The following is a 72,089-nucleotide window of genomic DNA, read 5'->3' as shown; positions in this document are numbered from 1 at the left end:
TTTCAAAAATTTAGACAACTTTTATAAGACAAATAAGTTTCTTTAAAAAGTTAATTTACCTAAATTAACACAGTAATTAATATAAAATATAAATAAAACCATGTTTATTAAATTAAGTTCATAATAAAATGTCTTTCCATAAATAAAATTCTAGGCCCAAATAACTGCCTCAGTTAATTCTACCAAATATTTAAAGAATAAATAATAATGTTCTATCCATATTCTTTCAGAAAATTGACAAGAGAGAATAACCCCCCATTGTATTTATGCAGCTGTATAACCCTGATACTGAAATCTGACACATACCATATTTAAAAAATTAAGCCAATCATAAGAATGGATGCAAACTGACTACAACTACTATAGGATAAACAGAATATCATAACCAAGTAGGCTTTTTAAAATCAGGAATGAATGACTTAATTAACATTCAAAAACAATTAATTATAACAAACCTGACATTAATACAAAAAAATAGAAATCCAAACCATTTTAATAAGAATTTGACAAAATTTATTACCATTTCATAATTAAATTTATGAACAGGAGAGAATTTCTTCAAACTGATAAAGGACAGCTTGCAAAAAAAAAAAAAAAAAAAAAAATGACAATACAGAAACTTAACAATTAATATGAAGTATAGATTCAACAGAGTGTCGGTATTCCAAGAGGATAATTTGAAGAAATATAAAAGAAAATTCCAAAGTTTATTTGAATATGCAAAGGATCTAATACAACCAAAGTAATCCTGCAAGAGAAGTATAAAGTTGGAGAGTTTATACTACCTGGTATCATGACACACTCTAGTGCTACAGTTACCAGCAAACAGGTGGTACTGGAGTAAAGACAGAAAAATATATCAATGATACAATGTAGAGAGTCCACAAATAGACTCACCTGCTTCATTTTCAGCAATTTGCCAAGTCGCTTTGATAGAGACAGGAGACAGCCAAGTTCCCCGGTGAATTCCAGCTTTCAAGCCTGAAAGAGCCTGAAGGTTGAAAAACTGAACTGATGGTCCAGGATGAAACCCACCCTTTCCCAACTAATTCTCTCTGAATATTTCCCACCTGCAGACTGGGAGGACGAGGTGGAGACTTGGGGAGTTTGCGCCACTTGCAGTAGGGAGGATTCTGGCCTCTTTGGTTCCTGGGTGGTGACCTATCTTTGAGGTGGGAAACCTGCTAGCAGGATTCTTTCTTGCTTAGTTGAGAGGTATTTTTTCTTTTTCCTTTTTGCCCAGTAAATTCAATTTTCCTCACCCTTCTATGTGTCCATAAGCCTAATCTTTCCTGGTTGTGTGACAAGACCCCAGTTTCAGCTGAACTAAGGAGAGAGTTCTGCAACAACTTCAAGGGCTATGGGAAAACTTTTAAAAAATATACTTATTGCTAGAATGACCTGAAAATGTTGTAGGAGGAAGAAGTAAACTTTTAGTTGTACCTTACAATATACACATAAATACATTAGAGAAGAATAATGGACCTAAACATATATCAAGTTTCTGGAATATATATTTTTTTATACACATTAGTTACACAGGCATTTTTATCAGACACAAAAAGCACAAGACCTAAAATGAAATTAGTGATTAATAGGATTTCTTGAAAATTAAAATTTATGTGTGTAAAAGACACACTAGATACTGAAAGAGAATATTTGCAGTATTTAAATATAACTGTATATAGAAAACATAAATGACTCATGTATAAAATGAAAGGATAAAAATTTAAAATGGGCAAGGTTTAAATAGATACTTTATAAAAGTAGGCATATATATGACTTATATGAACTTTAAAGTTGCTTAACATCGTTGGTCACTAGGGAAATGCTAATGAAACCATTAATAAGTAAGTACTTTATAACTACTAGAATAGCTAAAATTTTAAAAATTAGAATTTGGTATCATATATTGGCAAAGATATCAAAGCAACTAGAACTTTTATCAATTGCTGTTGGTAGTGTAAAAACTGCTTTGGAGACTGGCAGTTTTTTATAATGTTAAACAGACATTTGATCTTAACAGTAGTTCTACTAGTTTTTAACCCAAGATTTAAAAATATCATATACCCTCAAAGAAACACAAAAAAATATTTGTAGTAGTCCTATTTATAAAAGCACAAGCTTGGAATCAATCTAAATGTCTTTCAAGGGGAAAACGGGTAGAGAAATAGTGGTGTATGCATTTAATAGCATACTTTTCAGTAATTATTAAAAAAGAACAAATAATCTCAAAACAGTATATTAAGGAAAAGATGTCAATCATAAAATAGTAATACATACTTACAGTACATTTATATGTCTCCTATCTACAGCCAAATTAATCTAAAACAAGACAAATGAGGATGGTCGGAAGGGTAACCAACTGCAAAGGGACATGAGAAACTCTCCTGATGAGTTGAAAGTAGATTTTATTTTATAATGGGTGACAGCTACAGAAGTGAATGCAATTATCAAAAGTAAATGAACTAAACACTTAAAAGCTATAATTTTATTAAATATATATTACATATATCTATTTTTAAATATATTTGTTAGATAAAAAGCACTCTCTAAACTATTATATCTCTTTTTGAAAGGTAACAAAATATATATATTGAAAATAAAAACAATTACATAAGGTAAATTTATATGGACAATTATATGGTTTCTCAGAAGGGCAGATGCTATGGATATCAAAATTTAAAAAGGCAAATATGAAAAACATCTCACCTCATTTTTGACACTGGTTTACTATGTACTATTTTTAGTTTATGATTAGACCCTAGTGACTCAGCTAGTGTGAAATAGCTCTTGGTAACAAGAATTAAGCTATGTGCTATTTTGCTGATATTCAAATTTGAGCCAAACACACCATGAAGCTGCTGTGCAAAAGCCACTAAGTTAGTGGAATGGTTCTTTACTGCAAGTATGTCTTCATTTTGTCTTTGACCATTGCACTTCTCTTAACTACTGTGGCATATTGAAAATCGTGATCTCTTTTGGCAAATATCTTCAAAAAAGAAGGAAACATATAGGCAGAAGTTGAAGAGAGAGAATTTAACAACATAATGCTCAATTTGTCTGGGCGGTCTTAATATCAATCAATAGACCAGTTTATCTTTTATATACTGTCGTAGCATTATATGTCTTTTTAAAATTACTTAACAAAGTTTTAAATTATAGTTTTTCAGGGTGTGTTTTTGATTAACCATTTTGAAGGCATGACTACCTCTTTTTCCTTCATCATTAGTATCCTAATCACTGAACATAGTATCTGGCACATAATGAGAAAATAGGAATGTTTTCGAATAATTTTTAATGAATGAAAAGTAATGCTTCTTAGGGAACAGTAGGGATGGAAATGTCTCCCCCTCCTCTCAGCTTCATATGTTGAACTCCTTACCTCAATAATACTATATTTTGATTTAGAGCCTTAAACATTAATTAAGGTTAAATAAGGTTTTAAGGGTAGGGCCCTAATCCAATAGAATTCGTGTTCTTATAAGAAGAGAAAGATTCTGGGCATGCACATCCACAGAGGAAAGGCCACATGAGGACACAATGAGAGGGTGACCATCTGCAAGCCAGAAAGAGACGCCTCACTACAAACTATCTAGCACCACCCTTATTTCAGAATTCCAGCCTCCAGGAGTGTGAAAAAAAAATTATTCAGTTTAGGTCACTCAGTCTGTTGTATGCTGTAATGGCAGCTCTATCCAACTAACATAAGGAGAAAACATATGATTAATTTACAAAATAGATGCTGATTTTATCTCAGAATTTTGAGAATAGCAAATATCTTATGGTATTTATTCCTCAAACATCAAGTATATTGATTTTGCATTAGGAGCTAACATCACTTTTCTGTAAACGTTTGTTACATGTAGAGTTCAGACAAAATTCTACCTGTCCCTTAAATTGTTTTCTTCCTTGATTAGTATCAGATTGAGCTATGTAAATGGGAGAAAATTGCACTATTAACAAGAGTAAAATTACTGTTCTCACCATACATATTTCAGAAGACAAAGGTATAAGACAAATAGCGTGTTACTTCTCATAGAGAAATGCAGAGATTTATATGTGTGTGAATAAATGAAAGTATTTCAGTAATCATTTGTTTACCATCTGTCTTTAGACAGTGATTTTTAAACACTGATGGTTCAGTGCAGAATAAGAGTTTTCTACCACTTTAGAATAATAAATAACAAAAAGATACCTCTACAGTTATTGAAGATACAGAGTGATAAAGAAGGCCTTGAATCTATTTTGCATCCAAGAGGACAAAAAGCATCCTAGTGCCTATTCCTTCTTCCTATTTGTATATGGGCATTTTATAAATAAAATATTCATGTTACCAATATCTATGTGTTTTACTAAACATGGAAAGGCACAACCGGTACCAGCCACTGCAAAATCATGCCAAAATGTAAAGACCATCGAGACTAGGAAGAAGTTGCATCAACTAACGAGCAAAATAACCAGCTAACATCATAATGACAGGATCAAATTCACACATAACAATATTAACTTTAAATGTCAATGGACTAAATGCTCCAATTAAAAGACACAGACTGGCAAATTGGATAAAGAGTCAAGACCCATCAGTGTGCTGTATTCAGGAAACCCATCTCATGGGCAGAGACACACATAGGCTCAAAACAAAAGGATGGAGGAAGATCTACCAAGCCAATGGAAAACAAAAAAAAGGCAGGGGTTGCAATCCTAGTCTCTGATAAAGTAGACTTTAAACCAACAAAGAACAAAAGAGACAAAGAAGACCATTACATAATGGTAAAGGGATCAATTCAACAAGAAGAGCTAACTATCCTAAATATATATGCACCCAATACAGGAGCACCCAGATTCATAAAGCAAGTCCTGAGTGACCTACAAAGAGACTTAGACTCCCACACATTAATAATGGGAGACTTTAACACCCCACTGTCAACATTAGACAGATCAACGAGACAGAAAGTCAACAAGGATACCCAGGAATTGAACTCAGCTCTGCACCAAGCGGACCTAATAGACATCTACAGAACTCTCCACCCCAAATCAACAGAATATACATTTTTTTCAGCACCACACCACACCTATTCCAAAATTGACCACATAGTTGGAAGTAAAGCTCTCCTCAGCAAATGTAAAAGAACAGAAATTATAACAAACTGTCTCTCAGACCACAGTGCAATCAAACTAGAACTCAGGATTAGGAATCTCACTCAAAACCGCTCAATTACATGGAAACTGAACAACCTGCTCCTGAGTGACTACTGGGTACATAACGAAAGGAAGGCAGAAATAAAGATGTTCTTTGAAACCAACGAGAACAAAGACACAACATACCAGAATCTCTGGGACCCATTCAAAGCAGTGTGTAGAGGGAAATTTATAGCACTAAATGCCCACAAGAGAAAGCAGGAAAGATCCAAAATTGACACCCTGACATCACAATTAAAAGAACTAGAAAAGCAAGAACAAACACATTCAAAAGCCTAGCAGAAGGCAATAAATAACTAAAATCAGAGCAGAACTGAAGGAAATAGAGACAAAAAACCCTTCAAAAAATTAACGAATCCAGGAGCTGCTTTTTTGAAAGGATCAACAAAATTGATAGACCGCTAGCAAGACTAATAAAGAAAAAAAGAGAGAAGAATCAAATAGACGCAGTAAAAAATGATAAAGGGGATATCACCACCAATCCCACAGAAATACAAACTACCTTCAGAGAATACAACAAAACATCTCTACGCAAATAAACTAGAAAATCTAGAAGAAATGGATAAATTCCTCGACACATACACTCTCCCAAGACTAAACCAGGAAGAAGTTGAATCTCTGAATAGACCAATAACAGGAGCTGAAATTGTGGCAATAATCAATAGCTTACCAACCAAAGAGTCTAGGACCAGATGGATTCACAGCCGAATTCTACCAGAGGTACAAGGAGGAACTGGTACCATTCCTTCTGAAACTATTCCAATCAATAGAAAAAGAGGGAATCCTCCCTAACTCATTTTATGAGGCCAGCATCATCCTGATACCAAAGCGGGGCAGAGACACAACCAAAAAAGAAGATCAAGGTTTTAGACAAAAAACAAATCATTGTTTTTCTCCAATAATAATTGAATTTTAAAATCCATATCTTCTATAAGTGAAAAAGAGAACAGCAGGTAAACACATAAAATATTTGTATTCAAATGCTAAATGTTTATTTCACCTGATTTGAAAATATTTCTAATACACATGAAAGTTTAATTGCTCTCCTAATGCCTTAAAAACAATGATGTTTTCACAAAACAAGGGTCACTTTTAAAATGATTTTTGAGTCACCTTCTTTAGTATTTACATCTAAAGAAATATTAAATAATGCATGATGTACAATTTAGCATGATAGAGTATTTGTTATTTGGAATTATTTGAGTAGATATAAAAGGTTTGTATCTAGATCCATTTTGTGCAAAGTTAACATATTCATTTCAATCTTGTGTGCTTATTTCTGAGATTATTTTGAAGCTTTCAATTTTCATACCAACATAAAAATAATTTTTACATTGTGATGAAGATAAACTTTAGGATTAACTTGATGCTCTTGAATTCCATCTAAATGGAAATTTACTAATGTATTTTAAATTTGTTTCCAGAAAATATAAGAAGATAATTTAGGCACTTTGTACTTCTAAGAATTATGAATATTGGTATGTTTTATACACGCTTTGCTTTGGTAGAATTGAATGACTTGATAAAAATAATTATATATAATGACCTCTTGAAATGTGTTATTGTCATTTACATGCGGAGTTCATTTTGACAGTGTTCATTTTAGCACATTTTACTATGATATTTCAATTTTTATTTTGTTGTTGTTCATTTTTTTCTCTTGTATTTTAGAGTAGATATTTTATAAGTATTAAATGTAAATTATTTTGACTTGTATAGCTTTTTACATGCTCTACAGGAACCCATCCTGTCAAAAAGATAGAGCATTAGAAAAATGTTAAGAAACAATTTTTAATCTGTGTGAGATGCTGAGGCATCTCACAGAAATGGGGGACTAAGAACTGGAAAAAAACCCTAACAATTAATCTAACAAATTTTGCATGAACTCTACATTTAAAGTAATAAAAGAAGACCATTTCACTTAATTTTTCCCACAAAAAGTCTCTGGATGTAATACATGAAGAAATGATTAAATGACTCTGAAAGATGCAGAGAAGAAGGTAGTCTGTCTAGGGACTCTGGAATTTGAGGAATGACCCTGTCAAGTTCTTGTTTGTTGGTTTCTTTTTGGTTTGGGGTATTTTTGCATCTCATATATCCAAGGATAAACTGAGTCAGCAAGTAACATATTAAGTCACACAAGTTGCAATATCCCCTATTTATAATTTATCAAAAATTTTATAAAATAATAAAAGTTATTCACTAGAAAAAACTGATTATACAGACACTTTTGAATATGCTTTAACTCACTAGCCATCAGGAAAATGCAAATCAAATCATCATGTGATGCCACTCTACCATCTACAGAACAAAAGAAGATGCCAAGCATTGTTAAAGATGTGAAGCAATTTGCCCTCTCATAGATTTCTTGTAGAAGTGGTACAACCTCTAGGAGAAAGTATATGACGGGATCTACTAAAACTGAGTGTACACATTAGGCAGAGCCCTGGAACTCTGTATACCTAAAGGGTACATATCCAACAAAAATGAATATGTATGTTCATCAAAACACATACCTTTGAATAACAGGACTACATGTAATGGCCTCAAACTGGAAACGAAATGCTTTTCAGCAGTTTATGAATAATTACATTGTCATATACTTATATAATACTGTACAGCAATGAGAATGAATGAATGAACTACCACTACCTGCAATAACATGACTAGGTATAGCGAACATAATGTTGGGTGAAGAAAGCTTCACACAATATCAATGTTATATCATTTCAATTAAAGAAATATCAAGAAAAGCTAATATCATTCTATGATATTACGATTCAGAAGAGTAGTTAGTTGTTGTTTTTTGTTTTGTTTTGTTTTGTTTTTTTTGTGAGACGGAGTCTCTGTCACCCAGGCTGGAAGGCAGTGGCGCGATCTCGGCTCACTGCAACTCTGCCTCCCATGTTCAAGCAATTCTCCTGCCTCAGCTTCCTGAGTAGCTGGGATTACAGGCACATGACACCACACCCAGCTATTTTTTGTAATTTTAGTAGAGACGGGGTTTCACCATGTTGGTCAGGCTGGTCTTGAACTGCCAACCTCAGGTAATCCACCTGCCTCGGCCTCCGAAAGTGCTGGGATTACAGGCGTGAGCCACTGCGTCCGGCCAATATTAATTCTTGAAAGTTTCCTGAATGCTGATAATATTTATTTTCTTGATATGCTTACTGGTTACACGAATGTTCATTTGGGGAAGTTTATTGAGTTGCATAATTATGATTTGTGCAATGTTTTGTTCATGTTTTAATTAAGTAAAATCTATATTTTAAAATTTAAGTTTTGAGTCTCCACAACAAGTATACAGTGTTGTCATTAGCAGAAATATTGAAATAATAGTAGTTTGAAAATCAGCAGAGTGTCTCTCATTCTCAGTGAACAAACTACAGTGGCCATTTTAAAGGTAGCCAGCTAGTTATAAGTATTTAGTGAGTAGTGTTTATTAATTGGTATGTGTTTCTGAGGATATGAACATTGGTTTATTAGCAAAGTCAGGGATGAGGGATTCTATTTAATACAGTAATAGTTGTAATAACTCTCATTTTGATTTTCAGTTTTGGTATACTGAATAGACTCGGTTTATGTATTAAGTTTTTCACACAAAATTTAAACTGGGTCAAATCATGCATCTTGATTCTGATTTTGAATGATCAATTGATTTTAAATGTTGGATTTAAGGAGCTGAAATTTTTCTTGATTTGAATCAAACAACAAACTGGTTCAGCTTCATTATACGTTTAGTGAGAACATACTGAGTGTTTATGTTTAGCAAAAAGACCTTCATTCATGAAACAATTTAGAAATAAGTAATGCTATGCTTTTCTTAGGCACACATTTTAAAATTATAGATAGAGAAGCATGGCTTGGTATGGTAAAAGATAAATGCTTCGTAGTAAAGATAGGAAATGAGGGGATGACCGAAAGATATTTACAGAGCAAAGTAAACTAGAGATGAAGAACATTCTTATGTGTTTTTGTGTTCCTTCATTTATTTTTTAATAATGTGATAAAGGGTAGGCAATATAAATCATCTATTCTTCAGATTCTTTAGTCACAAAATGGGAATAAAAATAGTATCTATTCCATTTTGAATTATGATAGTTAAATAAGATAAACAGATGAAAGGCATTTACATAAGACCTGCAATTAGTAACCTTTAAGGAAGTTAACCTAATAAAGTCATTTTCTCATTATTTATAACATAGAGATGCACATATATATCTGAAGAATAGTAGTAAATTTAGTTGGAAGAAGATCTCATGGTGGCGAAAAGCCACAAGCTATTCTCCTGCTTTAAGTGAATAAATGTTTGGAAAAGGGGAGGGAAGCATTTAAATAAAAAGGTTTTAATTCCATCAGATTCTCTGATAACAGAACATTTATGTAGTTAACACATTCTTTTTTGCCCAGAGTCCAATCTCCCAATATCATAAGAATTTTTTATTTAATAATAAATGATGTCTACACAAGATGAATAATATTAATCTTTCTAATATGTATTCAAATTAATTGAGAGGAAAACAATCACATACAATATTTATAGCATAATAGGTATACAAACATGACAGCATACTAATAATGGTATGCTGTAAACTCTTTGTGTAAACATCTATTTTACCCACATCCACCTAGTAAACAGAAAGATTAGAAGCACTTTTGGTAGGACAAGGAAATGATGTTTTGGCTAAACTTTTAAGAGAATTTCATGGAAACATTGGACAAATTAATGATGTTTGAAAAAAATATTTTTTCTGTTCTTTAAATTAATCATAAATTTTTATATGATAAAAGATGCTGGAGGTTAGGTTGTTATTTTTTATTTTGAAAGTAACACACCTCAAGCAAAACACATTAAAATAGTCCCACAACCAACAAAATTACTTATAAAATTTTCTCTTCTATTTTCCTGTTATCTCATCCTCATAAAAAGTATCAGTTTGTCTACATTTGCTATGATAACACCTTTGAAATAAAGGAACCAACCTTCACTTACAACAAATTTTCTAACCCTTTATTTCCTGCACTATTACCTGATGAAAGAGAAAGAAAAGAGAGAGAGAAAGAAAGAAAAGAAAGGACAGGAAGGAAGGAAAGAAAGAAAGGGAAAGGAAGGAAGGGTGGGAAGGAAAGAAGGAAGGGAGGGAGGGAGGGAGGGGAAGAAAGAAAAGAAAACATGCATCAAAAGCTTTTCTATGAATAACGGCTAAACTCAAAGTCATAGAGGCACTGACTTTGATCTTGAATCCATAGAATCTTACCAATTCAACCCCAAGTCCTACATTCTGTCTTAGATTACAGCAACATGAATTACTCCTATTTCTCCAAACACTACTTTTTCTAATTAGTCATATTTAAAGAATTAAACTTCATGCTCGCACACAAACACACATTTTCAAATTCAGAAATTCCAAAGAGTAGATACAACAAGGCAAAATTAAGCAGGAGGCTAATATTCCTTTGGTTGCTGGTTATCACCCTAAAAATGGGAACAATATAACTTTTCCCTTGCAATATTAGAGCTCTGTGTATTTGGTGAGTACTTAGAGTGGGGCCAGATTGCAGAGGGCTTTGAATGTCAAGCTAAAGTGTTTATGAAGTGTTATGCATTTTTTTTTGTTGGCAATGGGGAGATCTGAAATATTTTGATGAAGAGAAGGGAGGAAAAAAAATAAATTTACTCTTTTAACCAATGGAAGAACTCACTACTAACCAGAGCCTGTGCTTGGTTGCAAGGAACAAAAATAAGACTCATTCTCTTTCACTAACAACTCATTCCAGTTTGGTACAAAAAGATATGCATTGATAAATTTGGAAATGATATTGTAAGTGCTATAATTGTTGATTAACAACTAGAACACACTAGATGATTCAATTAATCATAGTTTTCAAAAGGTATTCCTTATTTAAGATTAATTTATATGTGATAGAACAGATGGATTTAGAGAAAAATAAAATGAATAGCTAATTGTAATAACACAAATGTGAATTAATAGCTGTGTGGATTTGTGATATTACAATTATAATTTGGCAAAAGATATAAAATATTTTATTACTATTACAATCTTTTTATTTACAAATGAAAGTTACCATTCTTGTTTTTTATTGCATAAAGTGCATTTCTATTAAGACATCTTCAGTTTAAGCTTGGTAATTATTTAAAAACCAGGAGTTGTCCATAGAGGATACTATGCTTTGGCTAGGTGAACCACAACATTCTATTTCTTGTGGCTCATTTACTCAAGGGTTAGAATCGCAGGCTATTGGGTTAAGACCTAACTCATTATTCAGATTCCATCACCGAAGAGCAATGTCTCATGACCGCACTTGCATAGTTTGCCACAATCTTTCACATGGATCAGGCAACACTTGTACAACTCATTCATTATCTGATTTTTTCCCAGAGTCTACTATGTGCCAGATATTCTGCTTAAGTTATAGAGAAGCAAAATATAGTTTTCATTTTCAATCAATTATATTTTATTAGAAAAGAGAAAAATTAAACCAATTAAATCACAAATCCTTCTATAAAAGATGCATACAGAAATCTTAGATCATTATTTTGGGTGTGAAGATGGTATTAGATGGGATGCTCAGGAAATACAGCTATCAGGACGGGACATGTAAACAATGTGAGTAAAAAAACAAATATTCCAGGAAAAGCAAGCAATATCAAACAAAAATTTTCTCTTTAAAGTATGAAAAAGAGTCCCGTGTAGTTGAAGAGGGGCAAGAAGATGAGGATGTGGTAAAGGTTTAAAGATATAAGCATAGACCAGCTCAGGCCAACTCTTATAAGTAGATTGATTATATGATCCATTGTGTCATGAAGACTACAAGGTCATGGCTAGTTCACTGGCATAATTATAAACAGTGCCTGTTTTTAGTCTCAAGGGTACCCTAATTTGGATTAAAAAAATATGGTCGCACGTTGTGCATATGTATCCTAGAACTTAAAGTATAATTAAAAAAAAGAAAAGAAAAAAATGGTCACTTGGCATATAGGCCATAATAAGACATTTGAAATGTATTTGACAGAGCAAGAACCTACTGAAGATTTCAACATGTCTTTTAAGCAGATTGCTCTAGGAATTATGTTTAGATAGTTAAAAGGGGAGGACAATCAAGATGGGAAGACAATTTGGAAAGAGTTTGTTGTCCAGACAACAGATAATGGTCTGAATCAGGAAAACAGCAGTTAATATAAAAAAGATAATTGGACTCTTTAAAATTTTAATTTTGTTAATTCGATTTTAATTTTAGATACAGAGAGTGTATGTGCAGATTTATTACTGATATATAAACAATATATTTATTACTGATATATTGCAGGTGGGCAGTGAGCATTGCACAAAAAATGTAGTTTTTCATCTCACACACTCCTCGCTCCCTCCCCGCAAAAGCAGTCCAGAGCGTCTGTTGTTCCCATGTTTACATCCATGTGTGCTCAATGGTGAACTCCTATTTATAAGTGATAACACGTGGTATTTAGTTTTCTCTGCCTGTGTTAATTTCCTTAGGATTATGGTCTCCAGCCCCATACATTTTGCTGCAAAGGACATAATTAGATTCTTTTTTATGGCTATCTAGTATTTTATAATGTATACATACCTCATTTTCTTTATCTAATCGAGGGCACCTAGGTTGATTACATGTTTTTACTATTGTAAATAGTGCAGAAATGAACATTATGAGTGCATGTGTCTTTATGATATAAGGATTTATTTTCCTTTAAGTATATACCCAGTTAACAGAATTGCTGGGTTGAATGGTAGTTCTGTCTTAAGTTCTTTTAGATATTTCTACACTGTTGGCCGGGCGCGGTGCCTCACACCTGTAATCTCAGCACTTTGGGAGGCCAAGGCGGGTGGATCACGACGTCAGGAGCTGGAGACCAGCCTGGCCAACATGGTGAAACCCTGTCTCTACCAAAAAATACAAAAATTAGCCTGGCGTGGTGGAAGGTGCCTGTTATCCCAGCTACTCCGGAGGCTGAGCCAGGTGTATCGCTTGAAAACAGAATGCGGAGTTTGCAGGGAGCGGAGATCGCGCCATTGCACTCCAGCCTGGGCAAAAGAGCGAAACTCTGTCTCAATAAATGAATTAACTAATTAATTAAATTTAATTTAAAAATTCTACACTGTTTTTCACAATGGTTGAACTAATTTACATTCCTACCGGCCTGTATAAGTGTTCCCTTTTCTCTGCATCTTCACAAGCATCTGTTGGTTTTGACTTTTTGATGATAGCCACTTTGACTTGTGTGTGATATCTCACTGTGGTTTTTATTTGCTTGTCTCAGATGATTAGTAATGTTGAGCAGTTTTCTATATGTTTCTTGGCTGTTCAAATCTCTTCCTTTGAGAAGTGTCTGTTCATGTCATTGGCTCATTTTTAATGAGGTTATTAGTTTTTTGCATGTTGACTTGTTTAATTTCATTACAAATTCTGGATGTTAGATATTTGTCACATGCATAGTTTGCAAATATTTTCTCCCATTCTGGAAGATGCCTGTTAACTCTGTTGATAATTTCTTCAGCTTTGCAGAAGCTTTTTAATTAGATGGTCCCACTTGTCAATTTTGTTTTTGTTAAAATTGCTTTGGGGACTTACCTAGAATCTTTTAGTTAAGGCTGATGTCAGGAAGGGTAGTTCCTAGGATTTATTCTAGGATTTTTATACTTTGAGGTCTTACATTTAAACATTTAATCAATCTTAAGTTAATTTTTTATATGCTTAAAGGTAAGGGTCCAGTTTCATTCTATATTATATGGTTTGCCAGTTATTCCAGTATAGTTTATTGAAAAGGGAGTCCTTTCCCTGTTACTTGTTTTGTCAGTCTTGCTGAAGATCAGATGGTTGTAAGTGTGTGGCTTTATTTCTGAGTTTTGTAACCTGTTCCATTGGTCCATGAGTCTGTTTTTGTGCCAGTACCATGTTGTTTTGGTTACTATAGCTTTATAGTAGCTTGAAGTTGGCTAGTGTGATGCCTCTGACTTTGTTCTTTTTCTTAGAATTGCTTTGGCTATTCAGGCTCTTTTTTGTTTTCTATATTGTATTAGTCAGGGTTATCCAGCGGAACAGAACTAACAGGATATATGTTTATATGAAAGGGAGTTTATTAAGGATAATTGGCTCACACAGTCATGGGGCGAAGTCCCACAATAGGCTGTCTGCAAGCTGAGGAAGAAAGAAGGCAGTAGTGGCTTAGTCCGAGTTCAAAAGCCTCAAAAGCAGGAAAGTTGACGGTGTAGGTTTCAGTCTATGGCTGAAGGCCTGAGAGTCCCCGGCAAACCACTGGTGAAAGTCCAAGATTCCAAAGGCCAAAAACCCTGGGGTCTGATGTCCAAGGGTGGTAGGAATGGACTGAAGCATCCAGTAAGGAAGAAAGATGAACCCAGAAGACTGAGCAAGCCAGCTCATCCCACCTTCTTCCACATGCTTTGTTCTAGCCACACTTCCAGCCAGAATGGTGCCCACCCACATTGAGGGTGGATCTTCCTCTCCCAACCCACTGACTCAAACGTCAATCTCGTCTGGTAACACCCTCACAGACACACCCAGAAACAATAGTTTATGGGTTATCCAGGCATCCTTCAATCTTTTCAAGTTGGCACTTAAGCATCACACACATGAATCTTAGAATAGATTTTTCTAATTCTGTGAAGAATGACATTGGCAGTTTGATAGAAATAGTATTGAATCTATAAATTGCTTTGGGCAATATGACCATTTAACAGTATTTATTATTCTAATACATGAGTACAGAATATTTTTTTCCATTTATTTGTGTTGTGTCTGATTTCTTTCAGCAATGTTTGTATTTATCTTTCTAGAGATATTTCACCTTTGGTTAGCTATATTCCCAGGTATTTCATATTCTTTGTGGCTATTGTAAATGGTTTTGTGTTCTTGATTTGACTCTCAGCCTGGACTTTATTAATGTATAGAAATGCTATTGATTTTTGTACATTGATTTTGTATCCTGAAACCTTACTAAAATCATTTATCAGTTCTAGTAGCCATTTGGCAGAGTATTTAGGATTTTCTACATATAGAATCATATTGTTAGGGAAGTGAGATAGTTTGACATATTCTTTTCTTATTCGTATGCCGTCTTTTTCTTTCTCTTGCCTGAATTTTCTGGCTAGGACCTTCAGTGCTATGTTAAATAGGAGTAATGAGAGTAGACATCATTGTCTTGTTCTAGTCCTCAAGGGGAATGCTTCCAGCTTTTGCCCATTTGTTATAAAGTTGGCTCTGGGTTTGTGATAGATGGCTCATTATTTCAAGGTATGTTCCTTCAATGCCTACACTGTTGAGGGTTTTTATTATGAAGGGATGGTGGATTTTATCAAAATCTTTGTCTGTATCTATTGAGATGATCATATGGTTTTTGTTTTTGATTCTGTTTACCTGGTGAATTTCATTTATTTATCTGTTAAGTCAACATATCCTTGCATCCCAGGAATAAAGCTTACTTGATGTGTTTATGATGTAATTCTGGATACAGTTAGCTAATATTTTGTTGAGGATTTTTGCATTTAGGTTAATCAGGGGTATTGACCTGAAGTTCTCATTTTTTTGCTGTGTCTCTACCAGATTTAGGTATTAGACTGATGCTGGCTTCATAGAATGAGCTAGGGAGGAGTATCTCCTCAATTTTTTGGAATAGCTTCAGTAGGAATTTAGTACAACTTGTAGAATTCAGCTGTGCATCCATCTGGTCCAGAGCTTTTTTTGTTTGGTAGGGATATGTGTGTGTATATATATATATATATTACAGATTCAATTTCAGGGCTCAACATTGATCTATTCAGTGTCTCAATCTCTTCTTGATTCAGTCTTAGAAGATGTGTGTTTCCAGAAATGTGTCTATTTCCACTAGATTTTCTAATTTGTGTGCATAGAATTTTTCATAGTTTTTTCTAAGAATCTTTTGCCTTTTGTGGGATTAGTTGTAATGTCATAATTGTCATTTCTGATTGTACTTATTTGGATTTTTAAATCTAGCAGTCTATTAACCTTGTTTATTTTGAATCAACTTTTGATTTAATTGATATTTTGTAGAGATTTTTGCATCTAAATTTTATTCATTCTCTAAATTTAGTCATTTCTTTTCTTCTACTGGCTATGGGGTTGGTTTTTTCTTTCCCCCTTAGTTCTTTTAGGTCCAAATTGAGATTGTTAATTGAGATTTTCTAACTTCTTGATGACGGCATTTAGTGGTATCAACTTTCCCCTTAACACTGGCTTTACCTGCATCTCAGAGATTTTGGTAAGTTGAGTTCTTATTTTCATCAATTTCAAAGAAATTTTTTATTTCTATCTTAATTTTTATGTTTACCAGGGAGTCATTCAGGAATAAGTTGTTTGATTTCCATGAATTTGGGTAGTACTGAGAGAGGTTCTTCATATAGATTTCTGTTTTTATTTCAGAATACTCTAAGAGTGTGCTTGAATGATTGTAATTTTTTTTAATTTATTCAGACTTGTTTTATGACCGAGCATGTGGTTGATTTTAGAATATGTTGTGTGTGCAGGTGAGAAGAATATATATTCTGTGTTTGTTGGGTGGAGCTTTCTGTAGATGTCTATTAGGTCCAATTGGCCAAGTGCCTAGTTTACGTCCACAATTATTTTGTTAGTTCTCTACCTTGATGATCTGTCTAATGCTATCAATGAGATGATGAAGTCTCCCACTGTTATTGTGTGGTTCTGTATGTCTTTTTGTAGTTCCAGAAGAACTTGTTTTATGAATCTGGAAACTCAAATGTTGGGTGTGTATATATTGAGAATAGTTAAGTCTCCTTGTTGAGTTGAACTCTATTATTAAGTAATGTCCTTCTTCATATTTATTGGTTTAAAGTGTGTTTTATCTGATATAAGAATAGCAACTCCTGCTCTTTGTTGTTTTTTATTTGCATGGTAGATTTTCCTCTATCCCTGTACTTTGAGCTTATCTGTATCATTCCACGTGAGATGGGTCTTAAAGTAACACATGGTTGAGCCTTGTCTTTTTATCCTGCTGACCACTCTAAGCCTTTTAAGTGGGCTGTTTAGTCCATTTACATTCAGGGTTAGAATTGCTATGTGAGATTTTGTCTTCATATTGTTAGCTGGTTGTTATGTAAAATTGGCTGTATAGTGGCTTTCTATTTCCTTTGGGAAATGTGCTTAAGTGTGCTTATGTGTTAGCAGTTGGTGTTCTTTCAGTGCCATGTTTAGCACTCCCTTAAGTACCTCTCGTAAGACTGGTCTAATTGAAATGAATTTCCTCTGTATTTTCTTGTCTGAGAAAGATTGTAATTCTCCTTCATTAATGAATTTTAGTTTGGCAGGGTATGAAATTCTTGGCTAGAATTTTTCTTTAAATATGACGAAAATATACTCCCAATCTCTGATGGTTTATAAAGTTTCTGCTGAAAGTTCTGCTGCTAGCCTGATGGCATTCCCTCTGTACATGACTTGACCCTTCTCTCTAGCTGCCTTTAACTTTATTCTTTTATTTTTTCTGTTTTTGCATTGTCCTTGGTGAATGTGATGACTACATGCATTGGTATAATCATCTTGCATAGCATCTAGCCAGGGTTCTGTCTATTGCTTAGGCTTGTATGTCAATCACTATAGCAAGATTGGAGAAATTTTTATGGACTATATTTTCAAACATAATTTCAATATTGTTTATTCTCTCTCAGGAATGCCAATGAGTCCTAGATTTGAACTCTTTACATAGTCCCATATTTCTTGGAGGTTTTATTCACATTTCTTAATTCTTTATTCTTGATTTTTGCCTGATTGAGGTAATTTAAAGCACTTGTCTTCAAGCTCATAGTTTCTTTCTTTGTTTTGGCATATTCTGCTGTTAGTAGTTCTAATTGTATCATGAAATTATTTTAGTATATTTTTTAACTCTAGAAGATCAGTTTGGCTCTTTTTAAAGTGGCTATTTTTTTCTTTTAGCTCTTGGCATTTTACTGGATATCTTGAACTGGGTTTCAACTTTTTATTGAATCTCAATGAACTTCCTTAACATCCAGATTCTGAATTTAATGTCTGTCACTTCAGTCACTTCTGCCTGATTAAGAATCATTGCTAGAGAGCTAGTTAACTCATTTGGAGATAAAAGAACATTTTTTTCTTTGTTTTATTGCCAGAGTTCTTGTGCTGATTCTTTCTCATCTGAGAGAACTGGTGCTTTTTTAACTATGGCGTAACTTGAGTATAGTCACTTGGCTTTGTTTCTGGATTTTTCAGAGAGCCAAGGCTTTGTGCAGGGTCTTTATTTGGGTCTGAATCCTTGCCATTGGTTGCACAAGGGAGAATATTAGCAAAGTGGCTTTGGGGTTGTAGTTTGGGCTTTTATCTGTTAGATGACACTTAAGAATAATGGGCAGTAGATAGGTTCTTAGCCACATAGCTCCTTTGTATTTCTGGTGTTTGCAGGTGTGCTCTGGAGTGCAGCAGGGAGAGTGGTGACGCGCCTCACCATGTTCCCTTTTGGGCCTTAAAGGAGCCCCCTCCAATCACTGGCACTGCACTTGTGTGTCCTTTGTTAGGTGTTCCAGGCTATGGAGCTCCCTCAACAGAAGCCACCGCAGGGAGATAAGCCATGCCTTTTCTGGGCCAGTCCTGTAGAGGGAGGCATTCCGGGCTCCTGGAGCAGCCTGTGGACCCATGAGCCTCATCCATGTCAGTGCACTGAGTGTGTGGGCTCCTCCCCCGTTTGAATATTTGAGTGCTGGCCACAGATGTCAGCGCTGCAGCCCTGGGACGAGTTGAGGCTTTTTGTTCTCCCCTCACCCCAAAGTTTGAGGCAACAGGGCAGTGACCTCAGCAGTGGCAATGGCAGTGGGCCTGTGAGTTTTCTCTGGGAGCTCTGCTCCACAGAAACAGACTCATGGCTGATCAAAGTGATCAGCTGGGATACAACAATTATGCTGCCGGCCTAAGCCATGGGGCCCTGCCTGGTGAAGAACAGGGGGTCTGGGAACTCATGGAGAGAACAGTCTGTCCTTCTCTCCTTAGGACAGTTAAAGCACACTATAGGAGCACAAAAACAATCAGAATGTTTGTTTCCTCTCTAGCTGGGGGAAGCAACGATGATTACCACCGTGGCAGCAATGACAGAAGACCTTTCAGTTGTCTTTGGGAGCTCCATCCCAGAGAAATGCAGGCTGCTACTGATTTAAGTAATCAAGTGTGATGGGGCAGCTGTAATGGGGGCCCAGGCGAGGAGGCCCTGCCTGGAGAGATATAGAGGAGGAGCAAACTGTTGTCCATCTGCTTCTCAGCACCATAGATATAGCCCCTATCCAGAGGTACACACAAGAGCCTGGGGGCCCTTGTTGGCAGGTCTATTGCTGTTGGCAACAGGATACTTAGAGATCCAAAGCCTGTGGGTCTCTGTGGAGGCTTGAGCAGTGGCTCTGTCCATACTCCAGGCAGCTCTCCATGTGGTTCTGTAGACCAGAGGGTTCATGAGGGATCTTCTATGCCAAGGATTGCAAAGTTCCTTGGCAGAAGTGTGAGTCCCCAGGGACACTCACTCACTCACCCCTTCCCCACAGCAGGAAGCCCCCCTCTCCCCCGGGCTCTGTGCCAGTACCTGTGGTTGGTTCTCCTGCCTTTCTCTTTTCTGTTCTCTGTGGGTCAATATTGCTTCCTTGATGAATTCCAACACAGCCTCCTGGGCGATCCACTTGAAAAGTTAGTGCTTATTTGTCATTCTGTCTCTTCTCTATGAGAACGGCATGCACTAGCTTCTTCTAATCAACCACCTTGGCATTTCTCTTCACTGGATATATTTGAAATATTATTTAACAGGCAGAATTATAGGCCTTGTTGTTGGATTTAATATGGGAATAATAAACTCATAAATGTTTAATGTAATTTTCTTCACTCTTATGACATTCTTTGAAATGCATATTTCATTATCAGGTCATGAGAATAAATACCAGAAGAAAAATTTATGGTTTTAAGTGTCATATCAATGTAAGCAGGACAGGAAAGTACAATCCACTATGGATTTTCAAAGCTGAATAATAGTCCTTCTTCAAAAAGCATGTTTTTCTTTTTAACATCTGAATAATGAGCTTGGCCTAAATCACCAATGTGGAACTCCAGAGAATAATTTAAATATAAAGAAAGTTTGATTAAACAAAAAGATTTTGTGTTTATTTCATAACAGAGGTAGAGGGAAACATTTTAATTAAGCAGCTTATTTTCACTTTGCACTTTGTCTTTCTTCCCTAGTCATCAAATAATTTTACTGATGCTTCATCAGCCCTGTTCATTTGATTTTTTCCCACGCATGGTAAGCAGCTGTTTATACTTTCTTAGTCCCAATTTTTTTCAGATGACTGAATTCACAAGGAGTACATTTGTTTTCACTGTGCCCGAGGCCCTGTTTTCTTACATGCAGTTTGATAAATCTTGGTTATTTCCTACCAGGTTCTTGATTATATAGTATCTTCCTTTTTTATATGGCTTTCTTATTTGTGAAATGATTTTTATTAAAAATGCACATGCAAGACAAATAGTTTGTTGTCCTGAATAATATTGAGACCCTGCATTTCATAAGTCTGAGAAAAGTCATTTTTAAACAAAGGGAGGTCACAAAATAAGAATTCAGGAGGCATTTTTTGAACCAGTAATACACATCACTCTGATACTCAAGTTTTTGGGGCTAAATAGAGAAAACAAGAACACAATTCCTTACCTTAAAGACCTTATTGACAATTAAATAATGTGATAAGAATAATATGAAAGGGCACTTCAAACTGTATTTTACAGGTGCCTCCAAATATGTAGTGTCCTTATGGGGTCCTTGGAAGTGTTATAGCACACTAAGATATATGAAGCGACAGTTCCACATTTATTGAAGAATCTACATAATAGTGAGCAGGATTAAAAGTAAGTTACTAAACCACATTTTCACAAGAATTGTTTTATTGCACTCTGCAGGAAGTATTATGGCACCTAGCTTAACTTCACATTTCTAACAGAATGGGGCTTTTTATTCAATTCTATATCCCTTTTTCTTATCAAGTAGAAAAAAGCTGACACTTTAAGCACAAGGCTGTTCAAGCAGTTATCATGCACAGAGTTTTGTGCTTAGAGCAGCAATTTTCAATCAGGAATGAATATCAGAGTTACCTAGGAAGCTTCTCAGGCTGCACACACCATGGACTCATCCCAAAGAATGTAGTGAAAAAGCGGATAGTTTAATTATTAATAATATGTTTTCTCAAATAAGCTCACCTAGTTTGAATCCTGGCTTTCTCATGATTGACCCACTACTTATGATATCTTGATTACTTAATGCAAAATGAATATGATCGTGGCATCTATAGTGCTAGATTAGCTGTTTTATTTCTTTCCAGATATAAATAAAGATGCATTTCAATGAAACTTTTTTTTTAAATAAAGTCATTCTGGGGACATTGCTTAGAAGAAAAAAGGTATATTGGCTCCTTGTATTAGTATTCATTTGTTATTATGACAAATATCACAAAGCTAAGCAACACAAATTGTCTTCATATGTTGTAGATCAGAGTATGACAAAGGTCTTAGGGGCTAATATCAAGGTATTTTCAGGGCTGTGTTTCTTTCTGGGTGCTCTAAACAAATTTTGTTTCCTTGTCTTTTCAAGCTTCTAAAGGCCCAGCTCTTTCATCTCCAAAGCCAGTAATATTGCCTCTCTCTGTCCTTTTTTTTCATACTCCCATCTCTCTCTGATTTTCTTTCACTTTAAGGCACTCTGTGATTGCACTGCGTTCACTTAGGTAATCCAGGATAATCTTTTTCCCTATTTTTAAATCTGCTGATTAGCAACCTAATTCTAACTGCAACCAGAATCCCCCTTTGCCATGTAAAATGTCATATTCATCAACTCTGAATATCAGCATGTGAACATTTTGGAAGAACCATTATTTTGCCTACTTGCCTACTTAATTTTTTTTTTTTTTTTTTTTTTTTTTTGGAAGGAGTCTCGCTCTGTCGCGCAGGCTGGAGTGCAGTGGCGCAATCTCGGCTCACTGCAAGCTCCGCCTCCCGGGTTCACGCCATTCTCCTGCCTCAGCCTCCTGAGTAGCTGGGACTACAGGCGCCTGCCACCACGCCCGGCTAATTTTTTTGTATTTTTAGTAGAGACGGGATTTCACTGTATTAGCCAGGATGGTCTCGATCTTCTGACCTCGTGATCTGCCCGCCTCGGCCTCCCATAGTGCTGGGATTACAGGCGTGAGCCACTGCGCCCGGCCGCCCACTTCATTTTTTAAGAAATGGCAGGTCTTGGCATCCCAGGCAAACTCTCAACATTTAGAGGGCATTGTGAATTCCTTTGACAGATTACACTATTGCAAAAACTGGCATTTTGTGGGAATTTGAGTGTTCATCACTGCTATCCAAAGTAATCCTCACTCAGAATATGGCTAAGACTCCTGCAGAGGTTACATTATATGAAAGATTTCCTTACAATTGTCTTATCAGCCAGGTGCGGTGGCTCAAGCCTGTAATCCTAGCACTTTGGGAGGCCGAGGCAGGCAGATCACCTGAGGTCAGGAGTTTGAGACCAGCCTGACCAACTGACTGGCATGGTGAGACCTGTCTCTACTAAAAATACAAAAATTAGCTGGGCGTGGTAGTGGATGCCTGTAATCCCAACTACTCAGGAGGCTGAGGTAGGAGAATCACTTGACCCAGGAGGCAGATGTTGCAGTGAGTCGAGATTGTGACACTGCACTCCAGCCTGAATGAGAGAGCAAGACTAAGACAAAAAAAAAAAAAAAAAAAAAAGTCTTGTGTGCTTCAGAAAGGTTCTTACAATGTGTACACAGTAACTTCAAAATATGTTACTCTTAAGTATGCATAATAAATTGCATTAAATTCTCATCACAGGATTCTTCTATTTTGTTCATCTCATACAATTAGAATTTAAATCATGTTTCAGGGTATTGGAAGAAGATAGATGATAGATAGATAGATAGATAGATAGATAGATAGATAGATAGATAGAGTCTGTAGGTATAATGCTAATTCCTGATCACAAAACAAGTTCCAGTATCCAGCTTAGAAAAAAAAGTGTTCATCAATTTTAGTAGAATTTTAAAGAGGCAGTGTATGATAATTAACATACACAGTAATCAGAACTGCATGATAAATATGACAACCAGAAGAAAATCATAAAGGGATTGAGATATTGACTTCATTATTAACTAAAAAAGCAAATGAATTTACTCCTTGCAGAAAATGAGACTGTGAATCCCAGTTAGATATTCCTCTCCCTTCCACCTCCTACTATTACCTTGATTAATTTTAATATAATGACTCATTCCATTGTTTAGTTTTACATGTGTTTGCTCTCAACTTCAATGATTTTCACTTTGACCTCACTTCAGTAAATGGCTACTATAGCCATACTTAAAATGCGTAGCTCACAATATATCAAAAAGTTACCTCAAAATGAATTAAAACCTAAATGTAAGAGCTAACACTATAAGAATCTTTGAAGAAAACAAAAGTGTTAATAACATATTTTAATTGAACATTTTTGTAATTATAGTAAATAAAAATAGAATAAATGCTTCTGTTCATTTAAATGATACTGTAGATGGTATTTTTGTCCCTACAATGTTGAAACCCTAACCCCCAATGTGACTATTTGGAGACAGGACTTTTAGCAGTAAATTAAGATTAAATGGAGGGAAGGAGCCAAGATGGCCAATTTAACACAGCCAGGAAGAGCTTCACCCACTGAGACAACAGATCATTAAGAAGACAGGCACACTCTGAACAGATCTTTGGAAAGAAGACATTGAGAGTGGACAGAAAGAGGACGCAGACCCTGGGCTGAAAGAGAAGGAAGCTGCAAACCCTGCACAGGATTGCCAACTAGCAGGAACAGTTGCTGTTGATCAGGCCATGGGCGCCCATCCCCTAAGGCTTGCCATACTCCTCTAGGAAACTTTAGGGTTTGTTGATTGCCAGACCTGGACAGAGTAGGGCTATCTAACCTGTTAGATGGGGCAAGTCTGATCTGAGCAATCACTGCCTGCTGTTCTATCTCTGGGTCCCTGCCTGGCCATATTTACTCGCAGTGAAACCTCAGCTGTCTCGGAGAGGAGTTTGCTGGTAGTCACCCTCATACCTCTTTTGCCCGCAGACTCTGCTTAACAGTCTGAGAGCTTTTGCAGGTGGGTCTCTGCTAGTGGGCACTTGCCCTCAGCTGGTCCCTGCTGCTTTGCTGGTGCATGCACACACTAAACCCATTGCTGTCCTACCACTGAAGTGCAAGCACACCTGGGATGAACCATCACCCCACTGGTGGTGCACACATGCAGAGGGACCCATGCCATTCTGCCAGTGCTGCGCTAAGGCACTTTTGCTAACAGCCTCCCATCATAGTGTTGTTGTCAGTGGTCTGGGAACACCTCAGCCCCTCCAGCACAGCACGAGTTTAACCTTGAGGGGCCAGGAAAAGAGCTGCAGGCCTGGTCACATCCTCTTAGGGGTAGATCAGGAAGCTAAGGAATGCTGAGCTGAGCTTTGGTCCCTGAAATCACTCAGAAACAAAGCCAGTTGAAAACCCAACTTTTACCATAGTCAAACTCTCAAGAGTATCAAAGAATATAAAAGTGAAAAGGTCCCTTCGTAGGACAGCAACTTCAAACCTTAAAGGAACATCAGCCCACACACATGAGAAAGGATCAGAACTCTGGCAACTCAGGCAAGAACTCTGGCAACTCAAAATAGCTAGAGTGTCTTCTTACCTACAAATGACCACACTAGCTCCTCAGAAATGGTTCTTAACCCAACTGAAATGGTTGAAATAACAGACATAAAATTCAGAATCTGGATGTCCATGAATATCATTGAGATACAGGAGAAAGCTAAAACCCAATCTAAGGAGTATAAGCGATCCAATAAAATTATATAAGAGCAGAAAACTGAAATAGCCACTTTAAGAAAGAACCAAACTGATTTCTTAGAACTGAATAGCCCACTACAAAAATTAATTAATATAATTGTAAATTTTAACAGGAGAATAGACCAAGCAGAAAAAGAACGTCAAAGCTCAAAGATTGGTTCTTCAAAACAACTTATTCAGACAAAAATTTGTAAAAAGCATCTAAAAAGTGAACAACACCTCCTTGAAATATCTGATTTTGTAAAGAGACCAAACCTACAACTCACTGCACCCCAGAAAGAGAGAGAAAGAGAGCAAGTAACTTGGAAAACATATTTGAAAATTTATCCACAAAAATTTCCTCAACCTCACCAGAGAGATCAACATGCAAATTCAGAAAATTCAGAGAACTCTTGCAAGATACTGTACAAAATGATCATCCCCATGACACATCGTCATCATATTCTCCAAGGTCCACACACACAAAAAATATTAATGGCAGCTAGACAGAAATGGAAGCTTACTTATAAAGGGAACTCCTTCAAGCTAATAGCCAGCCTTTCAGAAAAAAACCTTACAAGCCAGAAGAGTTTGGGGGCCCATATTCACCATTGTTTAAGAAAAGAAATTCCAGGCTGGGCGTGGTGGCTCATGCCTGTAATCCCAGTACACAAGGTCAGGAGATTGAGACCATCCTGGCTAATATGGTGAAACCCCGTCTCTACAAAAAAATACAAAAAATTAGCCAGGTGTGGTGGTGGGCACCTGTAGTCCCAGCTACTTGGGAGACTGAGGCAAGAGAATGGTGTGAACCCAGGAGGCAGAGCTTGCAGTGAGCCGAGATCGCACCACTGCACTCCAGCCTGGGTGACAGAGCGAGACTCCGTCTCAAAAATAAATAAATAAATAAATAAATAAATAAATAAATAAAAATAAGGAAAGAAATTCCAACCCAGAATTTCATAACCAGCCAAACTAAGCTTCATTAGTGAAGGAGAATACAATCCTTTTCAGAAAAGTAAAAGTTAAGGTAATTTATTACCACCACACCTGTGTGTGGTCATAATAAAAGACCTGCCACCACAAAAACACACTTAAGTACGTAGCCCTCTGACACTATAAAGCAAATATACAATTATGCTTACATAACAATCAGCTAACAACATGACAACAGTATCAAATCATCCCATATCAATATTAACTTTGAATGAACCGGGCTAAATTCCCCACTTAAAAGGCGCAGAGTGGCAAGTTGAATAAAGCAGCAAGACCCAATTTTATATTGTCTCCAAACACCCATTTCACATGCATTGACACACGTAGGCTAAAAGTAAAGGGATGGAGATAGATCTATCAAGCAAATGGAAAATGTAAAAGAGCAGAGGTTGCTATTTTTATTTCAGACAAAAATAGTTTAAATCAACAGCAATTAAAAAAAGACAAGGGTATTACATAATGATAAAGGATTAACTTCAACAAGACTTAACTATCTTAGGTATATATGCATCCAACACTGGAAAACCCAGATTCATAAAACAAATGCTTAGAAACATACGAAAAAGACTTATATAATCACACAAGTATAGTGGGAATCTTTAAAACCACACCAATAGTATTAGATACATCATTAAGACAGAACACTAACAAAGACATTTGACACCTAAACTTGACACTTTATCAAATGGACCTAACAGACATCTGCTAAACAAGCCTGTATTAGTCCATTCTCACAGCCCTATAAAGAAATAATCTGAGACTGGGTCATTTGTAAAGAAAAGAGGTTTAATTGCCTCATAGTTCTGCAGGCTGTACAGGAAGCATGGCAGTATCTGCTTCTGGGGAGGCTTCAGGGAGCTTTTACTCATGGTGGAAGGCAAAGCAGGAGCAGGCATCTTACATGGCAGGAGTAGGACCGAGAGAGAGAGAGAGAGAGAGAGAGAGGTGCTACAAACTTTCAAACAACCAAATATCATGATAACTCACTCACTTACTCACTATCATGAGAACAGCAACAAGGGGGATGGTGCCAACCCATTTATGAGAAACCACCCCCATGATCCATTCACCACCCACAGGGTCCCACCTCCCAACTGGGGATTACAATTTGATATGAGACTTAGATGGGAACACAGATTCAAACCATATCAATGCCACACAACAACATTCTTCTCATCTGCACATGGCATATACCCTAAGATTGACCACATATGCAGTCATAAAGCAATTTTCACAAATTCAAACAAATTGCAATCATATCAACCATAGTCCCAGAACACAGCACAGTAAAAATAGAAATCGATACCAAGAAGATCTCTCAAAAACATACAATTACATGAAAATTAAACAACCTGCCCCTGAATCACTTTTGGGCAAAGAATGAAACTGAAGAAGTCAAAAATATTTTGAAGAAAATGAAAATGAAGATACAGCATACTAGAAACTCTAGGACATGGGTAACGCAGTGTTAAGAGGAAGTTTATAATGCTAAATTCCTATATCAAGAAGTTAGAAATGTTGCAAATTAACAACCCAACATTATACCTAGACAAACTAGAAAACCAAGAGTAAATCAACCCCAAAACTAACAGAACAAAAGAAGTAACCAAAATTAGAGCTGAAATGAGTGAAATAGAGACAAGAAAATCCATAGAAAAGATCACTGAAACTCTAAGTTCAAGTTTTGAAATAAGAAATGAGATATATAGACTGCTATTCAGGCTAATAAAGAAGATTCAAATAAACACATTAAGAAATGACAAAGGCAACATTACCAGTGACCTCACAGAAATACAAAACACCCACAAAAGCTATTAAGAAAACCCCTTGGTCTCTTTCCAAAGGCTCCTAGACCTGATAAACAACTTCAATAAAATGTCAGAATATAAAATTGATGTGCACAAATTAGTAGCATTTCTAAATACCAGTAATATCTGAGCTTAGAGCCAAGTCAAGAACACAATACCATATGCAATAGCCACAAAAAGAAGAAAATACATAGGAATACACCTAACCAAGGATTTGGAAGATCTCTGGAATAAGAATTACAAAACACTGCTGAAAGAAATCAAGATGATACAGCAAGATGGAAAAACATCCCATGCTCATGCTTAGGAAGAACTAATATTGTTAAAAAAATGGTCACACAGCCCAAAGCAATTTACAGATTCAGCACCATTCCTATCAAATTATCAATGTCATTTTTCAAAGAATTAGAAAATCACATCTAAAATTCATATGGAACCTGAATTTTAGGGTTCCTCAAAACAGCCTGAACACCCAAAGCAATCCTAAGCAAAGAGAATTAAACTAAAAGTATCACATTACCCAAGTTCAAACTATACTACAAGGCTACAGTCTCCAAAACAGCATGGTACTGCTATAAAAACAGACACATAGACAGCTTAGAGAAACCAGAAATAAAGCCACGTGCTTCTAATTATCTCATCATTGATAAAGTTGACAATATCAAGCAATAGAGAAAAGATTTCCTATTCAATAAATGGTGCTGGAATAACTGACTAGATATATGCAGAAAGCTGAAGCTAGATCCCTTCCCTTCACTATATGCAAAAATCAACACATGATGAATTTAAGATTAAATGTAAAATCTAAAACTGTAAAAACCCTAGAAGAAACCATAGGAAATTCCATTCTGGTCATTGACCTTGGCAAAGATTTCATGATGAAGACTCCAAAAGCAATTGCAACAAAAACAAAAATAGACAAGTAGTATCTCATAAAACTAAAGAGCTTCTGCACAGCCAAAGAAACTATCAACAGAGTAAATAGACAACCTACAGAGAGGGAGAAAATATTTGTAAACTATACATCCCACAAGTTATAATAACCACTATATATAAGGAACTTAAATCACCAAGAGAAAAACAAAACAAAACAAAAATTTAAAAATGGGCTTGAAAAGACACTTCTTAAAAGAACATACAAGCAGCCAACAAGCACATGGGAAAAAAAAAAACCATCACTAATTATTAGAGAAGTGTAAATTAAAACTACAATGTGATACCACGTCGCACCAGTCAGAATGGCTATTATTAAAAAGTCAAAAAATAGTAGAGCAGATGTTGGTAAGGATGCAGAGACAAGGGTGTGCTTACATACTACTGTTTGGAATGAAAATTAGTTCGGCCATTGCGAAAAGTATTTTGAAAATTTCTCAAAGAAAAACAGAACTAACAATCTTATTGTAATGACCTGGCAATCTCGTTACTAGGTATTTACCCAAAGGAATATAAATTGTTCTACCATTTATGTATTATAAAATTTTCTGAATTTATCTATCATAAATAAGACAATAAGACAGATTAAAAATATAAAAAAGTACATCTACCTGTATAAAGATTTCAAATCATATTTTAAATAAAAAGATGCATATGAGAATAATTTCTGTTTAAAATGGGGATATGTATACATACATATATTTGTATTTCTAAGTGTAATATATTTCTTTATAAAATTCATATTTCAAAATATGAAGGCAAATAAAACCAAAGTAAAGCAACTACACACAGGCAAACTTGTGTTTTCAATTATTTCACTTCTTGTTACGGCTTCTGTGGCTTGATTTTGGTTTCTCATTATCTCCTGCCTGCATTATTATATACTTTATTGTGTAACATGTTATAACAATATTACTCTAACCATCTCACTGAATCTAACTTTACTCTTCCCATATTTATGACACTGCTAACACTTTGACATATCAACAAAAACAGTAAGAAGAATAACTCATACTTGTATTAGCTTTACTGTATGACAGGTTTTAAGTGATTTTGATATACTAACTAATTCAATTCTCACAACTCAATGATATAGGTAATATTTTATTCACCATTTATAGACATTAAAATCAATGCACAAAAAATTTATATAAACTAAGGTCTGATAATTTGTTATTGGCAAACGTGGTTTCCAAATCCTGACAATGTGGATTCAGAGCCCATACTTTTCATCACTACATCATGGGTCATGCCACCAAACTGCTGAAAATCTTGTTATGGTTTCCAATATTACAATATAACATTCTTAAGCATGGAATACAATATTTTTCACATCATGGCCCATGCCTATCCCATAGAGCTAATTTCCCATCAAAGCAAAAAACACTTCCCTCACTTCACTTGTGTTTCAATGATAATACACAGATTATTTATCACTCCAGATTCTCCTTTTAACTGTGCCTTTACAAACAAGGCACGTTCTATAAAGAATATCCAGGCTAAAGTATTCTCCTTAGATAATATTTCCCCTGCCAAATACTGTTAATCAGTCTTTTAAAATGCTATTTTTATATCTTTTACCTTACTATTTCATTATTCTGTCATTAGGTATTATGATTTGTTTGTTTGCATAATAATTTCAACTGAAAAAAGGTTTATTCCTTTTTAATTTGTTTCTGTATCTTGATTGTTTAATATGAAACCATGCATATAGTAGGCATATCATAAATGCTTTATTGTACTAAAAATAAGCACACCAGGAACTTTTAGAATTGCATTATTACCCTCAATATTAAGGTACTGCTTTAATATTTGTATCTGATTAAATGTGGATGGCTCTATAGGAAAATAGGCTGATTGCTAGAATAAATTCACTGTATTGATTCTCTTATTTATTCATACTTTTGTAATATTTATGAAATATTTACATTGTTCAACCTAAAGTGACACAGAATTTAAAAATTTTAGAATAAATTCAAATAATTACAACAGAAAACAATGTAGGCTCTAAGAAATATTCAGCTTAAATTTTATGAAGTTTCAAATGAGAGAGTGTTTTTATTTAACAAGTAAAAATGAGATAGCCTCTTAAGTATGGTTTATTCTACAACATGTTCTAAAAGTCCGTAAGTTATTTAGAGATGTAGTTATATGGAACAACATTTCATTCAAAGAGAGAAAAACATTAAAATAAAACCCTTCAGATGCAAAACTATTCAGGTATGAATGGAAAACAAAGGTTTATTTATTGTAAGTGTGCATATGATGGGAGTAGGGTGGGATAGATAAAGAAATGAGTGACAACAGGCAAAATATAAAAGGAAGGGAATATACCTAGAACAGCTTCTGATTTTCTGTTAATTTATATAAGTGAGAAAATAAAAAATCTAATTGTCAATCCTTGCCTTGCTTATAATATTTTGCATCACTATTTTCCCATCACACTGTAAAATTTTGAGAATTAATAAGCTTTAAGTGCTTCCCCATCCCAGTTGTTTAATTTCCTTTAATGATGCTTAACAGTCATCAGGGACATGAATAAATACCTTCAGGCTCAAACGCACACATGTGCACAACGTGCACATACACACACACACCCCCTATATTGCAGCACTAAAATGTCTTATTAAAAAAACTTAGCAAAAGAGACATTAAAATCTTGGCCACTTTTGCACTCAAATATTACTATTTGTGATCTCTAAATAAGATTTTAAGAAGAGTTTTGGTCCTCAAGCCACGGTATATGCATTGTTGCATTTGTCTCCTCTTACATCCAAAATATGAAGACCACAGAGCTTTGCTAAGGAAGAGCATAGGAAGAGTTTTTATTTTTGGCATGTGACATGACAGGACAGCAAGGGCACTTGTGACATCAGGAAGCCATAGGAGATTCTGAGAGCCTGTCTCATCTGTGACCTCCTGTGAGTTTTGAAAATGCTGGAGCAAAAATTCCTGGCAATGAGCATTAACCTGGCCCCATTTCCTTGGGGATGCTGTCAGTTCTGCTAGTTCTTTAGGTTTGCTGGCTGACTTCTTCAGCCTCACTCTTGAAGGTCTTTTAGACCTTCTCTTAGAACTTGAGCTATTGTCAAGATGTTTTCTGAAATTATTGGTGGCACATTAATAGTACTAGTCTGAATGTAATGACTGTAGCTATTGGAGTTAAAGAACCACTGCAGGGAAAGTTCACAGAAATTCTCCCTTCTTAGCTGCCTTCTATAAATTATTTGAATAACAGTACATGGCTTATATATAGCTATCATGTACTGAACAAGTTTAAAAGGAGCCAGATGCTGTACTGAGTCACTTACTAATCATGAAACTGCTGAAACATTGCTATTATGGACCCTTTACTAATTGAAGGAAATGAGGCTTAGAAAGGTTAAATAACTTGTTCAAGTTCACTCAGTTAAAATGAAAAAAAAAAAAAAAAAACCCTGAGACTATTATGGAAAATTCATCGTGTAGGGGTAATGTTATCACAATAATACCATTGTTATGATATTTATATAATTATTATTTTCCTCCAACTAAGATTTTATCAGCCTCATGATCATTGCTTCGGTAACGAGATTTGGTAGGAAGTAAATAAATATAGGAGTCTTTCCGGCTTTGGTTTTGAAGTTCTGAAGCCTTAAGAAACTCTAGGTAAGAGAGAGATTTGGGAGAAACATAAAAAGTGAAACTAGGCCTCCTCCTCCTGCTAATGCCCCACTTCCTTAAAATAAAAGACTGCACAGAGCTACAGAGAGAGAGAGAAAGAGATGAAAAGAGACAAGTCCTATCTGTTGTTTCCTAGGTAGGGCCCAAGGAGGCAGCAACACTTTGTGATGGAATGACTGACAAGAAAAGTGCGTAGACATAGATACTTTCACAGATATTACTTATATTTATCATTTTGGGTAGCAAATTAGACTTTCAATAATGATGGTACCAAAATCAGTGGTGCCTTGTTGAGGGAGTCCACGTTTGAAACTACGTTTGGATTACATTCCTGCCAGCTGGCTGTTTTGCTCATGAGATAATTAAGTCCTGTGCTGAGTGAAGAACACTCACAAATATATGAAGATTGGGTTAGCTTGTCCACTGGGTTAGTAAGAACACTTTTATCATGGGAAATGATCTTGTGTTCATTCAGAAAATGTATCAAAAAAGAAAACCTAACTTATACATGTAAAATATTTTATACTCATTGCAAAAGAGGTTTCCAAATTAGTGATAAATATATGAAAAAGTGTTCAATTTCATTAATCACCAGAGACTGCAAATTAAAATCAAACTGCTATACATATACCAATACAATCACACAAAAATGACTAAATGAAAATTCCTACTATGAACATCAGAGTTGAACAGGTGAAATATTCAGAACTTTCATACATGGTTTGTGGGAACTTAAATTAGTATAACCAATTTATAAAATGGGTTTGTCAAAGCTACTCAAATACTCCTTACCATAGAATTGATTAATGGTATACTCATACAAGGAAATACTATAATATACTGAGAGAGAATAATTTATAATATGTACAACAATCTTGCTAAACCTCACAAACATAATACGTGGTGAAAGGAGACAAACTCAAAATAGTATGTATTATATAGTTAGTTACATTGATAAAAATACAAAATGGGCAAAACTATTATAATAACTAATTATAAATTATTAGTGAGAAAATCAGTTAAGACAGGGAGGGAGAAGTAATTGGAGGGAAGCATAAAGGGAGCTCCTGAGGTCCATTTAATACAAAATTTTTTATAAAATTATGTTCTGGTTGTTATAATTTATTGATGTATATACTTGGTATCATACTTATCATTTCCTATATATTATAATTCTCCATAAATTAAAAAAAAAAACTAATTCAGAGAGTATTTTTCCAGAGAATGATGTTATAAATTTTTTTTAGTTCTAAATGGGACAATTGTTAGGTAGACTTAGTTGAGAATTTTATCTCTAGTCCTCCCATAATTTCTCTCATGGATCTGTCTGGACCAGTATTCCACGTTCTTTGGACTTAATATGGAACTGGATTAAGTACTCAATAGTTCTACATAGCTGTGGGTTTTAATCTTTCTCCAGAACAGAAATACCCACCTTCAGTCAAGTTGTTCTAGGTGTTACAGGTAATGGTGGTACCAAACCCTCTAGCGTAGTGACTGATGTCATAGGTATGCTATGTTAGTCATATATTCTTATTAGTTTGCCTATTGACTTTATCATTTGGAATAACTAATTCAACAAGCTAAAACCTGACTCTTCAATGTAATAAAACAATCTTAGATATCTGATCCTTCTGCTAACTATGATAAGTACCATTACCACTTTGCTTTTGGTGGAAAATTGTAGCCACCTCTGCTTGTCAATACTTAGTCCCTTCCAGTACAATTGAAAATGGGGAGCCTATGTTTTAATTGAAGATCTCCCCACCAGCATACACCGTATGGCAAAACTGCATAGGACTATTAAGATTCTGACACACAAATAATTCATCCAAATTAGAATGAAGTTCAAGTCTTTCAAATCTCTCTCTCTCTTTAAATTAGCCATTTTTAGAGGGAGCATAAGCACATGATGAATCCAAAACATTTCCATCTCCCAAGTTTTTTAAGTAGCTTTTACTATATTATGTAAACATGTTTCTGTCCCACAATATCTATAGTACAGATTTAGATCTACGTTTGCTTTAGCTAAGCCATAAAGTAAAACTGCAGCTGTCTACCAGAGCCAGAATGCTGCATACATAACATTGTGTTAGGACATCTGTATCAGTATATTCTGACTGAAGCAAAATTAAACTCAATCTTTCTTGGTCCAGCACACTCAGATACTATTTGCAAGATTGTAGATACTACAGATGAGCCAGTGACATTGGGGTATAATCTTTCTCTCATCTACTATAATTTTCTTTTTAATACCCAGACTATGTTGGGCTCAAAGTTCGGCAATTGTGTGAGCAAGAAGAGGTTGTAGAAATTGAAAAAAAAAGTATGTTGAATTTCTATTCTTCATTCATATGTACTTTTTAATACTATAATTTTATTTATATTTCTTTCTGCAGGGGTATGATAGGCAAAGGGCTATTCTTTTATCCATGGGGAGAGAATCTTCAGTCTCATGGTGACTCCCAGGTGCAAGGTAAGCTGGAAAAAAAATGACCTTATCAAAGGATTTAAAGCAATCATGATTATTTTTCTAGGCCTGGAGACATGGCAGTTCTGAGTGAAATTGGGCTTTTCTGCAAAGTGGGGGAAAAAGTGTAGGGTAGTATTAGAGGCAAACAATAATCAATGTGTGCAACATCATGGCATTTATATTTATCATGTTCATACAAGAAAGGGAGAAGGCAATATTGAGAAATCTTGTATAGAATTTATTATTCACTTATGTATTTAATTTCCCATCAATCATAACCTTCATTTCTTCATTTGGTATAATGGATTTCAGTGAGTGAGTATTTTTTTTTTCTTTTGGAGACAGAGTCTCACTCTGTTGCCAGGCTGGAGTGCAGTGGCATGATCTCAGCTCACTGCTATCTCGGCCTCCCAGGTTCAAGAAATTCTCTTGCCTCAGCCTCCTGGATAGCTGGGACTACAGGCACAAGCCACCATGCCCAGCTAATTTTTGTATTTTTAGCAGAGACGGGGTTTCACCATGTTGGCCAGGATGGTCTTGAACTCTTGACCCTGTGATCTGCCCACCTTGGCCTCCAAAAGTACTGGGATTACAGGCATGAGCCACCATGCCCGGTCTAGTGAGTATTCTTAAAATCTTTTCCATCTTCTTTGAAACTACTGTCCATGTACATGTTGCCAAAATTATAATAACTGGATATTATTTTTCTGTCTTTTTTAACTGCAAGTTGAGTGTGAAGTTTGAGGATTGCATGAGGTGAATTGACAGATTCACTGATGGAGAATGCAGTGGTCTGTGGAATCTGGGCTCTGTAATGTCCCTGATTTTTGAAATGCCATGTACTAGGACTAACTTCACAAATCTGATAATGGAGTTTACCCATTCTCTACTTCAGTGCTATTCCCTAAAAGATGGAAAGCTTAGTGGCCTTTTTCTATGCTTGATGAGGTACAATGTAGGTATGCAGAAGGTTCTCAAAGGTTTGCCCTTGACTCATGTACCGGTTTCTATGTTGATGGGGGAAGTGTGATGATTTTGTTGACTTACCTTCTTCCCCAGTTTCTGCTTGTTTGAAACCACAGCTTTTCTATATAAGGTTAACATACACTAGCATTTTTCAGCTTATTTCCTTGGCAAGAAGTTTAGGCATAGGTTTATAAATATTTTTTAGTTCATAATATTCTTGCTCTTATTGTTTTATTATTGTTATTATTTTGGTTAGTTTTAGTTAATTTTTTATTACATTAAATATTCGGGGAAAGAAATGCTGTCAACCTGCTATATACAACACCATCTTTGCAAAAATGTCTTCTGATCAAATCATTTTTCTGTGTATTTTAAGTAATAATACATTAAACAAAGTTGCAAATTTTTTATTAAAATACTTTGAAATTCATCTCCTTGTATTCCTACTGACAACATTCTAGAAGACCCTTTAACTCAAAACAATATATGTGCAATGACTTTATGAGGGTTCTGCATGCTTTAAGTTTTTTTCCATTATTCCTCAAGATCTGTAATAATTTTATTGCTCATCAGATTAATTTTTAGCCTGGAATTTATGGACTTCAGTAGAACTTGTCTTCCATTGTTTTATATCCTGTTGTTTTTTCCTCCCAAGGAAGGCAAGAATATAGTAATTTGCATGTGAACTCAGCACACCTGATAAGGGTACATTAAGTGCTGTGGTAAATCAGAACCTGGGTCATATCAAGGACTAGCAATAATGAGCACTGAAATACAGTTATAACAAATTCTACTGAAGCACTAAGGGGATATATGGATGCTGCCACACTTTTCGCTACTGTTTGTATCTTAATTGAAAACTGTCTTTCTCTGTAATAAGTACTGCCTTTCATCCAAAGGTCTACTTGAGTTATTTCACTCATGAAACCTATTTGAAATGTTACAAATTCTGAACCATCTTCTGAACTCCTGTAAACATTATGTGTCTAAGCCACTTATTTGATATTTATCGCATGTTCTCTTTTATGAATATTTATTTTATAAACATATGTTTATAAGTATATAAATTTATGAATATATATATTTGCGAGCTCTCTTAACATGTGCTGTGTTTTTTTTATTGCAGTGCTATGTGTCTTATAGCTCTGTGGTATATTCAGGTTCTAACACTAGACATTGTACACAGTTGGCGTTCAGCCAGTATTTGATGATGGTGAAGATAATGTATAGTTTTATTTTGCTTCTGAAGGAGAAATATGAGTATGTCCATAAATAAAAACAAAATGTCTCTAAAAACATATATAATATTCACATTAATAAAAAGGACCTGAGTGGGAACATTAAACTCTCAAATTCTTATTTTTCATCACTTTAACTTTTGGGACATCCTTGTTCCTAAGGTACTCTAGAGCTAAGGGGTAGTGGTTTACTGGATTAGATGTATAACAAGGGCAGAAAGCTTTATGCTTATCATAAGTGGCAAGAAATGTCATTTTTTTCCTATGTTGATAAAATCACAGATCTCATGACATTGCAAACTCAAAAATAGCATAAGAATTTTCTCATGAAACTTTTATGAAGTATTACTTAAACACTAAAATATGCCTTCAAAGGGGTTGAAGTAGTGATGAGCAAAATGCTCCCCCCCCCCAAAAAAAAAAAAAAAAAAAAAAAAAAAGAAAGAAAGAAAGAAAGATGACGGATGTGGATTTAAGGAAGGATTCAGCTATATCACAAACCCAATATGGAGAGAATAATAGAAACTAATGAGTGACTAAAACCAGAAAATAAATGATTTAGAAATGTGGTTAATCTTTCTATTTGCACAAGCAAAGCTACCAGGCATCATAGTGCATGTCTGTAATCCCAGCTACTTGGAAGGCTGAAGCAGGAGAATCACCTGAACCCGAGAGGCGAAGGTTGCAGTGAGCTGAGATCATGCCACTGCTCTCCAGCCTGGGCGACAGAGTGAGACTCCGTCTCAAAAACAAAATAAATAAATAAAATAAAAGTGCCTTCTTTTCCTTATCTCTTTCTTATTGTCACTCTTATTTTACAACTCTCTTTTGTTGTTATTTCTCCTTGTCCTCAATTGAAATATTAGAAATATTACCTTTTAATAATTGTTCTATGAAGGGAAAAGAACACAATACGCCTCTTATAAAACAAATTTTCTTTAAAACAATTTCTTCCTTAATATTAAACCAATGCACTTCTGTTAAAGGGAAATAATCCTAAGGAGAGATGCAACTAATGTACTCTTAGAGTTTAGAGAATGAGAGGCGTCATTTATTTGGTTTGTGGGGAAAGAAATAGGGGGATCAGAAAAATTGTGTAAAAGGGCATTATTAGTGGTTTTCCTTGAAGTGTAATAAAATTGAAATATGCAGAAATCGATTCCTACATAGAAGGAAGGTCATTCCAAATACAGCCATCAGTCTAAAAAAGGCAAAATAAAGAAAAAGTTCATGTCACACACAAGAAAGTATTCCATTAGGCTCGGTTATAGGTTGAATTATGTCTCCCAAAAAAGTCTTACACTGAAATCTTAACCACCAATAACTCAGAATTTGACCATGTTTGAAAATAGGGTCTTTACAGTAGTAATTAAGTTAAAACAAGGCCATTATTGTGGGACCTAATCCAATATGACTTGTGTCCCTAAGAGGGTATTTGGACACACACATGAACAGAAGGAAGAGGAACTTCAGGGAAAAGATGGCCATTTACAAGTCAAGAGGAGAGGCTGGAAACAAATGCTTTCTTCGCAGCCCTCAGAACAAGCTAACCCTAGCAACAATTTGGTCTCAGGATTCTAACCCTCAGAATTGTAAGAAAATAAATTTATGATGATTAAACCACACAGTCAATAGTACTTTGTTGAGACAGCCCTAGCATATTAATGCAGGCACCTTATGAGCTGATTTTAAGTGGTACATGGCTGTCCATTTTTAACTCAAGTTTATGTGTTTATTATAATGTATACTAAAAATCAATGAATAAGTATGATTTCTAACCCAATCTAAATTAGAATATTATTAATGCTATTAATTTTAACAAGGCAATAGTAAATAAAAGTAGATGAAGGAGGGATTTATTTAAAATCATTATAAATACAAATATATAAAGTACAAAAAATGTTACATAAATAGTAAACAAAGCTCTTTGAGGATGGTAATGCTAATAAAGTGCTTAAAATTCTGGACACAGTTAAAAATATTAAAGGTAACTCAGCCTATACTCAGCATTCTTAGAATTATTTTAATTTTTGTATTTTAAAATAGCACTAAACATCTTCCACAGGTAAGGAGTTGTAATTTGTTAATGTATGAATCTGAATCACATGTACTGTGAAGCTAGTAGGTACAAATAAGATAATAAACTAAAGAAGAAATATAACAAGCTGACAGGATTGGCATATAAGAGCTGTTATAATACTGTTTAAGCCTTCTCTTTAAGAGTTACAAGGTCATATAAATTTGTATGTATGCTTCAATTAATTAGATGACATCAGCATATTTGTCAGTTTAGAAATTTAATGAGTCCTTTGTTTTTTCTACATTCCCCTGCTTAGCACAATGCATAGCTTGATTCTTTTGTCTTAATTTAACTGAAGAAACATACCTAATTGATATGAGCATCTACTATTTTGATTTATAGGAATAGATACTGTTATTGAGAATAGCTTATAATGATGTCCAAATTATGAACTAGGAAGTTTGGAATTTAATAGTTTTTCAATAAACTGGTTGAAGTTTCTTTTCAGTGAAGGAAGCACATATTCTTAGCTAATGCAGAAACTCTGATGCAATATGACCTGTGATGCAATATGTCAAAGATCACAGGGAAGAAACTAAGTCAGATGATAAAAGTGCTGTTGAATAGCATAGGCTAGACAAAGAGTTTGAAATCATTATATTCTGATGAAAACATTAACAAGGAAGTTTGGAGAGTGTCTTGAAATATATCCTGGTACTCTTCTGGGGTGAATGACAACAGAGTGTAATAAAATACCTGTATCTGTGAGCTCGGAGAAGGAATGGACAAGGAAAGAAAGCTAAGAAAGAGCAAAGGGAGAGTAGAGGTGCACTGTAGTTCAGAAAAATTTGTCTTTTGATTGGAGCTGCTTCAAAACCTAACTGTAGACTGATAGGAAAACAAAACATGGTTTATACACTTTAATACAAACTTAAAATACTTTTACCTCTGTGGATTTAATTTTATCAAACTCAACAAGGAAAAAGGAAGCTCCAATAGAAAAATTTACCCTCGTTTTCTTTTCCTTTCTCTCAGATTTAGCAGGTGGTTCAGAGGAAAAATGCTGCAAAAAGTTACTTGGCATATTTAATTCCCTCAATCCTTCTATGTGTGTGGTTACTATGACTATCATTATGACATTATCTATTATACAATTCATTTGAAATATAACCTAAGCTGTTATTAAGTTCAAAATCTCATTTACAATTGAAGTGGAATATTTAACATTTATTTAACAGGTTATTTACAATCTCTCTCAAGATTATCATGGAGAAATAAAATGATAATATAGCTATTAGTATTCAAACTTAAAGTTTTATCATTAAATATTACCTGATGATGATAAAAACTAATACTTTAAAGTGCTACACATTTGCATCACATTTATAATACATATTTTCATAGTCCTCACTTCCATTTAATTTGTAAGGAAACAAAAGTTCATGGAGATGTTGCATGGCCAAGGTAACACACCTACTAAGTGGCCAACAAGATTGAAATCCCTGCCTGTTTATTCCATAGAAGCTCCAACATCCTTACAGCGATAATGTAGACACATTACTGCTGCAATAATTTTAAATTTTAAATTTAAATTTAAACACACAGTCAAATTTTGAAATACATTTATTTTGGGATTACACTGTTTCCATTTCTGTTTTCTATAAAAACTTTTCTGTCTCTTTATTCCATGATTCATATTCCTTTAATCTAACAAAGATGCATGCATTCCTATCCAAAACTTTCTAAAGTAACATAAAAATAATACTGGAACTGATAGCCACCTTTAACTGGCTGCAAAATTGATAGAGTTGAGGAATAGCTGTGACACATTTGTGCTTTCCTTCCTTGCTCACACTGATTTTTCAATGCCAAACATAAAAGCTTTTGGCCGTTAATAGTATTATAAAAATATTTTGTTCAAATGGCTTTCCATGAACTTTCTTCTCTCTATTTCTTCATATACATATGCTACATAAATAGTAACACACTAATTAAGATTGCATTTGCATAGTTAGGTCACTAAATCTAACTAACCTTATTTTAGTTAGTTACTAAAAGAGTAAAAAACAGAAGCCCAAAATAAGCTAACCAGATACTCAAATACAAAAACATATATTTGGAGTTGACTTCTGGGAAAACAATGTAATTAAATCAGAAACCAAAAAAAAAGTTTGACCAAATGAAAATAGAGACACAACCTACCAAAATATTTGGAATACAGCAAAAGCTGTGATAAGAGGAAAGATTATAGCATGAAATCCTGAATGAAAAAGTTGGAAAGATCTCAAATTAAAAACCCCATGTCATACATGAAGAATCTAGATAAACAAGGACAAACAAGACACAAAGCTAGCAGAAGAAAAGAAACAATGAAGATCAAAGTAGAGCTAAATGAAATTGAGACCAAAAAATGTACAAAGAATCAATGAAAAGAAAAATGGACCCTTTGAAAGGCTAAACAAAATTGATGATGCACTAAATTAACCAATAAAAAAGGACAGAAGATTCAAATAAGCACAATCAGAAATGGCAAAGGAAACATTGCCACTCATACCACAAAATTAAAAAAAGATATCAGAGACTGCTGTGAACATATCTATGAGCACAAATTAGAAAGCCTAGAGGAAATGGATAATTTTCTGGAAACATACAATCCCTGAAGATCGAATCAGGAAGAAATTGAAATCCTCAACAAACCAATTGTGAGTAAATAAAATTTAATCAGTAATTTAAAATATACCAACAAATAAAAGCCAAACACCAGAAAGATTCACAGCCAAATTTTATGAGATACACAGTGGATAGACTTTACCAGTCTTACTGATACTATTCCAAAATGTTGAGCAGGAGAAACCCTCCCTAATTCTTTTTTTTTGAACTTTATTTTCGGAAACTAAGTCTTGCTTTGTCACCTGATCTGGAGTGCAGTGATGCAATCATAGCTCACTGTAACCTTGAAGTCCTGGCCTCAAGCCATTTTTCCCTCTCAACTCCTGAGTAGCTAGGACTACAGGTATGCACTAGCATGCCCAGCTCCCTAGAGGGTTTTTTTTTAATTTCAATAGTTTTTGGGGTACAAGTGGTTTAGGTTACATGAATAAGTTCTTTAGTGACTCCCTAACTAATTCTTTAAAACCAGTAAAATACTGATACCAAAATCTAGTAAGGGCACAACAAAAAACACAAAACTACAGGCCAATACTTCTTATGAACATAGATATAAAAGTTCTTAAGGAAATGCTAGCCAACTATACAAAAGTTCTTAAGGAAATACTAGCCAACTAACTTCAATAGCACATCAAAAAGATAATCCATCACAAAAACATGGATTTTATCCACTTGATCCATTTTCAAATGGGATGCAAGGATGGTTCAACATATGTAAATCAATAAATGTAATTCACCACATGAACAGAATTAAAAACTCTATGATGATCTCTTTAGATAGTAAAAAGCATTTGATAAAATCCAGCATCCCTTTGTGTCCAGAATTGGTTCCTTCTGGTGGGTTCTTGGTCTCGCTGACTTCAAGAATGAAGCCACAGACCCTCGCAGTCAGTGTCACAGCTCTTAAAGATGATGTGTCTGGAGTTTGTTCCTTCAGATGTTTGGATGTGTCTGGAGTTTCTTTCTTCTGGTGGGTTTGTGGTCTTGCTGACTTCAGGAGTGAAGCCCCAGACCTTCGCAGTGAGTGTTATAGCTCTTCAAGGTAGCGCATCTGGAGTTGTTTGTTCCTCCCAGCGAGTTCGTGGTCTCGCTGATTTCAGGATTGAAACCGCAGACCTTTGCAGTGAGTGTTGCAGCTCTTCAAGGTGGTGCGGACCCAAAGAATGAGCAGCAGCAAGATTTATTGTGAAGAGTGAAAGAACAAAGCTTCCACAGAGTGGAAGGGGACTTGGGTGGGTTGCCCTTGCTGGTTCTGGTGGCCAGCTTTTATTCCTTTATTTGTCCCTGCCCATGTCCTGCTGATCGGTCCCTTTTTACAGAGTGCTAATTGATGCGTTTACAAACCTTTAGCTAAACACAGAGCAATGATTGGTGCGTTTTTACAGAGTGCTGATTGGTGCAGTTACAAACCTTTAGCTAGACACAGAGCACTGATGGTTGCATTTTTACAGAGTGCTGATTGGTGCATTTACAAACCTTTAGCTAGACAGAAAAGTTCTCCAAGTCACTGGACCCAGGAAGTCCAGCTGTCTTCACCTCTCACCTTCATAATAAAAACCTTCAAACCCTAGACATAGAAGGAACACTTATTAAAATAATAAGAGCTGTCTATGACAAACCCACAACCAACATTATATGGAATGGGAAAAGTTGAAAGCATCTCACTAAGAACTGGAACAAGACAAGGATACCCACTCTCACCACTCCAATTCAACAAAGTACTGGAAGTTCCAACCAGAGCAATCAGGCAAAAGAAAAGAAAGAAAAAGCATCCAAATTGGAAAAGAGGATGTTAAATGATCTTTTGTTTTGCTGGTAATATGATATTAGAAAACACTAAAGATTTCTCCAGAAAGTGCTAGATTTGATAAACAACTTCAGTAAAGTTTTACAATAGCAAATTAACATATAGTAATAACTTGCATTTCTAAACACCAACAGCACTCAAGCTGAGAACCAAATCAATATAACTCAATACCATTTGCAAGGGTCAAAAAAAAAAAAACCTAAGAATACCTGTAACCAAGGAGGTAAAAAATCTGTACAAAGAGAATTACAAACACTGATGAAAGAAATTGGAGATTACACAAACAAAAGAAAAACAATACATTATCATGAATTAAAAGAATCAGTATCATTAAAACAATCACACTGCCAAAGCAACCTACAGATTCAATGCAATTCCTACCAATTATCAAGGTCACTTCTCAAAGAATTAGAAGAAACAATTCTAGAATTTATATGGAACCAAAAAGGAGCCCAAATAGCCAAAGTAATCCTAACATAAAAGAACAAAGCCAGAGACATCACATATCCAACTCCCAACTATTCTACAAGGCATTAGTAACAAACTCAGCATGGTACTGGTACAAAAACAGTCATATAGATCAATGGAGCAGAATAAAGAATCTGTAAATAAAGCCGTGTAACTGCAATCAACTAATCTTAGACAAAGTGGTCAAGAATAAACAATGAGCAAAGGACACCCTATTCAAAAAATTGTGCTGGATAAATTGGCTAGCCATATGCAGAAGAACAAAACTGGCCACTATCTTTACCATATACAAAAATTAACTGAAGATGGATTAATGATTTAAATATAAAGACTGAAACTATAAAAATCATTGAGGAAAACTTAGGAAAATATTTTCTGGATATTGGCATAGGCAAAGAATTTACGATTAAGACCTCAAGAGCAAATGCAACAAAAACAAAAATTGACAAGTGGGACCAAATGAAACTAAAGAACTTCCGCAGAGTAAAATAAATTATCAAGAGAGTAAACAGACAATCCCTCCAGAATGGAAGAAAATATTCACAAACTATACATCCAATAAAGCTCTAATATCCAGAATTCATAAGGAAATTAAGGCAACAAAATAGTAGGTACTAGGCTTAATACCTGAGTGATGAAATGATCTATAAAACAAACACCCATATGACACAAGTTTACTTATGAAACAAACCTGTACTTGTACCCCTGAACTTAAAATAAAAGTTAAAAAAAAAACTCCATAAATGACCCCATTAAGAAGTGGGCAAAAGACATGAACAGACGCCTCTCAAAAGAGGACATTTACATGGCCAATAAATATATGAAAAATTTCTCAACATCACTAATCATCGGAGAAATGAAGACTAAAACCACAGTGAGATTTCATCTCATACCAAGCATAATGGCTATTATTAAAAAGCCAGGAAACAACAGATGTTAGCGAGGAAGCAGAGAAAAAGAGAAAACAAAATGACAGATGTTGGCAAAGATACACTGTTGGTGGGAATGTAAATTAGTATATCCTCTATGGAAAACAGTGTGGGGATTTCCTAAAGAGCTATAATTAGAACTACAAATCCTCTCTGCAATCCCACTATGGGTATCTGCTCAAAGAAAAAAAATGGTGTTTTAAAAAGACTCCTGCACTTGTACATTTATCAGAGCCCTATTCACAATAGCAAAGTCATAGAATCAACCTAAGTGTCCATCAGTGGTTGATTGCACAAAGAAAATGTGTTATATACATGCCATGGAATACTATTGAGCCATGAAAAAAAGAATGAAATTATGTTATTTGAAGCAACATGGATGGAACTGGAGGCCATTTTCATAAGTAAAATAACTCAGAGCGTCAAACACTGCATAGTCTTACTAAGTGGAAGCTAAAGAGTGGGTACACGTGGACATAAAGACAAAAATAATTGACTACAAATGGGAGGATACAGGGAGGGCAGTGAGGGTTGAAAAATTATCTGTTGGGTAAAATGTTAACTATTTGTGTGATGGGTTCAATAGAAGCCCAAATCTCACCGTTATGCAATACATCCATGTAACAAACCTGCACGTGTAACCCCCCAATCCAAAATAATAATAATAAAAAAGAAACTAACTTCCATGCTAAAGAATTTCTTCTCACAATAATGACACTAATCTGTTCAGGAAGGCACATCTGTCATTACCTAAACAGCTCTTAGTGATACCACATTTCAACACATTCACTTTGGGGGTCATGCTTTGAAAACAGGATCTTTGGAGGACACATTCAAACCATAGCAGGGACCTTGAGAGTTCAAGACGAGATCTGATGAAAGTTAAGTGATTAACTTCTAGTTCTAGGTGTCAGCGTCTTCATATATTTTACAGGAATTGACAGTATAGTTTGATCTTTCTAAAATGGTAATTCATTTTGCAATTTTCATATCTCTGGGGTAATGTGTAGTTGATTCCACAGAAGCGTGGGGAACCTTTATAGAAGTAGTTTTGATAAAAATTATTGTCTTCGAATATTTTTATTACACTTACTTGTCGCTTTTAATTAGTTTTATAGCTAACAAGAACTGTTTTAGATATGCAACAGGTCACAATTTGAATCTCATTCAGAAAATTTTTAGGCATTTTTCTCATGCAGCTATATTAAACCACAAAAACTCAGCAGATACATCTTCACCATAAATTAAAGACAAATCAACAGTTATCTGCCTCTAATTATTACACAGGTGATTATGCTGATTATGCTAAAGTTTTATTGTTTTGGTGATTTTTTTTTTTTTTGCAGGTGGGGTATTATGCATGTGTAAAATTTCTTTTCCTACTTTATTGTCAGATGTCCAACCTAAGGAATCTACTAGGTAAATGCAGCCCATTTCTAAATTGCTCAATGTGCTGCAATGCACCTCCCATTATAAGTCCAAAAGCATTATGTTAAAACATTTATATTGTTGTGAAATTATTGAAAACACTTGTATATCTTTATTCCACAATTATTTATTGAGCATTTATAAGCACTACACTGGATTGTAGAGATATAATGTGGAAAAAATCCAGCCAGAAATAGTTCTTGCCTTCATAAAATTTACAGACTAGTGGAGAGTAACACATTAAGTAAATACTTACAAAATAAAGTATAATTACATATTTATATAACTTCAATGATAGAAAACTTCAAGAATTAAGTTAAATTGGGAAATAATGGGAGACAAAGACAGGAAGACTTCTTTCTCTAAGTGACAAAGGAACTATGTGTTTAGTAGGAGAAGAGTGATGGGTAAAATATTTCAGTTAAAGAGACTAGCGCATGCAAAGATCTAGAAGTTTAAAGTTCTTAACATTTTGAAGAAAATGGAAAAAGTTTAGCCTAGGCTGATATCTACTGAGAGATGTGGAAGGCACTGCAAAATGAGGATGGTGAACAGGCAGGTTATTGTAAAATACATGAAGAAATTTTGATTGTATCTTAAGCTAACATTAATGATTTTTAGATAGGAAATGTATGATCTTATTTCCTGGCTTTGGGCAGAATGGAGACGAGCTATTTATGTCATTAGGAGATAGATATTCTAGGCAGGAAACAATAGCTACCTATAATGGAGTAATAATGTGAGAATTAAGATGTATATGTGGATTTGAGATTCATTGAGGATGAATCCTAGATTTTATGGTATGGACAGGCAAATCTTGGTGAAATTTATTAAGAAGAAAGACTTTAGCACATCTCTTGTAATCTCATACAGAACAAATAGATATCAGATAAAACTCTGAACTTTGATAATAAAAGATTTATCTTGCTTTCGAAGTCCTTTGGCTATGCATAAAAATGGACTGCACTGTAGGCCACGTACTAAACCCCATTGAATTCCCTAGAAGAAAAATTTTAAAAAAAATTGTTCTCAACATGTAAAGCGTACAACTAAAAATAATAATAGAAGTGAAAAGATCTCATGCACTTTTTTTAAAAAGGACATATTGTTGAAAATGTATAAAAATTAAATTTCAAAATTTATGTAAAAAGTTATAATGAAAATAAAATATATCATAATCATGGGGTAAAGCTAAAGCACTATCAAAGAAAAACATAGCGTTAAAGTAATTGGGTCAATAAAATAAAATGAGGTATTAATAAGTGCTCAATTCACAGCCTTCAATTAAAAACAACAAAGTAAACTAAAAAACCACAAAACAAATGGTATAAAAAATTAAAATCAGAAGTATAACATCAAATAATTGTTAAATGTTAAATATCAACAAAGATAATTCAGGAACAATTGAAAAATTATACATCATGACCAAGTGAAGTTAATTGTAGAATACAAGGGTACTGTGAGGTGAATATATTATAATTAATAAACTCCTCCATTGTAATAGAACAAAAAATAATTGATTATAGAACTACAAAAGATACTTGGCAAAATTCAGCATCCACTCAAGTAAAAGACAGTTAAAATAGAAGCTAATAATTTTTTAACAAGAAAACTATATTTTAACACATAATATGCCTCTGCTGAAAAGGCAATATCTTATTTAAAGAAGAAACATTAAATAATTTTCACCAAATACAGGAAGAAGGAAAGGAAACCCATTATTTCCATGGCCTTTTAACATTGTTTTAGAAGAAATTGCCAGACATCTAAAACAAATAATAACGTAAAAACCTAGAAGAAAAACAAAAAGTAAAAACGACTTTAGTTACAGGTGATACAATTAGATATTTGGAAACTCCAAAATAATCTAAGGAAAAGCTAATCCTTTTCACAATAAGAAAATGTAGCAAAGTAGAAGGTAATAAAATTAGCATACAAATCAATAGCCATTGTATATTCAAATGAAAATAATAATGGGATATATTATTTTCCATTATTATTAATTATTAATATTAATCTTCCATTAAAAATGAATATAATGGAAGAGAAAGTTTCATTTATGATAGAAAGGAAATAAAACACATATGGATAGCAAGAAATGTTCAAAACATACATGAGACTAAAATATAAAAGACTCTGAAGGACTCAGAAAAAAGTTTATCAAATGGAAAAATATATTACACTTATGAATAGGGGAAGGAAATGTCATAACGATGCCATTATTTTCTAGGTGGTATTACAGTTAATTCTAATAAAAAAACAACCTACATTATATGATACTAAGATGAACATCTATGTTATATAGTAGCCTGCAAATTATTTTACTTTTAACGATTAAACTTGAGAATTCAAAGAAAATCTGTTAGAGATGTGTTACTCCTGGCTCTGCCCAGGGACTAATAGGAGGGTACATCTCCACTCATCTCTGCTATTAGCAATACTTCAAGAGGGAAAATATGGAAAGCACTGCCTTCAGTACTTATTTTATTTCCTTCATCTTTCTGCTCCCTCATTTCCATTTCAAAGTAGACCCTTTCAGTTTTTCTTTCCCTGACCTGTGGGAAAAGGGATTTGTTTCCTCAGTGGATGAATTGCAGAGAAGCCTGAGACTATTAATTGAGTTAGTTAAGAGCAGACATGAGCAGAATGTTGTAACTAATACAGGAGATACTCAGGCAGCAAATAATCAGAAAAATGAAGACCCTGAAAGATTAAACCGAGGGAAATTTCTATTTACAGAGGGTTTACTTCTGGGCAGAGAGACAATAATCCCTTAGGGACTAATTTAGCCTTACATATCATCTGTGCATTTAAAGCTTACAGTGGCTTTATGTTTTTCCATTGTCCCCTCTAAGTGCATTTTTTCAAGTGTTCTGTGAATCACAGGAGAGGGAAAGTGTAGATACCCCCAAGTCACATCAGAGTTTCTTGATGATGAGAATTTCCAGCCACAGGAGTCATACAACAGCATGAGTGGTTTGGTTCGTGGTGATTTGTTTTAAATATAGCAAAAGAAATATTTTCATGAAATCAATCAACAGCTACAAAAATCAAGTGAAATTTTCTGTATATTTAATAAAGTAAAATTCTGGAGCGTACCAGCTGGAGGGGGATTTACATCTGGGTAGGAATGGATCCCGTCTGATTTCACCACTTCTGTGTATGAAAATTCCTGCCAATGCCTTCTGAATCCAATTTTTCGCTTCCACTGAGAGTAGTTAGGGAATACTGCCTCCCTCCTCATATTGTTGATTAATGGGAAAGAGATTTAGAGCACTACTGAGCATTGGAGAATGGTCAATGCAGCTGGAACTTGTTAAGTGAAATGGAAAGTGAAGGAATACATATGGGTCGTGGTTCAATCATGGCTGGAGAGAAGGAGCTGCCCTGGGCAGGTATACAAAAAATGTAATGTGTACTTAAGCTTTCATTTGATATATTTGTTTAGTGTGATCCTAAGCATAGATACCTATACCAAGGTATTTTAGTAGTATAATATTTATTCAAGAAAAGGGAATATAGGTGATTCACAAGAGCATGACCCTATTTCGTATATTTTAAAAATGAGGAAGTAATTCATTTCTAAAATCCTACGTTTCTCTCTTATATGTGATTCTTAACTTTCTATGAGATAATGTATACATTTATATAGTATAGAGATCCAAAGGCTAAATTTTATTTTGACTCTAAATCATTTAGTTGGACTCTGCGGTCTTTCATTATCATTGTATTAATTTAAATATTTTAAATGTCATTGTTTATACAGTTTTCCTTTAAGAGGTCTTACATTATTGTTGTATTGTTTTTTATCTCTCCAACTATCGTTAAAAGTTGTAGGCTGGGTGCGGTGGCTCACGCCTGTAATCCCAGCAATTTGAGAGGCTGAGACAGGTGGACCATCTGAGATCAGGAGTTTGAGACCAGACTGGCCAACATAGTAAAACTCCCTCTCCACTAAAATTAGCCAAGCGTGGTGGTGGTCTCCTGTAATCCCAGCTAGTCGAGAGGCTGAGGCAGGAGAATTGCTTGAACTCGCGAGGTGGAGGTTATAGTGAGTCGAGATCACTCCATTGCACTCCAGCCTGGGCGACAGAGTGAGACTCCATCCCCCACAAAAAAAATTAAAATAAATAAATAACATTTAAAAAGTGACAGAGAAACACTGTTTAATAAATGTTGAATGAATACATGATTTATGTAAAGATGAGTGACTACATGAAGAACAGACAAAAGAATGGAAGGGCAAGTGCTCTGCAATTGCCAGGTGCATTCTGTTTCCTTTGTTCTCATTACATATTTTATCTAAATATTGTCAGTGAGAATTTTGCAATGATTTTGTTCCTTCTATACTGATATTTTATTTTAAAGCAAAGACATGGTGCCAAGATATAGTAATCTTCCAAGTTGGATTCACCATCCAAAACTAGTTGCTATTGAGCTATTAAATCATAGAAAATAATAGATGCAGTATAACCCACTGTTATTTTCTTTAAATTATTCATTCAATGAATATTTAAGTGCTTACTGTGTCCCAGGTCCTCTCATGGTTATGCAAAGTGAAAAGGCTAACTTACTCTTCTTACTTTATGGAATATCATAGAAAACAATGCAAAACAAGCAGCTTCAAAATAACGGAGCTAGGGTGAGAGTGAGGCATAGAATTGGACCCTTCTAAAAGTAGTCAAATGATTTAAAGTCTCAGGTTAAATATTAAAATTAGGGCAGACAAATTTTAGGGAACGTGTTTCTAAAGATATTTACACTGGAAGAACTCTCTCTTCTCTCATCTCTATCTCAATTTCTATCTCTTATCTCTATTTTCATCTATCTTCAAGTGTTTCTTCTCTACCTGAAATTATCATCACTTCTATTTATATTAACTGAGATGTCATGAACAAAAAGTTACTGCTTCACAAAGGCATCATCTGTGGTGTCAGATAAGTGAATAAGGAACAAGGAGACATTTTTTCATACAAAACTGAGAACAATGAACCAATGGATGATGAGATAGTGTCAATGAAGTATGTCTGCAGAAAAGCCAGTCCTAGGGGTTCTCCTCCAGGACAACTGTTAGTCTCAGAATAAAGAGGTGGCACCAGTTCACTGTCAATAGTGCATGTAGAATATCTTAATATTAAAAACGGAAAAAAAATTTGCATTTTCAGCACTTGTTTACCAACATTGATATTTTAAATTAGCTACTCATTAAACTGAATGAAAATTCACTTATTCTTTAGGTTTGGTTAATTTCATTGTGTATGTTTCTATCCAGTTATCGAGCCAAGTGTAAAAAATTCCTAATTATATTTTAGAACATTCACCAGCTCTATTACTTAATTTTGACAATGAAATAATTTACAAAAGTTGAAAGGAAAGAAATGTTTCCTTAACACATTTCATTTATATTAAGGACTAAATCTAACATAACTTTAAATTTTTTATAATACAGTTATCAAAAATAACCTATTTCAAATAAATTGTATATGTGTTACAAAAGAAATTTTGCACACTCTTGTTCTCTAGATATAGACACAGACACACATATCTCTCACCCTCACATACATGAACAGATGTGGAAGAAAGAGTGGACAAGAGAAGAAAGGGGATTCAGAGAGAAAAAGGAGGAGAGAGAAGTAAAGGTAAAAGATGGAAACATAGAGTAGAGAGAATAATAATGCAAAATAGGAGAACTTGGATACTAGAAGGACTTGAGGATTTTTTTGGTCAAGCACCATCTCTCATTTTACAAGGAAGGAAAATGAGGCTCTGGAAGACTAAGTGGGTTTATCAGAGGACATGCAGTGAAGTACTGGCGGAGCCAGAGAAAGAAAGCTTTCTTATTTTTAGCTGAGTGTCCGGAATTCTTGGAAACCAGAGATGCATTTTTGTTATTCTGGCACTCTACTATGTAATTATTCCCTACTCAATTTATATTTTTTTTATTTTTCATAAGTCATTCAAAGTACTGTGAATTTTTGTCATTATTCAACCGAGTTTGACAATCCAACAGCTGTAGGAGACAGTCTTATTCAAATTGATAAAAACCTATTACCTCATTTTGTCAACATTTAAAAAGACATTATTTTCACCATATATGGGTGATAATTTTTTTAAATGTACAATAAACAAGTTTGTCCTTTTAAAAATGGTTTCTTATTAAGAATATTCAATAAACCTTTAAATAATTCTTACTTTTAAAAACTAAAAATTATTCATCCATATCTCTCTCTATTTACATTTTATTTCAAAGAATGTAATTAGATCTGAATAATTCTATCTTGACTAATAACCCTCACAACAAAATACTTTCAAGTTTTGTTGTTGTTTTTAACATGTTTGGTTGGATTTGCTTTCTTATCTTTATGTAACTTTATCTCCCAGGGATAAATATTAAGGAATAGTAGAGAAAAGTAATGTATTTTGCACCTGGCTACCATAATCTTTCCAATTTAAGGTGACATTTTCTCTTTCAGGTTTGAATTATGAGATGAGCACAGGGACAGTAGGCCAATAAGTGCATTTTTTCTGTTGTTATTGTCCTAAAAATCTCAATGAACTCATAGATATTTTAATCTGAAATTCTTGTAAGATCTGATATTGGAAGTGATCTGTTCGGTTATCAAAAATATTGCGTTAGTATATCCTATATCAGCAACCGTTTAACTCTTTGCTGACAGGTCTACAGCATCTTGAGAGTTTGCTTTAAAAATATATGCCTGGCCAGGTGCAGTGGCTCAGATCCGTAATCCCAGCACTTTGGGAGGTAGAGGTAGGCGGATCACCTGAGGTCAGGAGTTCGAGACCAGCCTGGTCAGCATGGTGAAACCCTGTCTCTACTAAAAAAACAAAAATTATCTGAGCGTCCGTGGTGCGGGACTGTAGTTCCAGCAACTCTGAAGGCTGAAGCACAAGAATCGCTTGAGCCCGGGAGGTGGAGGTTGCAGTGAGTCCAGATCACACCATTGCAACTCCAGCCTGGGTGAACAAGTGAAACTCTCAAAAAAAAAAAAAAAAAAAGATAGAGAGAGAGAGAGAGAGAAATGTATGCATACATGCCTATAAATTGGGAGAAATGCCACAGTTGCTATTAAGTTGTTATTATGTTGAAACCTCATGTTGTTTTAAGGATAGATTTTATAAACTGGTATATAAAACAGATATGAAGGAAGAAATATGCCCATTCTATTTCATAGTGATTAATAAAATCAGGTCTTCTATATGTGAATGGTAAGACACAAAGCAGCTCTGTAGGCAGGCAAGAGAAACAACTTGCACAGTCATTAAATCACATTTTATTTACATTTCTATTGATCATCATGATAGTTTTGTAGCTTCTATATAATTATATTCCACACATTTAAATGCCAGTATAAAAATAAAAAATCAGATAATTTCTGGAGCAATATTAGGAGAGCTAAATTTTACACTGAAGTATGTGTAATGTCAGAAATACTGAAGGCCCTGAATATATATTTCCTTTCAAATTTTCTAAATGCAGTTTATTCTAAATGCAGCAAAACATGTGATTGCCTGGGACAGCAGAGGTGTGAAAGGCTGCTAGCCCAGTACCAAGTATGCCTCTGTGCTCTACAAGAACTGTCTGATATGCTTAAATGATCAACTCAATAATTACTCGTTTTTGTTCTCTAATATTGTTCATGTCTTGTGCAAAATCATTAAAAAATGGTTACAGGACACATTCGGAAAGAACACTTTTCCTTACGCCAGTTTCTTGATGTTTCTTTTCACACTATTTATAATCTTTATAATGTCCTTTGACTTCAACAGATATTGTTTAAAACTGGGAAAAAAATGTTCATATACTGAGGATTATTCTGAGAAGTGTGTTATGTCAGTCTCAATGTAGGTTATTTAGCTAGTGGTGAAATTAGTTTTTCTAGTTTTCCTCATATATCTCAAATGTCCATGTTCTCTAAATAATGGTCAGAGAGAAATCAATTTTGTGTGTTTATTTATCTTTAGGGGATAACATTTTCAGAACACATGTCATTTAAAATTTTCTGTGAAAAATAAATGAAAATTTATACTAGGGATTCTCTGTAAAATAGTCCCATGACAATAAATTATTATACATTCTTAAAAGCATGGTTTTACTATGAATTACACGTACAACAGTAGATGCCAATAGAATAATTTGTGTTTTCTTTGATAAAATTATATATTTTTTACTAAAATATAAATGTTAGAAAGCTATTATAGAAATCATTAAATTATGAATAGGCAAAATATCAGTTGATGGATTATATAGTCCAAATGAGATATGGCATAAGGTATAAAATTCTAAATGCTGCCTCAAATTGTTTTATATTTTCTTTCTCAGTATTGACCTTTCCCCAGGTAATGCAAAATTATCTCCTCTTTTAAAGCACTTTTTAGTTTATAGAAGAGTCTTAGGAGTCAGGTGTATGCTTGGATTCAAATCCCAGATCACTTTCTAATAGCTGTGTGATCTTCTCAAATGTTTGCATTCTCCCCAGGCCTACATTTCCATATGTGGATAAAATGAACATTTTATTGTTTACTTCAAAGAAATAAGACGTGCAAATTAAATAACAAGATGTTTGATACATAGTAGGTGCTTAATCAGTGTTATACAATTATAGTTTCAAATGTACAATTTGTTATACAATTTGTTAGACAATTATAGTTTCAAATGTAAATATAAGTTCATGATTATTTATTCATCCCTTCTTTGAATTTTAATAGCTCTTTGATCCTATTACCCATTCTTAACAGTGATTGTATACATAAAATCCCAAACCATTTAGTCATTTCAGAAAATTACTCAGATGTCTTTGTTTGCAGCATGCTGATCAACAATTACCTAAATTTGATGGTATACTTTTGGTACCAAAAGAACCAGATTCTAAAATGAGGGCAAAGGTTGACAAATAACATTAAGTTGATCCCTAGACCTGTTGGATATTGAATCACTGATAGACTGACCTATAGGTAAATTTTGCATCCAGTTCTAAAATAGTTGTTCAAATTGTTGCACTAATGGTAATTCCTCACCTGTAGTCTGATGGAGAGATAGTGAGAAATAAGGCTGAAGTTAATTAGGAATCAGAACTTGAAGTTTCTTGTAAGTATGTTCTAATGAAGGTGATTAAGTTATGGGTTAAATTAATTCTGCTTTCCTCAGTTGGCCTAATTCTCTGAACAATGTTCTAATCCCACTGTATCTTTCTGTCATAGAGCAATCTACAAAACCTACTGCCAGGCATGGGAACCTGGAAGCTGGAAAAGGGAAGCGAGAGTTCATTTTGTAAGTACTCTGTCATATATACAATTTGAAAAATATTCCCTCCCAGATGTAAGTACTCTGTCATATATACAATTTGAAAAATATTTCCTACCAGTCTGTAGCTTTCCTTTTTACTTTATTTACAGTGATATTTTAGTAGCAGAAATTTTAAGTTTTAATGAAGCCAAGTTTATTATTTTTTTAAATATATTACCTTTTCATGTCCTGTTTAACAAATCCTTTCCTGAAGACATTGTACAATTTTTTCTATGTTTATTTCTGGATACTTTATCATTTTAATCTTACATTTAGATCTCACTGATTTTGAGTTAATTTTTGTTTTTGTTGTACTTGTATTTGATCAAAGATCACTTTTTTTTGCATGTTCATGTCCATTTTTTTCATAGAAAATATCTTCCTTTCTTGTCAACCTTGACATCTTTGTCAAAAATCAATTGACTATATATGTGAGGTTTCATTTTTTGAGTCAATTTTGTTCCATTGATCTGTGCCTCTATTTTTTGCTGTATTTTAATTAAAATTTTTGTTTTTAATTATTATGGGTTCATAATAATTAGGCATATATATTTATGGGGTACATGTGATGTTTTGATACAAGTATATAATGTGTCATTATCAACTCCTTTTTTTGCTATTTTTAATTAATTTTTTTGTTTTTAATTATGGGCTCATAATAATTAGGTACATATATTTATGGTGTACATGTGATGTTTTCATACAAGCATATAATGTATCATTATCAAATCCAGGTATTTGGGTATCTATTACATCTAGATACCATTTCTCATTTCTTTGTGTTAGGAACATTCCAATTCCACTCTTTGAATTATTGTAAAATATACAATAAATTATTATTATTGACTATAAGGTCTAGTATTTTATAACTTTTTTTACTACTCTCACACTTGATTGTTCTTAAAATAAAGTAGTATGTGTTCTCCAACTTTATTTTTTTTGAAAAGTTTAGAAAATTTGAGTTCCTTCATTTCACATATAAACTATAGAATTAGTTTACTTTTTAACATAAATTTTATTGTGTACATTTGAGGTTTACAACGTGATGTTATGAAATACATGTAGATAGAAAAATAGTTACTACAGGTTTAGCATCCCAAATCTGAAAATCCAAAATCTGAAATGTTCCAAAATTTGGAACTTTTTCCTTTCTCTCTTTTTTTTAAAGCCTATTTTTGGTTTTTTTTTTTTTTAACTTTATTTTTGGGATCTCACTGTACTGATCTGGTTGGTCTCAAACTCCTGGTCTCATATTATCCTCCCATCTCAGCCACCCAAAGTACTGGGATTACAGGCATGAGCCATTGAGCCTGGCTTTTTTCTCTCTTTTTAGGAATACAGTATTGCTGTATTGTCCAGGCTGTAGTGCAGTGGCCACTGACAGGCACGATCATAGCTCACTACATTCCTGAACTCTTGGGCTCAAGTGATTTTCTTGCTTCAGCTTCCTGATTGCCTGGGACTACAGACTCATGCCACTGCACCTGGTCACATCTGAAACTTTTAGTGTTAACACGACACTCAAAGGAAATTCTCATTTCGAGCATTTCCTATTTCAGATGATCAGATATAGGATGCTTAATCAGTATGTGTAATGCAAATATTCCAAAAAGCCAAAAAAATCAAAATCGGAAATGTTTCTGGTTGCAAGCATTTTGGGTACTCAACCTGTGTAGTAAAGCAGATTAGCATGTATGTCATCTTATAATTATTTTTATTATTTTGACAAGAGCAGCTAAAATCTAGTTATTTAACAAAAATCCCTAAAACAATGGTGTTATAAATTTTAGTCCTCATGTTGTACATTAGATCTCTACGACCGTGCATCTTATCTTTTTTTTTTTTATCGTTTGACCTACATTTCCAAATTTCCTCCCACTACCCACAGTAACCTCTACGCACGGTAACCGTTGTTTCATTCTCTATCTCTGTGTATTTGAGCTCTCTCTCTCTCTCTTTAATTCCAAATATAAGTGAAATCATGCAATAATTTTCTCCTCTTTTTGGCTTATTGCATTTAGCACAATGTCCTCCAGTTTCACGCATGCTGTGTCAAATGGCAAGATCTTCTTTTCTGAGGCTAAATAATGTTCATTTTCTATATATACCATGTGTTATTATCTATTTTTCCATCAATAAGCATTCAGGTTGTTTTCATATCTTGACTATTTTGAAGAATGTTGCAATGAACATGGGAGTGTAGATATATTTAGACGATGGTGGTTTCATCTGTTTTGGGATAAACCCAGAAGATAGATTGCTGGGTCATATGGTAATTCTATTTTAAATTTCCTTAGGAACCTCTATACTGTTTTCCATAATGGATATACTAGTATAAATTTCTGTCAACAGTGTACTAGAATTTCCTTTTTTTCTACGCTTTTGCCAACATTTATCTCTTGTCCCTTTGATAACAGCCAACAGGTGTGAAGTGATATCTTACAATTTTACTGAAATTTCAATTTGTATGCATTATATTTATCGGACAAATTGGAGGTAATTCACATATTAGTCATGTGAAATATTTTGATCTATCAACAGAGCATGTCTCTCCATTCACGTAAGCTTGATGGAGTCCATAGTATTACTCAGGTTACTGACTTGGGCATTGTGTTTTTTTTGTTTGTTCATTTGTTTGTTTTTGTTTTTCTACTGAGTATCCTTGTACTCCTTTTTTTACTTATATAACCTAGATTTTGTTTTAGATAGTAGTTAGCTCAACTATAGACTTCATTTCTAAGACTCCAATGTAGGTAGGTATAGCCAATTTCCATAGTTTTTACCAAAGATATGTATTAGATGTCTAGATGTAGTTTCAGAAAAAACTCTGGACTTCCCGATTTTTTTTTTTAAATAAAAGTAGTCATCAAGGCGATTTTACTTCGCCTTATATGCCTGCTTCCCTTCTTTGGGTGGGAATAATGAATGCTTGGTAAACACCAATTAGCATGTGACTTTGGAGAATAAGTCATTTTACTAAAAATCAAAAGGGGGAAAATAAGAGGAATATGGGTTCCTAATAAAATGATTGATTGTCTCAACCTAACTGACTTCTTTCTAATTCTTGTTACATGAAGCCACCTAAACCAATTGTCAAAGCCACTATGGAATATTTTCTGTTACAAGTAGCTAAAATCACCTTGGATACAATCTAGAGAATCATTGAAATCATTCATTAATATGTGAAAGAAAGAATCAGAAATAAATGACTAACATCATTCTATTATGCCATACCAAAGTAGGTATAAATGCCTTATGTATGGAAGTGTAATTTAGAATAATGGAGTCTATTGTTGCAGGTTTAACATTAGAGACCGAAATTGGAGTTCTGTTATTATACATAAAACTTCACACATTTTGGTTTTTGCTAGATATATATTTATCAAAGAAGAAAATCATTTCAGAAAGCATACATTACATTTTTAATACAACAAAATGCTATCTTAATTTGTTATTTTGGGGTGAATCACTTTGATGTATAGGTCTTATCTTCCTTGGAAGAGGAAATTATACACCTACCATATATTTGTTTTCTGCATATCATTGAGTTCTGTGAATTATAGAGCTCATTGTGAATCATTAATGTCTGTGCCTTAAGAATCAATCATTTACATTATTTTTCATCACATTTCAATTTCACTGTCACAATTTTGGAATGTATCATTTCAAAAGGACGTATTTGTACATCTTGCTGTCTATAACTTCATGCTTTCAAAGTATTACCTAACTTCTTATAAAATATGGGTTCTAAATATATCAGTTTACTTTTGCAATCTTGAATGTAATAATATTTTTGATAGAGAAAGTAAGGAGTGACAATTATAGAACTAGTCATAGAATGACATAAATAGAAACTCACATGAAGCAATATCAAATAATTTCCATGAATTCTATGTGGAAAACATGGGAATTAAATGCAGTCACCATCTAAATCTCCAGTTAAGTAAAAGTAAGGCTACCATAATATAATTCATGTTTAATATCAGGACAAAAATAAGGTATAGTGCCATTATATTTACTTTGTAAATTATTTAGTTTGACTTTGACTATAAACTTAATAATTTCAGTATAGAATGATGTCTCAGTTATTCTTAGAAGTGCTGATGTCTCAGTACCTTAGAAGTGCTTCTCATTCTTTAATGCTAAGCCACAATGATGTAAAAATATCCCCAGACTCCAAGTCATAACCACTTGCTTTTTCTCCTATAGTATTTTGGCTATATTTTCTTACTATCCTCTTATTGCATTTTTCCTTGTGCAATACTTAGTTGAGTGTAAGTTTTTCTTACTATGGAGTATGTTACTTCAAGGTAAGACCATGACCTCCTTCTCTTTCTCCCTTTCGTTTATACTTTCTTTTTTTCTTATTAAATACTTTTGCTGAGAGCATTTGATAGATTGTATTTTCTAGAAATCTACCATTATGCAAGGTGCAAATAATAATAATATGTATACAACTATGTGAACTGCTTAAAACTGTCATAAGCATCATTATTTTGAAATTGTTTTCTTCATAGAGTAGAATAAGAAAAGTATGAAATTATGTTAATGGTTTTTAGAATCAATAACTTCCATTGCTAGAGAGGACATAATTACTATTAAAGAAATTGAGGTAAAAACTATAGTATCCAAATTGAATTACAAATTTCACTTTGGACTCCACACTTTAAAACATGTATTTCTTCTACTTTTTCCCTCTGAGATGTCTTGGAAACAATGTCATTTCAGCAATAGTGAGCACCCCAACCTAACCATTTTCTTTGCTAATTCCTTCCACTAAAAGAAACCAGAATTGCCTAAGAGAAATGTGTAATTCTAGATGTGACTCTTCTATCAGCGCTATTTCAAAGGGTATGCCCTGGTCTAATTGTTCATCTTGTTCTTCCTCAGGCTCCAAGTCTAAGTGGATTATTTTGTTGTTAATGTTTTGTTTTGTTTTGCCTGCCTCTGTGGTGGTGTTTCCTCAACCCTAGAGCTAAAGCTGGTATTGAAGTACCTAAATAAGCAAACCATTTATTGTCTACTTAGGCACAGAGACAGAGAGAGCTTCTCTGATCTCAGATTTTCAGGTAAAAGAACCTGTCTCTTTTCCAACATTCATGTTTGAAAACACTTTATTGTACAAATCCCGTACCACCTTCACATGAGGGAGGTATGAGGAAGAGAAAATAGAAAATTCTTCTCTAGACTATCCTCTGATCACACGCACACACAGAATTTTTCAGAAGAAACTCACAGGCTTCTGTAAGACAAGCCATCATTGTAAAAACATAAAATGTGAATCTTCATCTTAGATCTGAGGTAAAGCAAAGTCCTCTTTCTACTACTGTTCTATTGCTTTCTGTAAATCTGAAGAAAAATACAATTTCATTTTTGTTCTCACTTTGGCAACCTGATCACCCAAAAATAATTGTAAACTCTTGATGGACTCATTTAGTTTATCTTATCAATGTGCCTATCCCTATATTTAATCCCTCCCCTCTGTGGTATTATTACAAAAGTGAAATTCGTTGGGAGACAGAAACATAAATTCAATCCAAGATTTTTCAAGAATTCTTTAGATACTCGTTCAAAACTTTTAGCTTTTTTTCCTCGCATTAAATGTGACATATATCTCTGACTACATTTCATAAATGTTCACTTTTCATATCATTGATCATTTTCCTATAGCATAATGACAAAAGCACGTGTGTATGCACCCTCCCTTGAGTGTCAGCCACAAGTAAACCCAAAGGAAAAAAGAAAGTTGCTGTCTGGATTTTCAAATTAACTCTCTTTACCTGCCTTTAATGTCTAACAGACAATTTCCTGAAGTATTAGAGAAGTGAAATGGAGATAAATCAGTCATGGCTAAAGAAGTAATGTTAGTTAAAACTAATGAGAAAGCTAATTGCAGTCATTTATCTTCATGTCAGGTACATTAATATACTATGGCTCTTCTTTGTGTTAAAGTGGTCAAAGTGTCTATGTGAATAAACGATTTATCAGGTTCTTGTATTGTTGAAATAAGGATGTTAAAACAGAACTTACACATTGTTAAGAAGATCCTCAACTCCATAGAAAATTAAATGCATAACTCCTCTTAATTTTTCATGTTTTAAGGTAAAACTTCATATTTCTAAACACTCTCCATTAGATACGTAATTGAACTACTTGGGTTACGTGATTTTGTGAAGCAAATTCTGTTTCAGGCTGTTAAAGTCATTTTACTCAGATACATTATTTCTCTCCTGTTGAAGTCCTTCATTTAGCATTTGAATGGGCATTGTGAGATAAAATTTAAGCTTTTAGTGTATTATATATTTTGTTTCATGCCTTTATGATACAGCAAAATCACATGCTTTAAAACATTTAATTTTTTTAAAACCTCATTTCTTTGAATATTGAATCACATTTCCTTCACAAATAAAATATTCCCCATTAGTATTTGCCTCAGCTGATTGAAAAATAAATTGAGTTTCATTACAGGTCATATAACGCAATGGTTCTCAATCTTAGCTGTGCTTTCAAATAAATTAAACTGAAAAATTTTTATTTTTAATTGGAAAACAGGTGCACAGAATGGATTAGCAGTAATCACTGGTACTAGATACAGGGTCATATTTGGCCTACACTTATTTGTTCACTTTGTTAACATAATGAACACTTGTGAACTCTTTACCCCTATATTATGTATATGTATATACATATACCTTTGTTAGTCTAATTCTGTTTCCTCCCCACAAAACCACCCCTCTGGGCGGTATATATTTTTCACATATGTATACATATATATATGCCTAAAAATGCATGTTTTTGTTTTATTTGCTTTTGAACTTTATAAAAAGATAGTTATACCCATATTTCCTTCTTATTAGATTATTAAATGGTATTAATGTTATTCAGGTAGCTGTAACTCATTTATGGTTACTAACAGAAACTATTCTGTTGCATAAATATAGTGAAATAAATATACCACATTATTTCCTCATATATGGACATTTTCAGTATCTTTTTGTTGTACTTTTTCCTTTTTCTTTTATTTTTTCACCTTTTCTTACTTTTTTTCTTCCTTTTATTTGTTATTGAGTAATACCACTACTCATTTTTCAATATATCTCTTTTTTACAACTTTCATTTGGGGCCATGCTTAGGAATTGAAATGCTTCTCATCAGAAAAACTTCCTTTATCATAGAAGAACTAGTGTAGAGTGAGTGGAATCAATGATGGTTGACAGAAGAGGAACCTAACCAGTATCAGTTATCATCTCAGGATAAACTACGGTAGCTAGATATAACTGATCATTCTAAATATTGTATTGAAAATTATTCTGCAGAAATTGTGAGTAATCACCACCTTGAGAAAACTCTAACAGGACAGAGTGAAGTTAATATAATAGGGGAGTGGGTCACAGAATTGCAGAGATAACTATAGAAGACTCAAACTTGTGACTGTCTTCGAAGGTCTGCTTTTCAGCTATTCTAGTCACATTTATTATATTTATTATACATGCAGAGATGCAGAATTGTCTGAGTTTGTGCTAATCTAGAGAAGTCCTTAGCCAAGAGTGTCTTGGATTTGGGACTAAATCTAAAACAAAATTTACAGCCAGAAGTCCCCAGCATGATGAAGCTGAGGGTAAGATTTTGCTGAAAATAAAAACTGTTTAGATTTCTCTCCTCTCTCCTGCTTTCTTCACTCCTCTAATAGTTTCTTATGGGAGCACTTCCTTCATGAATTACTTAACTCAAGTCCTCATTCTATTGTCAGTTTTTGAGAAACTCAACTTAGAGAAGCATCAAAAAAAAAAAAAAAAAAAAAGATCCAAAAATGCCAGAAACTACATTTTTCAAGTTCAGAATATATTGGTAAAATATTAATTCTGCTTCTTTATTCAATGCCCCTAAATGTAGAGAAACCTTCACCAAAATTCATGAACAGGGACTGAGAGCGGGTAGAAAAATGCATTGATAATGAAAGCTGTAGTGAACAGAAGTGAAAAGTCAACATTTCTCTTTAAAAGTTAAATTTGGCATATTCAAAATCAAAAGTTAGCTTTGTTTACAAATATGCTTATGCTCCGTGATAGTTTTGTTAGTGGCCTTTCCCAAACATTTTCTAAACCTGTAAAATATTTTTGTTAAATGGCTCACATTTAGCCCCCTTCTAGTTCCAATATTATTAGTTTCCCATGTTTAAATTGTTTTCATTATTGTACTTGAATTCTTATTTGTTTTCTATCTCCAGGCTTTTCTCTCCCACAATTCAATCTTCACCCAGCTCTGATCTTTTTATGTACCTTATAAAATTTAACATTTAAACCAGAAATATTTAGATTTAGTAAACTATTGTACCGTAGTGGCTTGAATGGTGCCTCCTGCCTCCACTCCAAGCAGATAAGTCGACCAAGAACCTGGAAATATAACCTTATTTGGAAAAGGTGTTTTTAGAGATATAACTATGTTAAGGATGAGACCACCTTGAGTTAGGGTGGGCCGTAAATGTAGTGGGAAGTGTCCTTGTAAGAGAAGAGTAGCAGAGAAACGTGGAGAAGAAGACCATGTGAAAACCTTTGTGAAGGTGAAGGAAGAAATAAGAACTATGCTTCTACAAGCCAAGGAATGCCTGGAACTACCAGAATCTAAAAAAGGCAAGAAAGGATGTTTTCTTAGAGATTTCATAGGAAATGTACCACTCTCAGCACCTTGATTTCAGACTTCTGACCTCCTTAAGTGCAAGAATGAAGTTCTGTTTTTTTAAGCCACGAAGTTTGTAGTAATTTGTACGGCTGCCCCAAGAAACTAATTTGAGTAGCTTAACATAAGGAAATACAATACGATTCTTAAAGAAACTATTTTGAAGAACAGAAAAATATTATGGAATAATATTAAAGAATACTAAAGGGATACAAATTAATTGATTTATCATATAACTGTGATCAGGCATGTGGAGCATAAAAAACCCATTTGTGTTACTATTTGTATTTGCTATGTAGTTAATTATAATGCAACATAACCTAGCCTATCCTAATTAATACAACCTCCAATAACACAGAACAATAAAATTTATAATTTAAAAAAAAGAAAGCTATTTTATATGATTAAATAGAATAAATAGAAACTATGAGTTCTGAGATTTCAAATATATAGACAATGTATGCAGATTAATTTTCTGGTATATTACATTAAAAGTCAACTAATTTTTCTTATTTTATGCTTTCTGTGAATCCATGTTGACTATCTCCAAGGACATTTATTTGCTTGTCTGTTAGTCCTTCTATGATATTTACCAGAATCACACTATTATGTAAACATAATTTATTATAATGCTATTTCTATAACTTATTGATTTGTTTATGTATTCATTATTTCATTAAATTTTTCACCAAACAACGAATTATTGCAGTTTTATCACATGTCAGGCACTGCTCTGGGCACTCAGGAAACAATAATAGCAAAGCTAATGATAACACTAATTATTAGTTGCTAAGGGCCTTCATTGTGTCAAGAAATAATCAAAGTACTGTATATGATTTAATAGTCATAAGAAATGAGATAAGTCAGTTATTTTCATTTTCAGATAAGAAAACAGACTCTGAAAGGTGGGAAGTATATTGAATGAGATCACTTATAAGAGGTAGTATAAGAATTCAAACTGGGATAAATCCAAAGTACACTCTGATTTTGATTTTTTTGTACTTTTTATCATTTCAACTTTTATTTTAAATGCAGGGGCTACATCTGCCAGTTTGTTACATGGGTATATTGTGTAATGCTGAGGTTTGGGATATGAATGATCCTGTCACCTAGGTAGTGAACGTTGTATTCAATACCTAGGTTTTCAACATTTAGCCGGCTACCTCCCAGCCTGCGCCCGTCTAGTAGTTCCCGGTGTCTATTGTTGCCATCTTTATGTCCATTAGTACCCAGTGTTTAGCTCCCACTTATAAGTGATAATGTGCAGTATGTGACTGTCAGTTCCAGCATTAATTCAGTTAGGATAATGGCTTCCAATTCTTTGTACAATCTACTGTTGATGAGCACCTGAGTTGATTCCACGGCTTCATTACTGTGAATAGTGCTGTGATGAACACATAGCATAGTGCCACAAGTGCATGTGTCTTTTTGCTAGATGATGTATTTCCTTTCGGATATTTACCCAGTAGTTCTGTTTTAACATCTTGGAGAAGTCTCTGAACTGCTTTGCAAAGTGGCTGAACTGATTTATCTTCTCCTTAATAGTGTATTAGCCTTCTCTTTTCTCCATAGCCTTGGCAAGATCTACTGTTTTCTGACTTTTTAATAGCCATTCTGACTGGTGTGAGATGGTATCTCATTGAGGTTTTGATTTCCATTGTTCTGATGATTAATGATCTTTAATTTTTTTCATGTGTGTTGGCTGCATAAATGTCTTCTTTTGAGAGATTCCGTTCACATCTTTTGCCCACTTTTAAATGGGCTATTTGCTTATTGCTTGTTGACTAAGTTCATTACGGACATTAGGAATTTGACCTTTGTTGGATGCAGACTTTATAAATATTTTCTCCCATTCTGTAAGTTGTCTGTTTTCTCTGTTGATGGTTTCTTTTGCTGTGCAGAAACTCTTTAGTTTCATTAGGTCCCACTTGTCAATTTTGGTTTGGTTGCAATTGCTTCTGAGGACTTAGGCATAAATTTTTTTTCCCAAGGACAATGTCCAGAAGGGTGTTTCCTAGGTTTTCTAGGATTCTTATAATTTGAGGTTTTACATTTAAATCTTTAAACCATCCTGAGCTAATTTGTGTGTATGAAGAAATGTCAGAGCCTAGTTTCCTTTTTCTGCATATGGCTAGCCAGCTATTCCAGCACCAGTTATCATACTGAATAGGGAGTTTTTTCCCCATTGCTAATTTTTGTCAACTTTGTCAAAGATCAGATGGCTGTAGGTATGTGGCTTTTGTATCTGGATTGTCTATTATGTTGCATGGACCTATGTCTATTTTTTTGGTCCCAGTACCATAGTGTTTTTGTTACTGTCACCTATAGTATAATTTAAAGTCAATATTGGGATGTATATTAGTCCATTCTCACACTGATATAAAGAATACTACCTGAGACTGGGTAATTATAAAGGAAAGAGGTTTAATTGACTCACAGTTTTGCAGCCTTAATAGGAAACATGGCTAGGATGCCTTAGGAAACTTACAATCATGGCTGAAGGCAAGGGGAAGCAGGCACTTTCCTGACAAGGTGACAGGAGAGAGTGTGTGCTAGAACAAGAAAGTGACAACTTTAAAACCATCAACTCTCATTAGAACTCACTCCCTATGAGGAAAACAGCATGGGGGCAACTGCCCCCCATGATCCAATCACCTCCCACCTGGTCTTTCCCTTGTCACATGGAGATTACAATTAAAGATGAGATTTGGGTGGGGACACAGAGCCAAACCATGTTATTCTGCTCCTGGCCCCTCCTAAATCTTATGTGCTCATATTTAAAAACACTAATATGCCTTCCCAACAGTCCCTCAAATTTTTAACTCCTTTCAGCATTAACTCAAAAGCCCGCAGTCCAAAGTCTCATCTGAAACAAGACAAGTCTCTTCTGCCTATGAGCCTGAAAAATCAAAAGCAAATTAGTTACTTCTTAGATACAATGGGGGTACAGGCATTGGGCAAATGTTCCCATTACAAATGGGAGAAATTGGACATAACAAAGGGACTGTAGGCCCCATGAAAGTCTGAAATCCAGCAGGGCAGTCATTAAGTGTCAAAGCTCCTGAGCAATCTTATTTGACTCCAGGTCTCACATCCTGCTCATGCTTATACAAGAGGTGAGCTACCATAGTGTTGGGCAGCATCACCCCTGTGGCTTTGCAGGCTACAGCCGCACTCCTCGCTGCTATTACAGACTGGGATTGAGTGTCTGCAGCTTTTCCAGGCACATGGTGCGAGCTGTCAGTGGATCTACCATTCTGGGGTCTGGAAGGCAGCATCCTTCTCACAGATTTCCTAGGCAGTGCTTCATTAGGGACTCCATCTGGGGGCTTCAACCCCACAATCCCCTTCTGCACTGCCCTGGCAGAAGTTCTCCATGAGGGCTCTGCTCCTGCATCCACTGAAATCTAAGCGGAGGTTCCCAAACCTCAATTCTTGTCTTCTGTGCACCCACACACCCAACACTACATCGAAGCCACCAAGGCTTGGGGCTTGCACCCTCTGAAGCAGTGGCCCAAGCTGTACCTTGGCCCCTTTTAGCCACAGCTGGAGCTGAAGCATCTGGGACACAGGGCACCAAGTCCCAAGGCTTCACAGAGCAGGGGGGCCCTGGGCCTGGCAGATAAAATCATTTTTCCTTCCTAGGTCTCCAGGCCTGTGATTGGAGAGGCTGCTGCCAAAATCTCTGACATGCCCTGGAAACATTTTCCTCGTTGTCTTAGTTATTAATGTTTGGCTCCTTTTTACATAAAATGTTCTGCAGCTGGCTTGAATTTCTCCTTAGAAAATAAATTTTTCTTTTCTATCACATCATCAAGCTGCCCTTATCCTCTGGTTCTCTTTTATACATAAGTTCCAATTCCAAATCATCTCTCTCAAGTTTGAAGTTCTACAGATCTCTAGGACAGGGGCAAAATGCTGCAGTCGCTTCGCTAAAGCATAGTAAGAGTGACCTTTGCTCCAGCTCCCAAGAAATTCCTCATGTCTATCTGAGATCACCTCAGCCTGTACTTCATTGTCCACATCATTATCCATATTTTGGTCAAAACCATTCAGTTAGTCTCTAGGAAGTTCCAAACTTTCCCACATCTTTCTTTCTTCTTCTGAGCCCTCCAAACTGTTCCAACCTCTACCAATTACAAAGTTCCAAAGTTTCTTCCACATTTACAGGTATCTTTATATCAGTACCCCACTCCTGGTACCAATTTACTATATTAGTCCATTCTCACACTTCAAAAAAGAATACTACCTGAGACTGGGTAATTGTAAAAGAAAAAAGCCTGATTGACTCACTGTTCCACAGGCTTCACAGGAATCTTGGATAGGAAGCCTCATGAAACTTACAATCATGGCAGAAGTCAAAGGGGAAGCAGTTACCCTCTTCACAAGGCAGCAGGAGAGAGTTTGTGTGAGCATGAGGAAATGCCATAATTTAAAACCATCAGTTCTTGTGAGAACTCACTCACTATCAGAAGAATAGCATGGGGGAACCACCCCCATGATCCAATTGCCTCCCACCTGGTCCCTCCCCTAACACATGGGGATTACGATTTGAGATGAGATTTGAGTGGGGACACAGAGTCAAACCATATCATGATGTCTGGCATTTTCCTTTTTGCTTAGGATTGCTTTGGCTATTGGGGCTCTTTTTGGTTCCATATGAAATTTGTAATCATTTTTTCTAATTCTTTGAAGAATTACATTGTTAGTTTTAAAGGAACAATGTTGAATATTCACTCTTTCAATTCATGAGCTTAGAATGTTTTTCCATTTGTTATTGTCATCTATGATTTTTTCAGCCATGTTTTGTAGTTCTCCTTGTAGAAATATTTCACATTCTGAGTTAGATGTATTCCTCGATAATTTATTTTTTGTTCGTGGTTATTGTAAATGGAATTGAATTCTTGATTTGGCTCTCAGATTGAATAGTATTTGTGCATAGAAATGGTACTAATTTTTGTACACCGATTTTGTATCCTGAAATTTTACCAAAATCCTTTATAATTTCCAGGAGCTTTTTGTTAGATTCTGTTGGGAATTTCAGGAAATGATATGAAATTTAGGAAATTTAATATCATTCATATTGAGAGATAGTTTGACGTTTTCTTTTCCTATTTGGATGTCTTTTATTTCTTTCTCTTGCCTGAATGTTCTGGCCATCCCTTCTAGTACTATGTTGAAAATGAGTGGGGAGAGTGGGCATCCTTATCTTGTTTCAGTTCTCAATGGGAATGCTTCCAGCTTTTGCCATTGGGTATAATGTTGGCTGTGGGTTTGTCAGAGATGAGTCTTATTATTTTATGTCCGTTCTTTCTATGCCTAATTTGTTGAAGTTTTTATATCATAAAGAAATTTTGGATATTATCAAAAGCTTTTATCACATCTATTGAGGTGATCATATTGTTTTTGTTTTTAGCTCTGAATCACATTTATTAATTTGTGTAGGTTCAACCAACCTTGCAGGAATAAAGTCTACTTGATTGTGGTGAATTAACTTTTTGATGTGGTGCTGAATTTGGTTTGTTAATATTTTCTTAAAAATGTTTGTGTCTAGGTTCATCAGGGATATTAGCCTGTAGTTCCTTTTCCGTTGTGTTTTTACCTGGTTGTGGCATCAGGGTAACTTTACTTCATAGAATAAATGAGGAAATGAGTCCATCCTTCTTGAATTTTTGGAATAGCTTCAGCAGAGTTGGCACCAGCACTTTTTTGTATGTCTGTGAATTCAGCTGTGAATACATTTGGGTTTGAGCTTTTTATGTTTGGCAGGTGTTTTCTTATTGATTCAATTTCTGGCCTCAATATTGGTATATTCAGGGTTTTAATTTCAGGAGGATGTGTCTTTTCAGAAATGTATCAGTTGTCTGTAGATTTTCTGGTTTGTGTTCTTAGAAGTGTTTATAATAGTATCTGAATTTTTTGTATTTCTGTGGGATTCGTTGTAATGTCACCTTGTCATTTCTGTTTGTGCTTACTTGGATGTTCTCTCTTTTTTTCTTTCTAAATCTGGCTATCACTCTATCAAACTTTGTTAACATTTTCAAAGAACAAACTTTTGTTTTCATTGATTCTTTGTATGAATTTCTATATCTCAATTTCATTAGGTTCTGCTCTGACTTTAGTTATTTCTTTATTTTCTAGGTTTGAGGTTAGTTTGCTCCTTTTTCCTACTTCCTCTAGATATAATATTAGATCGTTAATTTGAGGTACTGATTTATATGTTTATTCCACTGAAGTCTGAGAATGTTGTAACAATTTTAATATTTTTAAATATTCTGAGACTCACTTTTTGGCTAAGCATATGGTTAGTCCTGGAGTATATTCTTTGTGCAGTTGAGAAAAATGTGTATTCTGGGATTGATGGACAGAGTACTCTGTAGATGTCTATTAGGTACATTTGTTCAAGCATCAAACTTAAGTCCATATTTTCTTTGTTAGTTTTCTGCCTCAGTGATCTGTCTAATGCTGACAACAGGTTGTTGAAGTCCCCCACTATTACAGTGTGTGTGTCTAAGATTTTTTTTTCAGGTTCGGAAGTGGTTGTTTTATGAATCTGAGTACTCTAACATTGGGTGTGTATGGAGTTAGGATAATTAAGCATTCTTTTTGGATTGAATATTTTATCATTATGTAATGTTATTCTTTGTCCTTTTTTAGTGTTGTTGATGTTTGGTGTAATGTCTCTTTTATCTCACATAAAAAGAGTGACTTCCACTCTTTTTTGATTTTCATTTGTGTGAGAGATCTTTCTCCTATTCTTTGAACCTGTGAATATTATGATGTGTGATGTTGGTCTCTTGTAGACAGCAGATGTATGGTTGTTGTTTTTTTTTAAATCCAACTTGCAGCTCTGTGTCTTTTCAGTGGAGTATTTAGACCATTTATATTCATAGTTAATACTGATATGTGATGTTTTGATCCCATCATGATGTTTTTAGATGGTGGCTTTGTTGTTTCTATTGTATTGTTTCTTACAGGGTCAGTAGGCTATTTACCTAAGTGTGTTTTTGTGGTAGCAGATATCATTCTTCTGTTACTACGTTTAGCACTCCCTTAAGGATCTCTTGAAGAAGCTGGTCTAGTCATAAAAAAATTCCATTAACACTTACTTGCTGGAAAGATTTTATGTCTCCTTCACTTATGGAGTTTATAGTTTTAGTAAGATTAAGAAATTCTTAATTCCAATTTCTTGTCTTCAACAATGTTGAAAATAGGTTTTCAATCTCTCCTGACTTGCAAGCTTTGCTGAGAAGTCTGCTGTTAGCCAGAAGAAATTCCCTTTGTCCATGATCTGAGCTTTTTTTCTAGCTGCCTTTGATTTTTTTCTTTAATGTTGACTTTGGACAGTCTGGTGACTATATGCCTTAATGATGTTCATTTTGTATACTACATCACAAGTGTTCTCTGGATTTCTTGTCTCTGAATGTTTACCTCTCTAGCAAGATTAGAGAAACATTATTGAATTATTTCTTCAAACATATTTTCCAAGTTATTTACTTTCCTCCTTATCTCTTGAAAATGCCAATAATTCATAGGTTTGGGTCATTTTATATAATCCCATATTTCTTTAGTACTTTGTCCGTGTTTTAAATTTACTTTTATAAT

At 34.5% G+C, this 72,089-nt stretch overlaps 1 long non-coding RNA gene across 1 annotated transcript, besides 1 other annotated feature; it reads left to right on the top strand.

Annotated features, from left to right (window-relative positions):
• The first annotated feature begins 16,310 nt into the window (after positions 1–16,310).
• LOC107984378 (uncharacterized) lies at positions 16,311–55,878 on the top strand. Its single transcript, XR_001748059.1, has 3 exons — positions 16,311–16,477; positions 34,908–34,984; positions 55,724–55,878. It is a non-coding gene; the product is annotated as an uncharacterized LOC107984378 (long non-coding RNA).
• Positions 18,730–19,024: an enhancer, noted in NCBI's record as "tiled region #1695; HepG2 Activating non-DNase unmatched - State 13:Ctcf, and K562 Activating non-DNase unmatched - State 24:Quies". NCBI's record gives its function as "activates a minimal TATA promoter and a strong SV40 promoter by Sharpr-MPRA in HepG2 and K562 cells {active_cell/tissue: HepG2 | K562}" and the evidence as "EXISTENCE:reporter gene assay evidence [ECO:0000049][PMID:27701403]".
• Positions 55,879–72,089: the final 16,211 nt, after the last annotated feature.

This window comes from Homo sapiens, chromosome 11 (genome assembly GCF_000001405.40).
Source record: "Homo sapiens chromosome 11, GRCh38.p14 Primary Assembly".
NCBI lineage: Eukaryota > Metazoa > Chordata > Mammalia > Primates > Hominidae > Homo > Homo sapiens.
The sequence above is the reverse complement of the archived record's forward strand: the minus strand, read 5'-3'. Positions and strand labels throughout refer to the sequence as shown.